Raw genomic sequence first — 72,089 nt, 5'->3', positions numbered from 1 at the left:
GCTCCTGTCTCCTAGTCTCGGTGAGAGAGAAGTAGTCTAACTTCCAAAGCACCGATTAGCAAACACAGATGGCCTGATCCCATAGACTACCCTCTTCAACCCCCTCTAGTACTTTCTCCATTGCTTACACCAGTGCTTAAAAACTCTCCTGCCCAGGACTTCGCTGGTGGGCACTGGTTAAGAATCTACCTTGCAATGCAGGGGATGTGGGTTCAATTCCTGGTTGAGGAACTAAGATGCCACGTGCCATGGAGCAACTAGAGAGTTTGTGCACCACAGCTGGAGAGTCCCTGTACCACAAGGAAAGATCCTGCATGATGCAACAAAGATCCTTCATGCTGCAAATAAGAACAGACACAAAGAAATAAATATTAAAAAAAAAAAAAACAACTCTCCTGCCTTTTAAATACCATAAATTACTGCTACTGGTTCTTTTAAATATAATTAGAATGATTTTGGAAATACCAGACATTTTATAGCATATTGGATACAACATATAGACAAAGTTTTGTGTAATCTCTTTCAAAATTTATGTGTGTAAATTTGGTGTAAGCTGTGAAGTAGCTAGGAAATATTTTACTAATTGCGTGATAAAATAATAATATAGATTACTTCAGTTATTTAATTGACCAAATAATACAATTTAGTCAATTAAGTTTTTCCATAAGATATTTAACAGTTCCTAAAGCCTATGAACAAAACTTAAAATTTAAGCTATGTGCCACATTGCTTAATTTTTAGTTACACATATATTCTCTCCTTTAAATAAAAAAGCAATATTTGTTCTTGATTTAAAAAAAAAAAAAAAAAAACTCTGCTTTTTGTTTCAGTGGAGTTGAATTTACACTCTGTCTTCTTTTCCAGTAGTCTTAAATAACATCTCCCTTGCCTGTTTAACTGTTCAGTGCAATTTTACATTGACAGATCTCATACAATCTTCCCTCCATGGTTAGGGGTAACCCTTGTTAAGTACTGGTCAAGGATCTGACATACATCAATCCTATCTTGAATATAAGGAATTTAAGAAATCCTAGTTCAATAACTCACATGAGTCAGCTATAGGCTTCCTTTGACCACACAGTTTTTGAAATGGAGGTTCTACCTTGCTTTTGAAATTACACCCCACTTAGTTTCCATCCTGTGAACTATGTCTTGTGGCTTCTCTAAGAAAGACTTCTTGCCCTACAACCTTCCTATTACTCCATATCTCCAACTTGCCATCTTTTAATCCCACTAGGAACTAGATCCCAGCTCATGCACCTTATAATTGCTATTTGACCACACCTAGAGGGACCTTTACTTGTTTGCCTGACACCAAGAGCCTCAGAACCATTTTCTGCTGCTTTGCCTACTTAGAAACGTCAGAGAGCCTACTGCCGGGGTTGTTCCATAATAGCATTGTCATATGCTCTGTAGTTGTTATTTGTCCTGCTAAACTGCAGTACCCCTGGAGAAGGAAACGGCAATCCACTCCAGTATTCTTGCCTGGAGAATCCTATGGACAGAGGAGCTTGGCAGGCTATATAGTCCATGGGGTCGCAAGAGTTGGACACAACTTGGCAACTAAACCACCACCCCATCAAACTTCAGTACTGTTCACTTAGATCTTGTTAGGTGGGTGCCTAAGTCCCTGCCCTATCTCATGAGTGGCCCTAGATTTCCAGGGTGTGCTGTCCACTGGTCCAGCCTGGCCCAAGGCACCTCTCAAATGACAACTCAAGGCCATATTCTATTCTGAGACAAAATGTTGTCCTAACGGCTAACACAGGGAATGGAGATTTAGGTTCAGGTGGTGTCTGTGTTTTGTTTCAGGCTATAGTGTGCAAATCATGCTTTAATATGTTGTGGTTTGTTTAAAACATCAACGTAGGCATGTCATTTCAGAATAAGTTATGTTTTATGGTTCTATATTCAATTTAGACATTTTATTTTTTATTCATTTTTGGCACATCAACTGAGAATATTATGTTTTGGAATGCCTATAGAATTCTTTGGAGGATAAAATGAAATTACATAAAAAGCTTCCCAAATGTTAAAAAAATATTTAATTTCCAAAGAAAATAGCAAATGTAGGAGAGATTAGGGAAGCATCTGGGGCTCCTAGAAATCAAGTAACAATACTGGACACAAATCTCTTTCAGCTGGTAAGTACACTAGGGCATAGAGATAGGAACTCAACAGACATAATAAAGGGAATAAAATCTTGCTATTTTTTTTTAGATTTCTGCTTCAACTTGGTCTGCCCTTAAATGAAGAAACAATTTCTTGTTTCTTCATAGGCTGCACAGACTTCCCAAGGAAAATTTTCACTTTCTCAGAGGATCATCGATGGATGTGCTCTTGAGTATCAACTTATAACATGGCCAAAACCATTCCTCCTGTTCTCCAGAGTGAGCACTGAATTCACTGAATTATTTTTTTAAACAACTTGGTCAAAACACAACAGTGTTTGTGGAGGACTCTTTTCTACAAAAGTGTAGATAGGCTTTCCTAAGTGATCTCTCCCACCTTTACCCACATTAGTAAGAATATACGTTCTAAGGTGAGAGCGAGCTTATGTTATTTGCAGAATTCATTCCGCGAAGATCATCTCTTAAAATCCAATGGTATTCAGACACGTTGGGCTGCTGCTGCTAAGTCGCTTCAGTCGTGTCCGACTCTGTGCGACCCCATGAACTGTAGCCCACCAGGCTCCCCCATCCCTGGGATTCTCCAGGCAAGAACACTGGAGTGGGTTGCCATTGCCTTCTCCAGTGCATGAAAGTGAAAAGTGAAAGTGAAGTCGCTCAGTCGTGTCCGACTCCTAGCGACCCCATGGACTGCAGCCTACCAGGCTCCTCTGTCCATGGGATTTTCCAGGCAAGAGTACTGGAGCATGTCTAGTCAATTCTTACTCAGCAATTGTACTCCCCAGGGGACATTTTTCAGTATTGGAGACTTTTCACTGTTACAAAGGCAGACTGTATGGGGATTATTACTTGCATATAGTGGGTAGAAACTAGGGTTATTGCTAAATACCATACAGTGCTTAGGAGAACAATCTAAAGAGGAATTATCTAGTCGAAAATGTCAATAGTGCAGAGGTTGAGAAATGTTGGACCAGGCAAATGGAGGTCTTACTGCTTAAGAGCTAAGAAGCCTACTCAAAGAGTTTACTCCAAGATGAGAAAGAACCAGAGTGGACGGGAGAAGAACTAAGTATAGTGTTACATGCTATGCTTGTTTCCAACATAGTCCCCTCCTTCCTTGATAGCATCCATGTGTCCTGGAGAAAGCAGCCACTGGAAGTAACAATGTCAAAGTTTCTCATGAAAACATCAATGCATCAGCATGATTTGGGAACACCTTCCCCAACATGAAGCACAGAAGAGAGAATGAGGTAGGCTTTCACTTTCTGCAATGATAGAAAGCATAGTACTTGGAAATTTTCCACTTCTGTCAAGATGGAGTAGCCCCTTTTCTCCAAGGTCCTCCTTCTTAAAACTAGAATCCCTGGATATAGCTCAACAAACAAGTATAGGAAGACCTTAAAAGGAAAAAAAAAAAAAAGAAATCTGACAGCCTAGGGACCCCAGAGTTCAGTTCAGTTCAGTTCAGTTGCTCAGTCGTGTCCAACTCTTTGCGACCCCATGAATTGCAGCACGCCAGGCCTCCCTGTCCATCACCAACTCCCGGAGTTTACTCAAACTCATATCCATTGAGTTGGTGATGTCATCCAACCACCTCATCCTCTGTCATCCCCTTCTCCTCCCGCCTTCAATCTTTCCCAGAATCAGGGTCTTTTCAAATGAGTCAGTTATTCACATCAGGTGGCCCAAGTATTAGAGTTTCAGCTTCAACATCAGTCCTTCCAATGAACACTCAGGACTGATATCCTTTAGGATGGACTGGTTGGATCTCCTTGCAGTCCAAGGGACTCTCAAGAGTCTTCTGTAACATCACAGTTTAAAAGCATCAATTCTTCCATCAATTCTTCAGCTCTCTTTATAATTCAACTCTCACATCCATACATGACCACTGGAAAAACCATAGCTTTGACTAGATGGACCTTTGTTGGCAAAATAATGTCTCTGCTTTTTAATATGCTGTCTAGGTTGGTCATAACGTTTCTTCCAAGGAGTAAGCATCTTTTAATTTCATGGCTGTGGTCACCATCTGCAGTGATTTAGGAGCCCCAAAATATAAAGTCTGTCACTGTTTCCACTGTTTCCCCATTTATTTGCCATGAAGTGATGGGACCAGATGCCATGATCTTAGTTTTCTGAATGCTGAGTTTTAGGCCAACTTTTTCACTCTCCTCTTTCACTCATCAAGAGGCTCTTTAGTTCTTCTTCACTTTCTGCCATAAGAGTGTTCTCATCTGCATATCTGAGGTTATTGCGATTTCTCCTAGCAATCTTGATTCCAGCTTGTGCTTCCTCCAGCCCAGCATTTCTCATGATGTGCTCTGTATATAAGTTAAATAAGCAGGGTGACAATATACAGCCTTGACATACTCCTTTTCCTATTTGGAACCAGTCTGTTGTTCCATGTCCAGTTCTAACTGTTGCTTCCTGACCTGCATACAGATTTCTCAAGAGGCAAGTCAGGTGGTCTGGTATTCCCATGTCTTTCAGAATTTTCCACAGTTTATTGTGATCCACACAGTCAAAGGCTTTGACATAGTCAACAAAGCAGAAATAGATGCTTTTCTGGAACTCTCTTGCCTTCTCCATGATCCAGCAGATGTTGGCAACTTGATCTCTGGTTACTCTGCCTTTTCTAAATCCAGCCTGAACATCTGGAAGTTCATGGTTCATGTCCTGTTGAAGCCTGGCTTGGAGAATTTTGAGCATTACTTTACTAGCATGTGAGATGAGTGCAATTGTGCGGTAGTTTGAGCATTCTTTGGCATTGCCTTTCTTTGGGATTGGAATGAAAACGGACCTTTTCCAGTCCTGTGGCCACTGCTGAGTTTTCCAAATTTGCTGGCATATTGAATGCAGCACTTTCACAGCATCATCTTTCAGGATTTGAAATAGATCAACTGGAATTCCATCACCCCCACTAGCTTTGTTTGCAGTGATGCTTCCCAAGACCCACTTGACTTTGCATTCCAGGATGTCTGGTTCTAGGTGAGTGATCATACCATTGTGATTATCTGGGTCATGAAGATCTTTTTTGTGTAGTTCTTCTGTGTATTCTTGTGACTTAATATCTTCTGCTTCTGTTAGGTCCATACCATTTCTGTCCTTTATTGAGCCCATCTTTGCATGAAATGTTCCCTTGGTATCTCTAATTTTCTTGAAGAGATCTCCAGTCTTTCCCATTCTATTGTTTTCCTCTATTTCTTTACACTGATCACTGAGGAAGGCTTTCTTGCCTCATCTTGCTATTCTTTGGAACTCTGCATTCAAATGGATATATCTTTCCTTTTTTCCTTTGCTTTTTGCTTTCTTCTTTCCACAGCTATTTGTAAGGCCTCCTCAGACAGCCATTTTGCTTTTTTGCATTTCTTTTTCATGGGGATGATCTTGATCCCTGTCTCCTGTACAATGTCACGAACCTCTGTCCATAGTTCTTCAGGCACTCTATCAGACCTAATCCCTTGAATCTATTTCAAGGGACCCCAGAACTTGAAGATAAAAAAGAAGTGAATGGGTTCCCTGAGTTTTCTCACCATCTCAAAGAAGTGGTCTAGAAGCCTCCAACCCTGAACAGACAACACACAGATAAAATAAGCTCCAAGAAAAGTCTGTTTCCCCTAGCCAATAAACTAAGGAAAAGGGTAATCTAAAAATTTCAGCAATAGTTGATTTACTACAGCAGTTTCAGTGGCCAAGTGGGGAGTGGATCCACACCCCAAATACATGGAAGCAGGGTCCATTCTCCCATCTGAGGAGGAAGGTTATTTTCCATCTACTTCCTGGGGGAAGCAGTTGGTGCTCCAATTTTTCTGCTGTGGTAGTGTCAGAGGGGCTGAGCGGGCAGTTGATCTTCTTACTGTTGTCTCCTTTTTTCTCTGTTTTCTTCTAGTTTTTCAGTGCAATTTGAGATATTTTCAAGAATAAGAACTCAGCAAATATATAAACATATCAGGCACCACAGTGTATGTTTGTGGGTATATGTGTGTTAAATGTAGACACAAAATCCACTGTGAACCTGATTGTTCACTGACCAAAAAAAAGAATATCATCCCATAAGATCTTGTCAGGATGGGGAACACATGTATGCCTGTGGCGGATCCATTTCAATATATGGCAGAACCAATACAATATTGTAAAGTTTAAAAATAAAATAAAATTTAAAAAAAATTAAATTTAAAAAATTATAAAATTTTTTTTTAAAAAAAATTATAAAATTATAAAATTCTAAAAATACACAAGGCACTTAATCATAAGTAAAACATTTTTTAGCACATATTGCATATAAGACATTGCTACAGAAGATAAATAATTCATTATAAATCTGCAGTATTTTACAATTTAAAAACTATTGGTCCTGCCTTCTAGGGGTTAATGATCTTATCAGAGATTAGAAACACAATTGACATCAGAAACATTTTTGTTAAGCACAACATGATACATGAATTTATCATGATGTTTGTTATTAATTAATTTTTTTAAATCATTACTATTGGTTTATTGTTGTCTTATTTTCTTTATAATCCTGGCAAAAATAAAAGTGACTATTTGCAATGAGCATTTAAATTCTACATAGATGTTCCCTTACTGGTTCACAGAGAAGCAATAACTCAGTTATATTTCTCTCCCTCTTTTACACATACACACATACTTACACTCACAATTTGAACCAAGGATTAAAGGATTTGAAAATTCTTCACTACAAGTAGGGATTTTACTTTAACATATTCATCTATTTAAGAACATTAATTATCTTTCTATGCTGTCCAAATATAACCCAACTGAAATGTGATAAAACATGGTCATTTCTTTCAAAAGATTTCCAGACTGGTTTTCATTTTGAAGAGTTCTATCTGGCAGGATCAATCCCTGGTCAAGGAACTAAGATCTCACACACGATGTGTTGCAGCAAAAAAAAAAAAAAAAAATTAATTTTAATAAAAAGAGTTCTATCTGTATTCTACTGTTATGCTCCGTATAACAAGAGAACTAGTATAACATGGACCTTGTTCCTTCCTACATGTTAGAGTCTGTTGGTATTAGGACATAAAAAAAAATAGAACAAAAAAATCAAATTCCTTACCAAGTTTTTCAAGGCTCCATACAGTATGGCCCCAGGTTATTCCTCCAGAACTTCCAAATCAAGGATAAACACTTGGAATAGAATGAGAACAGGATTTGTGCTGGGAAAAGGCTACAAGGGGAGCTGCTTCTGCTGCTGCTAAGTCGCTTCAATCGTGTCCAACTCTGTGCGACCCTATAGATGGCAGCCCACCAGGCTCCCCCGTCCCTGGGATTCTCCAGGCAAGAACACTGGAGTGGGTTGCCATTTCCTTCTCTGATGAATGAAAGTGAAAAGTGAAAGTGAAGTCACTCAGTCGTGTCTGACTCTTAGTGACCCCATGGACTGAAGCCTACCAGGCTCCTCCGTCCATGGGGTTTTCCAGGCAAGAGTACTGGAGTGGGGTGCCATGAGGTGACTAAAGGGCAAATTAAATACACAAGAGACTAGAAAAGAAACCTGGGAAGTAAGATCCCATGAATGGACTACAAAGCATTGTCTTTCATAGATGAAGTCATTTTAGGACTCTGTAGAGGTAACACAGTTCACCCCCTTAACATAAGAATCACAAGGAAATAAACATCAGTGGTTACAAGTATTGTTGATGGCAAGAACTTTGGAAAGAAAATGGCAGTCTGTGAGTATGATGACTTAGGGCTCGGTAAAGCCAGTTGCCATAAGAAGAGGCAGACTGGGATAAGGTTGAGAAAGCACAGACAAAATATTCAGCAAAACTGCTTACAAAATAGCACAGTTCTCTGAGGTTCCAGATGGTATACTATTATTAGCCTGAACATACTCTTTATTAAGCATCACCTTGGTATTGGCCATTTGCTTACTTTTCAACATTTGCATTAACGTCTTTCTCTTGTGATATTATGTTTCATTTATATAGTCTGCTTCCCGAAAAATTAGAAAGAATTTTTTAAATCATGATCTTAATGTAATGGAAACTACTATATGCCACTGAGTCTTCCCCCAGGATGTTGATTCAAAATACACACACAAACTTAACTGCAAGAGCATTGATATTTGAGTTGGCATTTTGAAACACTCAACAATTTTGACAAACCCTATGAGACTGAGGAAAAAAAGACTCAAGTAACAAATTTCAGAAATGAAAGAGGAGATATTACAATTTAAGCCACAGAAATAAAAAAGATCATAAGATATTACTATAAATAATTATGTAATAAAAACTGAATAACCTAGAAGAAATGGATAAATTCCTAGAAACACACAACCTATCAAAACTGAATCATGAAGAATAAAATAAAATATCTGTACAGACCTAAAGTAATACAGATATTGAGGCAGTAATCAAAAATCTCCCAACAAAGAAAAGTCCAGTATCACATGGCTCCACTTGTGAACTCTACCAAATATTAAAAAACGTAATTAAAGGCAATCCTTCTCAAACTTTTCCAAAATACTGTAGCGAAAGAAACACTTCCAGACTCATTTCGTGAAGCCAGCATTACCTTGATACAAACGTCTAATAATACAAAAAGAGAAAATACTATGAAGCTAAATTCAGCAGCTCATTAAAGAAATCACACACCATAACCAAGTGGATATATTCCTAGAAAACAAAGAAACCCACACCTGCAAATCAATGTAATACTATGTATTTAAAAATGAAGTACAAAAACCACATGATCATCTCCACCCACACAGAAAAAGCCTCCAAGAAAACTCAACAATCTATGAAAACATTCAACAGACTAGGAATGGGAGGAGATTACCTTAATATAATAAAGGCCATATATGAAAAGCTCACAGCTGACATAATAGTCAACAATGAAAAACTGAAAGCTATTCCTCTAAAAACAGGAAAAAGTCAAGGATGCCCACTCTTACCACTTCTGTTTGACACAGTACCAAAAGTCTTAACCAGAGCAACTACGCAAGAAAAATAAATGGTATTCAATTTATAATACTGTTTCTTGCTTGAAAAGTGCTTATTTTTGAAAAATATTTGAAAACTATTTTTATTTTTGAAAAAATATTTTTATTATTTTGAAAAAAAATTATTATTTGAAAAATAAAAGGTATTCAGTTTGGAAAACAGAAGGAAAATTATCTGTTCACATAAGACATGATCTTACATGTAGAAAACTCACATCAAAAATTGTTATAACTAGCAAGGCAATTAAGCAAAGATAAGATATAAAACACCAATGTACAAAAAAACCAAGGTATTTCTATCCACCAACAATGAATAATTCAAAAAAGAAATTATGGGATTGAAAATTATCTCATTTGCAATAGCATCAAGGTAAATAAAATTCTTAGGAATAAGCTTAACCAAGGAAACAAAGGAGCTTGTACACTGAAACCTAAAAAACATTTATTTTTAAAAAAGATATAAATAAATGGAATGTCAGCTCATGTTCGTGGATTGGAAAACTTAACATGTTAAAATGTCCATACTACTGGACGTATAATACAGATTCAATGTAACTGTCATCAAAATCCTAATGGCAGTTTTTTCAAAAATAGATAAAATTTCCAAAATACATATGGAATCTCAAAGGACTCCAAATAACCAAAACAATCTTGAGGAATAAAAACAAAACTAGGGGTCTCATTCTTCCTTATTTCAAAGCATATTATGAAACAACAATAATCAAAACAGCACAGTACTGGCATAAAGCCAGATGCAGAGGGTTTCCCATATGGCACTAGTGGTAAAGAACCCACTTGCCAATGCAGGAGACATAAGAGACCAGGGTTCCATCCCTGGGTCAGGAAGACTCCCTGGAGAAGGACATGCAACCCACTCCAGTATTCTTGCTGGAGAATCCCACAGACAGAGGAACCTGACAGGCTACAGTCCATAGGGTCGCAAAGAGTTGGACATGACTGAAATGACCTAGCATGCACACTTAGGCCAATGGAACATAATAAAAAGCTCAGAAGTAAACCCTTTAGTATATGACCAAATAATCTTCAACAAGGGTTCCAAGACTACACAGTGGGGAAGGACCATCTCTTCAACAAATGATATTAAAAAAACTGTATATCTACATGCAAAAAAAAGGAAGGTATACACTTATTTTACACCATACAGCTCAAAAAGTAACGTAAAATGAAATAAATATCTAATTTTAAGATCTTAAACTATTAAAAGCCTAGAATAAAACATAGATGAAAAGCTTCATAACCCTGGATCTTGCAGTGATTTCTTGGAACCAAAACTATAGGCAGCAAATGCAAAAACAGACAAATGGGACTCCACCTAAATTAAAAACTTCTCTGTAGCAAGAAAACAATCAATGGAGTGAAACAGCAATCAATGGAATGGGAGAAAAAATTGTAAAACATATATCCAATAAGGGGTTAATATTTAGACTCTAAAAAGAACTAAAACTCAACAACAATGACAACAAAATAACCCAGTTTTAAAATGAGCAAAGGACTTGAACAGACATTTCTCCAAAGGAATATACACATGGCCAGCAAGGCAATGGCACCCCACTCCAGTACTCTTGCCTGGAAAATCCCACGGGCAGAGGAGCCTGGTGGGCTGCAGTCCATGAGGTCGCTAAGAGTCGGACACGACTGAGCAACTTCACTTTCACTTTTCACTTTCATGCATTGGAGAAGGAAATGGCAACCCACTCCAGTATTCTTGCCTGGAGAATCCCAGGGATGAGGGAACCTGGTAGGCTTCCATCTATGGGGTCACAGAGTCGAACACGACTGAAGTGGCTTAGCAGCAAGCATGTAACAAGATGCTCAACATCACTAATTATCATAGAAATGCAAATCAAAGCACTGAGAGAACACCGTACACCCGCTAGGATGGCCACTATCAAAAACAAAAGCATTGCGCTGGTGAGGATGTAGAGAACCCTTGTGCACAGTTAGTGGGAATGGTCATACTGTTGGTGGTAAAATGGTGCAGCCGCTATGGAAAATAGTACGGTGATTCCTCAAAAAATTGAAAACAGAATTACCATATGATCCAGCAAGTCTTCTTCTTGGTATGTATCCAAAAGAACTGAAAAGAGGATCTCAAAGAAATATTTGTACAGGCATGTTCACAAGAACCATTATTCACAGAAGCCAAGAGGTACCAGTGACCTACATGTCCTCTAAAGGATGAATGGACAAAGGAACTGTGTTATAAACATACAGTGGAGAGTTTTTTGGCCTCAAAAAACTAGAAAGAAAGAAAATCCTATCAAATGCTAAACGTGGGTAAGCCTTGAGGATATTCTGCCGAGTAAAATAAACTAGCCACAAAAACACAAATAATGCATGATTACACTTAAAAGAAGTATCTAAGGAGTCAAACTTTTAAAAATAGAAAGTCAAATGGTGGTTGCTAGGGGCTAGGGAGAAGAGAAAAATAGGAGCTCTTCAATGGGTGTAGTTTCAGTTTTGCCAGATGAAAAGGTTCTAGCAATCTGTTGCACAACAATATGGATATAGTTAACTACTACACTCTGCACTTAAAAAGTTTAAGATGGTAAATTTTATGTTTTGTGTTTTTTACCACAATAACAAAGTGTTGAATTTGAAGACTCTAACTGGAAATATTTTGTATAATTTGAACAACAAAAATAATAAAGGTTTAGATACTAACTTAGGGAGGCCATAAATAAATACGATAGTTGAGAGACTGAGGGAGAGAGAGGGCTCTAATGTATGTAGAAATATTGAAATAACTTTTTAAAGGTGGATTTTTATAACCTATAATACAATAATTGACTCCACAAGGATATAAAACTAATGAAAGTTTGTTGAGGACAAAATTGTAACATGAGCTCAAGATTGCTGTTGTTACTCGTTCAGTTGTGTCCAACCTTTTTGCGACCTCACGGACTGTAGCCAGCCAGGCTCCTCTGTCTATGGGGTTTCCCAGGTAAGAATACTGGAGCGGGTTGCCATTTCCTTCTGCTGGGGATCTTCCTGAAGCAGGGATCAAACCCAGGTCCCCTTTGGCAGGCAGATTCTTTAACACTGAGCTACCAGGACTCAAGGCACCGCCTGACAAATTGCTTATAACTAGAAAGGAGAAATCTAACATTCAACAACTTACCCAAGAGACAGTTGAACATCTGGTCATTATGCAATAGAATAAAAATTATATAGCATCATCTAGAATTCTTGCCAAGAAGGTTTAACCTTAATCTAATCATAAATAAATGATCAGATAAGCCTAGAATGTGAGACATTATACATGATAACTTCCCTGAATGTCCCAAAAAGTTAATGTCAAAAAAAAAAAAAAGTTGCTGAGGTCAGGGGACTGTTCTAGGTGGAAAGATACTGTAGAGACATAAAAATTGAAATTCACAACATGAATCTTGATTGGATCTTGGCTTTTAAAGGCAACTACAAGGAGAGATAAGAAAGCCTTCCTCAGCGATTAATGCAAAGAAATAGAGGAAAACAACAGAATGGGAAAGACTAGAGATTTCGTCAAGAAAATTAGAGATACCAAGGAAATATTTCATGCAAAGATGGGCTCGATAAAGGACAGAAATGGTATGGACCTAACAGAAGCAGAAGATATTAAGAGGAGGTGGCAAGAATACACAGAAGAACTGTGCAAAAAAGATCTTCATGACCCAGATGATCACAATGGTGTGATCACTCATCTAGAGCCAGACATCCTGGAATGTGAAGTCAAGTGGACCTTAGAAAGCATCACAACGAACAAAGCTAGTGGAGGTGATGGAATTCCAGTTGAGCTACTTCAAATCTTGGAAGATGATGCTGTGAAAGTGCTGCACTCAATATGCCAGCAAATCTCGAAAACTCAGCAGTGGCCACAGGACTGGAAAAGGTCAGTTTTCATTCCAATCCCAAAGAAAGGCAATGCCAAAGAATGCTCAAACTACCGCACAATTGCACTCATCTCACATGCTAGTAAAGTAATGCTCAAAATTCTCCAAGCCAGGCTTCAGCAATATGTGAACCATGAACTTCCAGATGTTCAAGCTGGTTTTAGAAAAGGCAGAGGAACCAGAGATCAAATTGCCAACATCCACTGGATCATTGAAAAAGCAAGAGAGTTCCAGAAAAACATCTATTTCTGCTTTATTGATGATACCAAAGCCTTTGACTGTGTGGATCACAATAAACTGTGGAAAATTCTGAAAGACATGGGAATACCAGACCACCTGACCTGCCTCTTGAGAAATCTGTATGCAGGTCAGGAAGCAACAGTTAGAACTGGACATGGAACAACAGACTGGTTCCAAATAGGAAAAGGAGTATGTCAAGGCTGTATATTGTCACCCTGCTTATTTAACTTATATGCAGAGTACATCATGAGAAACTCTGGCCTGGAAGAAGCACAAGCTGGAATCAAGACTGCCGGGAGAAATATCAATAACCTCAGATGATATGCAGATGACACCACCCTTATGGCAGAAAGTGAAGAGGAACTAAAAAGCCTCTTGATGAAAGTGAAAGAGGAGAGTGAAAAAGTTGGCTTAAAGCTCAACATCCAGAAAACGAAGATCATGGCATCTAGTCCCATCACTTCATGGGAAATAGATGGGGAAACAGTGGAAACAGTGTCAGACTTTATTTTTTTGGGCTCCCAAATCACTGCAGATGGTGACTGCAGCCATGAAATTAAAAGACGCTTACTCCTTGGAAGGAAAGTTATGACTAACCTCGATAGCATATTCAAAAGCAGAGACATTACTTTGCCAACAAAGGTCCATCTAGTCAAGGCTATGGTTTTTCCAGTGGTCATGTATGGATGTGAGAGTTGGACTGTGAAGAAAGCTGAGAGCCGAAGAATTGATGCTTTTGAACTGTGGTGTTGGAGAAGACTCTTGAGAGTCCCTTGGACTGCTAGGATATCCAGCCAGTCCATTCTAAAGGAGATCAGTCCTGGGTGTTCTTTGGAAGGACTGATGCTAAAGCTGAAACTCCAGTACTTTGGCCACCTCATGCGAAGAGTTGACTCATTGGAAAAAACTCTGATGCTGGGAGGGATTGGGGGCAGGAGGAGAAGGGGACAACAGAGGATGAGATGGCTGGATGGCATCACCAACTTGATGGACAAGAGTTTGGGTGAACTCCAGGAGTTGGTGATGGACAGGGAGGCCTGGCGTGCTGAGATTCATGGGGTCACATAGAGTCAGACACGGCTGAGCAACTGAACTGAACTGAACTGAACTGACTAATAAAAGAAACCTGGGGGACCATTGAAGAAATTTGGTTATGAGATGTATATGATTTGACATTTTTGAATTACTGCTAATTATCTTATGTGTAATAATGTTTACCCAGGATAGTCATTATTCTTAGAAGTTACATGGTAAAGTATTGGAGTTGTACCTTTTGGCAATGTACATTCAAGTAATTCACCAAGTAATACGTGTGAATGAAGAGAGAGGGCCACATTTGGCAAAATCATGGAAACAAGTGGGTCTATATAAAGGGTATACAGGTTTCAATTGTTTTTATTTCCAAAGTGAAAAACCAGGGAACATTAAATAAGCACAGATATCTGCAGTAATCTTTCTTGATGAAATAGAGAAGGGAAATAAACCGACAGGATCAAGCTCCCCAAATATCTCCTTTATAGACACCTGCTCTTTCACCCAGTGCCTACTCCCTACTGCATCTTCCACTTTCTCCTTCTCATCCTCTCTCCTGCTCTCTCCCTCCCTCCTCATTCCCTACAAGTACTCACACACACAGACACAACTACACATGCATACCTCAACACACATCTCTTATAAAATCCATCCAGATCGCTCACTGCTCTCTACAAAATAAAAGCTAGGTAATCCACCTGGCATTATAACAAAGGACACATATTTCTTTGAAGGGAGTTCAGTTGGAAAGGTGAAGAAAATGATGCATTCGTCCCTCTCAACAAAGATGGCGACATGAATCCATGGGCAACATGAGGTTCTTGCTTTCTCAGTCCATCATGGGCTGTCCTGAACATTTGGCAACTCAATGGGAGGATCTCTGGCAACTGTTTGGGGTTAGATGGAGGTTGAGAAGGTTGACCTTCAAATGCTGCCAAGTCCCTGGCCAGCCGAGTTAGGAACAATTGCAGTCTAAAATTTTTCCACAGTAGCAAAGCAAACAAAGAACACAATTGACTTAGGGAACTCAGAACACAAAAATTAAACCCCCAAGTGGTACAGACTGTTGCTAAAGTCACCCCTATGCTAAAAGGGCAAAATGATACATGCTCAGTCATACCTCTTACACTGCATCCCTTGAGGGATGTCTAGATTCAGGGGAAAAGCAACCTCACTGTGGGCAAAACTAATGATTAGGAAAGTGAAAGCGTTAGTTGCTCAGTTGTGTCCAACTCTTTGCAACCCCACTGACTGCAGCCTGCCAGGCTCCCTGTCCATGGAATTCTCCAGGCAAGAATACCGGAGTGGGTGGCCATTCCCTTCTCCAGGGGATCTGCCCAATGCAGGGATTGAACCCAGGTCTCCTGCATTGCAGGCAGATTCTTTACCATCTGAACCATCAGGGAAGCCCAATGATTAGGAAGGAATAGACTAAATAGTCTAAAGATGTTTGGTTAAGAAAATACTAGACCTTAGAGTCAAAAGTTTACCACAACCTTAATTTGCTATGCTCTTTCTCCCCTAACAATTGTCAATATAACTAATGGGTAAAAGGCCAAGGGTTTTATATATTTGTTTTCATTGGCCTTGAAACATCCACATTTATACACATGAGACCCACAATGTCATGCAGAGAGCTGGAAATTATCTTCTGTCCTTGGATTCCTTTCACTATGTGTGAGGCAATGCCAGACTTCTTTTAAAGCTACTTTACTCATCTAGAAAAGAATGGGGTGATGAATAGTCATTTTCCTCTAGTAAACCCAACTTTGCTGACTTCACGAGCCAAACCCTTCATTTGAAGTACAAAGTAGTCAAGGCTATGAAAGTGAAAGTGATAGTCACTCAGTCATGTCCAACTCTTTGTGACCCCATGGACTATACAGTCCATGGAATTCTCTAGGTCAGAATACTGGAGTGGGTAGCCTTTCCCTTCTACAGGAGATCTTCCCAACCCAGGGATCAAACCCAGGTCTCCTGCAATGCATGTGGATTCTTTACCAGCTAGCCTCAAGGGAAGCCCAAGAATACTGGAGTGTAGCCTATTCCTTCTCCAGGGGATCTTCCCAACTCAGGAATCTAACCAGGGTCTCCTGCATTGCAGGCAGATTCTTTACCAACTGAGCTATCAGGGAAGCTATCAAAGCTATGGGTGTCTCCTAACATTTCCAGCATGAGTATTTCTCACAAAGTGCTATCGTGACACAATGTGATAGCTTATGTCCTAAAGTAGTAAACCATGACTGATATAAGGAATGATCATTATTGCTCTGCATTCTCAGTGTCTCTGTGGTCATGGTTGCCTGTTTATTCTGTCCTAAATTTGCCTCTTTGTGGCTGAAGAAATATTTGCAGAGCAGTCCATTCAGTTGCCCTAATGGAGCATATTAGCAATAAGTTCAAGCAGGTAGAATATAATGGATATCTCACATACACATAAAACAACCAAACCAAAAACAATGAGAATAAGACAGAAAATGTAACTGTGCAAAATGAATGTAAAAATAAAATGATCACCAATTAGGTCTCAGCAGAACTAAATGACCTCTAAGATGCCGGTTAGGGAAAACTCCCTCTTGTTGAAAATAAAAGCAAACATTCCCAAGGGCAGGGGGAGGGGAGGAACTTGATGTTTATCAGAATTATGTTGGGCAAAAACTAGCAAGAGGTTGGTGATATCCTGCAGAAAGGAAAACTTGACACTTGACTTCCTCCCAACAATATGCTTATTTTAAAGCAGTGCTTTATTAGAAAAAAAAAAATTATTTGGAGAACTGCAATTCTTAGGTTAATATGCTCATCCCAAATGATTTCAATTATCCAATTTATTTACAGAGATAAATTGAGACAAGTCACTCTTTGAGTAAAAGTCATTATGTTTTTAGAGATCCAAAAATATAATTCTGAGCTCTAGAACACAGCATGCCGCATTTGAAATCATGTTTGTTAAGATGTCTCTTAACAAAGCAATTAGCAAGATGTGTTTGGGGAAATGCAAAAGCATTACAAGCTATTATAAAGAGCGTTAATTTTTTCCAAATCCTTAAAACAATGTAATTTAAAACATATTTGTGACATCATCTGCTTTGTAATAAGAGGTTTTTTTTTTAATCAAATAAAATAAATGTGAAAGGCTGCAGTTCATTTCACTAAAGCTGCATATCTCCAGAACAAAAGCCTCAAGGCATGTTCAAATGAAAAAATGTTCTTTGGTCAATTATGGGAGGAATTCTGGCTTCGTGGCTACAGGACTCCTGAGAAAAATTTTCTCCAATATGTCATAGGGCTCCAGGTATGTGGTCATAATGCACTTCTCTATGGAGCCTCTCCAGGGACCAGTGTTCAGAGGCACACACTTTGGAAATCTTCCTAGAAAACAGTAGGCTTATAATGGTGGTTGAAATCCTACATGTGGATAAGACAGTGTATTGGTTTGCTAGGGCTGCTCTAACAAACTAACAAAGTGCCAAAGTACTGTGAAGTGAGAACCCTTAAACCACAGAAATTGAATGTCTCACAGTCGTGGAGGCTACAAGCCTGAGATCAAGGTGTCAACAGGGACGCCCCCTCTCTAAGTGCTAAGGCTCCATTCCAGGCTTCCACCCTAGCTTCTGGAAGTTCCTTGGCTGTGGCTGCACACTTCCACTCTTCACATGGAGTTCTCATGTGCCTGCCTCTGTCCAAGGGTCTCCTTTGCATTTTACTCATCGCAAGCAGTTCTATTGTTAACTCACACTTCAGTTTAGCTTTTTCAAATTTTAGAGTGGAAAAGAAACCACTGTTACTCAAAAGAAATGTCAGCAGTATTTCTTTGTGATGGCCTTAATATATTCTAGTGAACTGGAAACCAGAGATCCTGATGCATCTATTTTGTTACATATCCAAGTAAAGCTAGACAGATGAGCTTCCCAGATGGTGTTGTAGTAAAAATTCACCTGTCAATGCAGGAAATGCAAGAGATGCAGGTTCGATCCTTGGATCAGGAAGATCCCCTGCAGTAGGAAATGGTAACCCACTCCAGTATTCTTGCTTGGAAAACTCCATGAACAGAGGAGCCTGGCAGGCTACAGTCTATGGGGCTGTAGAGATTCGGACATGACTGAGCAATTGAGCATGCATATATAGATAGAAAGATATAGATATATTCCCTTGTGCTGCTGCTGCTGCTGCTAAGTCGCTTCAGTGGTGTCCGACTCTGTGAAACCCCAAAATGGCAGCCCACCAGGCTCCCCCGTCCCTGGGATTCTCCAGGCAAGAACACTGGAGTGGGTTACCATATCTTTCTCCAATGCATGAAAGTGAAAAGTGAAAGTGAAGTTGCTCAGTCGTGTCCGACTCTTAGCGACCCCATGGACTGCAGCCTACCAGGCTCCTCCGTCCATGGGATTTTCCAGGCAAGAGTACTGGAGTGGGGTGCCATTGCCTTCTCCTCCCTTGTGCTATGTTCCAGTAATTTCAACAAGATTATAAGTCCCTAAAGAGCAAGAGTATATTTCATATCAATTTTATATCTTCAGTATTGCTTATCTTAGAGCTCAATGCAAAGTACATGCTCAATAGAAACTTAAAAGATTAAAATTATTGCCTACTCTCCAAAGCAATATCAAATAATCATAATCAAAATCAAATCATAATCAAAATCATAGCAAAGTCATCCAGAATTCTACCCTGAAGAAAAGAAGACTGAATCTTCTCCCCAAGCTTTCTCTAACTATAAAGCATACAGAAAAGTTAGGACTTTTCATCCCTGAAATGTCTGTCACCCCTTGGTTCCTGCCTGCTCTCCTCCCATACTTTCTGATAACTACTTGTTGGTTTTCTCAACCAGTTCACATCACTGCCCCATGACATGCTGGCATTCCCCGATGTTCTCTGCTTGACCTAGTTCACATTTCTAAGTTATCTCCCTGGACAACATTCACAGAGTTCAGCTGTCAACTCCAGAGTAAACTATGCTTAATTATACTTCTCCAGCTCTGATCTCTTTTCCCAAGCTCAGAGACAAATGTTCAGTTTACACTGATCCCCCACTTGACTCATTATCATCTCTAAAACACATCAATCCTTTCTTCTGTAACCTGTATTTTGGGAAAACAAGAATATATACCAGTTGCCTTTGTTGTGTTCCTCTCTTTCCTCTCCTACATGCAAACCGTTGTAAAGTGCTGGTGATTCTATCTCCATACACCAACTATCCTGCCCTTTTCCCTCTCTTCCACTGTTATTAGTGCCGCTCTGTGTAGACTCAGGTCCTTTGCCCTCACACCACAATCATTTCTCTCATTTCCTTGACTGCCCTCCTCATTCACTTGCAACTCTGCTAAATCTCTTCCTTTATCCCTTTAAATCTACTCTCCACCCTTTTCCACATTGACCTGTCCTTCTGAAAGCTAAAATATGTGTCAACCAGAGCTCTTGTCCTCTAGCTTCATGCTGGTTTTGACCCATGGGAAATGATGGTAGGTGATCAAGGAGCAGACAGAGGGCACTCAGGTCGTTCACTGCCCTGCTGTCTTTATCCTATCAGGTGGCCCTCTGTACACACCTCTCTCTCCAGATTGTATCATCTAGAATTGTGGACGACAAAACACTGAGCTTAGTCCCAGTTCCAAGTTCTAGAGGTTGTATTCCTCTTGATTTTCGTTTCCAGAATTTTGCCAACTTCTTTGCCAATTTCCTTTCCAGAATCCCTTTATTAAACTTTTCTCCAATTACTTGAGTTAAATGCATCATGTCTCCTAACTGATGACAAAGTTGTTTATGCAAAACAAAAACCAATGTCACTCTATTTTAACAAAATCTTAAGCTTTTTTCTATTATCTAAGTTTCAGAGTCTGTAGCATGGCATTCAAAATCTTCCACAGAAATTTGCTCGGTCTTCCTCTCCCACTATAACCACCCCACTTTTCATCACTGGTGCATGCTCGGGCTCTCTGTGGTTTACCCAATTCCCTAAAAAGTCATACATTTGTATGCACTATGCTCAGAAGTTACTTCTACTCCTCTATCTGGTAAGATGTTATTTCTTTTTAATGCCCAATTTAAAATCCCGTCCTTCAATAAAGACTTCTCAATTGAAATCATCTCTTATTTCTTTGTTCTTTTAAATATATTTCATTATATTTTGATAATTAAATTTGGCTTAAACTGTGTTAAGAGCACTATTTTAAATGATGCATGCTTGCCTGGTCAGTCATGTCCAACTCTTTGTGACCCCAAGAACTGTAGCCCACCAGGCTCCTCTATCCATGGGAATCTCCAGGCAAAAATATTGGAGTGGTTTGCCATTTCCTACTCTAGGGCATCTTCCTGATCCAGGGGTCAAACCTATGTCTTTTGTGTCTCCTGTATTGGCAGGTGGATTCTTTACCACTGAGCCACCTGGGAAGCCCCATTTAAGTGAAGGCTATGTAGTAATATTTGGGTGTGTTCACATGAAAATGTCTCCTTTTCTGACATGTGTTTTTTTTGTTTTTTTTGTGTGTGTGTGTGTTTTTTTTTGACATCAGAAGAATACCTCTCTGTGTTGGCCAAAGTTTCTAGGAAGCAATGCAACTTGAGCTACACTCAACAGTAGTTCTGCCACTCATGCAAAAACCACTGTACCCCCAATCAAACAGTAACTTGTATGCAATTGGGCATCATCAGAAAATGAAGATATTGAGAGGAAAATACAGATGGCAAAACTTAAACGGAGGGCTTATGTATCGTTCTTGGTGAAACAAAAATAATGTGCGACAAACATAATTCTTTGAATGACGTCCTAATTTCAGTGGAGTGAAATGTGGGGACAAAAGCAAGGGTCACAGATGGAGCCAAGTTAGAATATTCTTTTATGCTTTGATTCATAACTCTGTGAACTGGGAAAGGAAGTTGAGAAATTTCCCCAAGAGAATCAGGGAATTTCTTCCCTGGTTACGCTGTCCTACGAACGTTGAACAAATGCCATCCCCAAATTTTCTCATTACTAACATCCAGATTTATCTGACTCTTCTGGTCCACAAGTAAATTTGAGGCACAGATACCAACAACTGCAAAAGAAACTAACCCCAGAGGACCTGGTTTCTATCTTAGGCTAGAGTTAAATGCAAGTCAAGTTGAGTCAATGGAACAAAAGTTCAAAATATATTTAAAGACTTTTTACAAGCAATATTTACAAGTGCTTACATTACTTGAATGGAAATGGTGAAACTGAACAGTGTCTATTCTGCACTGAATGATGAACGCAAAGACTTAAGAGGCAGTCATGAGTTTAAAGGTACATATACTGAATGGGTCCAAACCATAAGAAAGGAAAGGGAGCAGAAACAGCCCACTAGGCAGGTATTTGGGCTATAAGATGAGCTACAATTAGATATTTAAAAACAATAAAAGTAAAAGTATCAACAAAACATTTCACTTTTTAGGGGCTTTCCTTGTGGTCTAGTGGTTAAAACTGCCAGGGTGTGCTGGTTCGATCCCTGGTCAGGGAACTAAGATCCCCGATACTATACGGGCACAGTTCAAAAAACCAAAACAACAAAAAAAAAACTTTTTCACTTTTTGTCAAGCTGTTAAATGTCTTTATACACCAAGTTGAAAAGGCACTACTTCAAACCAGCCTTGAAAGAAGTGGCATTCTCGGCCACACACACTGAGTGTCCTATTGGACATCTGGCTTCTCAACCACACCTATGTGCAGAAGAAATAACATGAAGGGAAGGACAGTGGGACAGAAAGTATCAGCCGTGTGCTCGGAACATCAGAGCTCATCTAGAATTTCCCCTGAATCAGTCTTTTTCTTCAAGTGAGGGCCAGGGATCCAAGGCTGTGTGGGGGTGATGAGAAGGCAAAGCCCAGACCAAGGAAGAAAACACACACGCCAGGCAGGATCACCCATTTTACCAACTCATGCCACTGCCATCTCTAATTTCATGGAACTCTTTCTTGCCTCTCTGTGCATTTCTCTTCCCACACTCTCCACAATTTCCACAACCCACAGCCCTTGCTCCCTCCCCACCCAACCCACTGTTGGCAGGACACATGGTTAGCTTGAAGGCACTCAGATGCTGAAGTCAGAGGCAGCCCGTCACGGAAGTGACTCCATTTGGTTCCATTCTTTCATAATCCTTTCAACTAGAGGGGAATACTTTTTTTGAAAATAACAATCAACAAAAGATGCCCAGAAATCTAAATTATTTCTTTGTACTTAATGGGAGCTCAAGCTATTGTTAATTACTAGTCATGCTTATTTCTGTAAGTTGGATTTGAAAATCACATTATTCGGAAACCTGGGTTGTATATCCTTCTTGTAAATACATAATTATAGCTTCAACTTGGAGGCGACACCTTTGTTTTATAGAAAGAAATAAAAGTGTGCTTTAGTTTAAGGGTATATTAAAAAGTCAGTTTTCTGAACATCTGCTATATTTATCAAATATTTTTCTTAAAAGCTATTTTATACCACATTTTATAGCCACATGTGATTGATCAAAACAGCCCCTTCTTCTTGGTTTGTTTAAAGTTTGATTCACTACACAACTAACCTCAACATGGTATTAGTATTTTTTTTGGTGCAAGAAGTCAGATCATATCAGATCAGATCAGTCACTCAGTCGTGTCCGACTCTTTGCGACCCCATGAATCGCAGCACGCCAGGCCTCCCTGTCCATCACCAACTCCCGGAGTTCACTCAGACTCAGTGATGCCATCCAGCCATCTCATCCTCTGTCATCCCCTTCTCCTCTTGCCCCCAATCCCTCCCAGCATCAGAGTCTTTTCCAATGAGTCAACTCTTCGCATGAGGTGGCCAAAGTACTGGAGTTTCAGCTTTAGCATCATTCCTTCCAAAGAAATCCCAGGGCTGATCTCCTTCAGAATGGACTTGTTGGATCTCCTTGCAGTGCAAGGGACTCTCAAGAGTCTTCTCCAACACCACAGTTCAAAAGCATCAATTCTTGGGCGCTCAGCCTTCATAGTCCAACTCTCACATCCATACATGACCACTGGAAAAACCATAGCCTTGACTAGACGGACTTTTGTTGGCAAAGTAATGTCTCTGCTTTTCAATATGCTATCTAGGTTGGTCATAACTTTCCTTCCAAGGAGTAAGCATCTTTTAATTTCATGGCTGCAGTCACCATCTGCAGTGATTTTGGAGCCCAGAAAAATTAAGTCTGACACTGTTTCCACTGTTTCCCCATCTATTTCCCATGAAGCGGTGGGACCGGATGCCATGATCTTCGTTTTCTGAATGTTGAGTTTTAAGCCAACTTTTTCACTCTCCACTTTTACCTTCATCAAGAGGCTTTTTAGTTCCTCTTCACTTTCTGCCATAAGGGTGGTGTCATCTGCATATCTGAGGTTATTGATATTTCTCCTGGCAGTCTTGATTCCAGGTTGTGCTTCTTTCAGCCCAGCGTTTCTCGTGATGTACTCTGCATATAAGTTAAATAAACAGGGTGACAATATACAGCCTTGATGGACTCCTTTTCCTATTTGGAACCAGTCTGTTGTTCCATGTCCAGTTCTGACTGTTGCTTCCTGACCTGTATATAGGTTTCTCAAGAGGCAGGTCAGGTGGTCTGGTATTCCCATCTCTTTCAGAATTTCCCACAGTTTATTGTGATCCACACAGTCAAAGGCTTTGGCATAGTCAATAAAGCAGAAATAGATGTTTTTCTGGAACTTTCTTGCTTTTTCCCTGATCCAGCAAATGTTGGCAATTTGATCTCTGGTTCCTCTGCCTTTTCTAAAACCAGCTTGAACATCTGGAAGTTCATGGTTCACATATTGCTGAAGCCTGGCTTGGAGAATTTTGAGCATTACTTTACTAGCGTGCAAGAAGTCAATGTGTGTTTAAATTAAAAGAAACAACAGCCAGAGAATCTGTGTAGTTACTTCTTTTCTTTTCTCACTAAACCAAAAAAAAAAAAAAAAAAAACTGTTTCGTTTAATCAGAAAGAAATTCTGTATTGAATTTTTGATCGATTATCTTTGTCTTTGTTTCCCTTAAAGTAGCATTACTTAGATATTGTGGTTATAAACAAACTAAACTATATGCCCTTTTTTTTGAGGTCACTACTAAAATATAAAGCATTATAATACCAACCTAGTCAGCATATTAAAAAGCAGAGACATTATTTTGCCAGCAAAAGTCCATCTAGTCAAAGCTATGGTTTTTCTAGTAGTCATGTATGGATGTGAGAGTTGGACTATAAAGAAAGCTGAGCTCCAAAGAATTGATGTTTTTGAACTGTGTGTTGGAAAAAACTGTTGCGAGTCCCTTGGACTGCAAGGAGATCCAACCAGTCCATCCTAAAGGAAATAAGTCCTGAGTATTTATTGGAAGGACTGATGTTGAAGCTGAAACTCCAATAATTTGGCCACCTGATGCAAAGAACTGAATCATTTGAAAAGACCTTGATGCTGGGAAAGATTGAAGGCAGGAGGAGAAGGGGACAACAGAGGATGAGATGGTTGGACAGCATCATCAACTCAATGGACATGAGTTTGCATAAGCTCTGGGAATTGGCAATGGACAGTGAGCCATGGCATTCTGCAGCCCATGGGGTCGCAAAGAGTTGGACACGACTGAGTGACTGAACTGACCTGAACTGATAATATCTTGGAAATAAAATGTATTTTCCATGAGCAGTAGCTTTGTGTTAATTTCCAATAAAATTGAATGATTGACTTATCATATTAAGTGTATATATGAATTTTCTACTTTATATTATAATAAGAAAATTAGTACTTTGCCTGGGGAATTCCATGGATAGTGGAGCCTGGTGTGTTACAATCCATGGGTGGTAAAGAGTAGGACATGACTGAGCAACAAAGCACACTCATGATACAGGGCAGAGAGGCCAGTCACACTGTCCAAGATAGAGGGAAGCATAAATTCTGAACCCCCAAATCCACAGCAGGATTATACTGATGGAAATAAAGTGTCTGAAATGATAAGGTCTTTAGCTGGAAGCCCAGCTTCCAGGATATAAGACCCAGCTTCATAAACACATATCCTTTTTACAAATGGTGAAATTATTCAACACATAGGCAACTATAAATATGTACAAGAGACCACTTCATCTGGTCTTGGTCTTAGTGTACCTCATAATATCAGAAATTTGCATTAAAATCTGTGATTTCCGTGTGGTACAATATCCTTGGGCATCAACACAGTTCTCTTTGATGACATTCACCCTCCCCAGACTAACCCAGACTTGGCCCCAGGGTCTATTGGAAATCAGTGGTATGGTACAAGAATAACAGTTAGTTCTCTCTAAAATCTTTGATGACATTCACCTCGCAGGAGAGGAGAATAATCAAGGAAGACAACAATGCCAAATTTTCACATTGAGAAGAAGATAAGACAGAGAAAGACAACTACCTCCATGTTATTGACTCTGGCCTCATGTATTAGGTACATGTCTCTCATTCATTCATCTCAATAAATATTGAGTACTTGCTTTATGCCTGGTACTATTTCAGGAGCTGAAGAAAGGATGGTGTACAAAGGAAAGTTCCTGTTCACGTGGAGTTGACATCCTACTAGGGTTATCTTCTGTGTGACACTGAACAAGACTGCCTGGAGACCGACCCTGCCTGTGAGCTATTCCAGGCCCAGTCTATGTTTACTCCAAGTTAATGAGATGTGGCAGAAAGGGACAGACTGCCTGGAAAACTATCAAAGTTATGAGGAGTGAGCACATGAGTGATGAGAGTGTGTTCTGGTACAAACTTTGGACCTTTCCCATGGGCCCATTTGCTAACTCGTGCTAAATTTCAAAACAGAATTGACCCATGATATGGAAAACATCATGGGTAGGGGAGAGGTCATTTTAACAAATCACTTAAGGTACAGAAAGCATCATGTTTATGTCTACAGGATGATAACCATTCTTAAAATAATTATTCTTTAATTATGACCTTTTGAAGAGTCCCTAAAGTCCCTCTTGAATGGAGTCATAGGTCATAAGTAATGTGTGTGAATGAAGAAAAAGACAATAAGAAGTGAATGATAGAAGCACACAAACTTATTTTTAAGAACACTTGCATGCGTGCATGCTAAGTCACTTCAGTCGTACCTGATTCTTTGCGACCCTATGGACTATAGCCCACCAGGCTCCTCTGTCCATGGGGATTCACCAGGCAAGAATACTGGAGTGGGTTTCCATGCTCTCCTCCAGGGGATCTGCTCCACCTGGGGATCAAATCCATGTCTCTCACATCTCTTGCACTGGCAAGCCGGTTCTTTACAGTTCTCTAGCGCCACCTGGGAAGTCCTTTAAGGACGCGATAAAGGCTAAATTTGGCCCAAAGGCTGCCGAATTACAACCTCTGCCATAGTGGTATGAAAAAGTAAACTTTTTAAATTATAAAAAATAATCATCACTGTCATTGAAATATTATCATTTCAGCACTCTTATTTTTGACACCTAGAATTTAGTCACTATTTCTTTCTTAATCAAAATCCATTCTTCCTTCAGGGCAGCCAATCTTTCCTCTATTTTCTGAGTATGTGTTTTGAATGAGTTCCCCTCTACCAGGAAGAGATGCAACATTTGACCTGGCATAAGTCAATCAAAGCATGATAATCCCCCAGAAAGTGATTGGTTTTGTCATAAGCACATGAACAAAACAGGCCTGGTGCAATGCAATAAAATCTTCCTGTTATTTGTAGAAAACAGATTTTTCATTTTTCACATTAGTTATTAGATATCACATTAGATATTGTAAGGTCTGGAGCATGGTACCCATCATCATGTGACCAGGAGGGTACAGCCTGTCTGACCACAAAACTTTGAACATAGCAAGGGGATGCTATATATTTACTGACCAAATGGGTGATTAGCATGAAAGTGTGCAAATCTGGGTTGCCATGGCAGCTTAACATCTCTGTGGCACAATTTCCTAAACTCTAAAGGAAAAGGGGTAGTTTTAGATTGGTGACTCTTACACTACCGACAGAGAAGAAAAAATACACATCTAAGGGCCCCACATCCTTGCAGTCAACCAACCCTTAATCAAAAATACTTGGGGGGGGGGAATTCCAGGAAGTTCCAAAAAGCAAAATTTAAATTTGTGGTGTGCCCATAACTATTGACGGAGAAGGCAATGTCACCCCACTCCAGTACTCTTGCCTGGAAAATCCCATGGACGGAGGACCCTGGTAGGCTGCAGTCCATGGGGTCGCTAAGAGTTGGATACGACTGAGCGACTTCACTTTCACTTTTCACTTTCATGCATTGGAGAAGGAAATGGCAACCCACTCCAGTGTCTTTGCCTGGAGAATCCCAGGGATGGGGGAGCCTGGTGGGCTGCCGTCTATGGGGTCGCACAGAGTCGGACACGACTGAAGTGACTTAACAGTAGCAGCATAACTATTGAAATAACATTTATGCTGTATTTACAACCATTCATTTAGGATTTACATTGTACTATTATAAGAAATCTATAAAGGATGAAAAGCATACAGGAAGGTGTAAGTTACATGCAAGTACTGCACCATTTTCTATAGGGAACTTGTGCGCCAGTGGATCTTGAGGTCTTGAAGCAATTCTCCACAGATACCCAGCACTGGACAGCAATCACCCCTAGGCTAGGGAGTATAACCAGAAAAGCTTCTCACTGGTGAAAATGTTATTCAATTTTTGTTTTACTAAAATATAGACATTGTTTTATTTTCATAACATTTATTTTATTATTAAGAAACAAGCAAAAACTGATGTTCCAGGGAAATGGGCATGTTTATTCTTTAGCTTCAAAAACTCCTTGGAACATCACCTCTGACAGAGAGGTATGAGAAACATGGGACATACTGTTCAGAAAGAAAATCTACCACTAAAAATCTGTTTATTTACATTTCTGAGTACTTGACCTTCAAGACATCCTCTTAACAATTTACAAGCAAAAGAGCAATATTCTTGAGCTCCTATAATCCAGGTTAAGAAAACATCTCCAAACAAGTAGCTCTCAAGAACTAGATTCCCTTCTTCCGTCCACCTACTTCTCATCACCACTGTTTACAAATTACCACTTGCCTTCCCCTGTTTCAGCCACCAAAATTATAATATTAATTTAAAGACTGCTATTCAACCAATGTAAGTAAGCAGTCCCGCCTCTCCTCATCCAAGTTGTAAATACATGTGTCAAATGTTTTATATAAAAAATAAAAGATTTTTTTTTAAAGATCAATCTCTTTGACTTTTACAAGTCAGTAGATCAATTTTCCCACCTCATTTCAACCAAAAAAGAAGAGAGGATGATAAACAATTTCTTAACTCCATGAGAACTTTATTTCAATGTGTCCAGGTCTATGGATGCAGTATGAATTCTGTGAGGCAAAGTGGTGTCCCAAGTCCTGAGGACATTCTGTAAACTCGAGCAGTACTTATGGAAACAGCATGCTATGGAGACATTAAAATTGAATCTTGAATTTTCCAACAATAATGTACATTTGCTGGAACACTCACTCTTCCCCAGGCAGAAGTCAGAATGTTTATAGCTTTCAGCCTCACTGCTTGTAAATGGAAAGCTGGACTCAGAATTTATAATCACTGATTAAGCTGCTGTTTTTTACCCAAAATTGGGGGAAAAAATAGTGGGTTCTCTCATACTGAACCATAAACACATGTTATGTTATGTGCAATAAATTCCCTAACATTGCACTTCTTTTGAAGGGAAAGATGAGGGATGTAATTGAATATTTTGAGCTGAAAGCTAAAAGAGTTTGTCTAGTTGGCGTATCAAGTTAAAAATGAAAAGAAATCCCTATGAATACTGCACCATATGTATTTCAGAATTTTATTTTTAAGTGTCAGCATTAACATTTAGAATGCTGAAGCTAGAAGGACCTCACAGATCACCTAATCCAATCCCTTCTTTATAAAAGCAAAATCTGAAAGCTTCTGAAGCAAATTACTTAGAGTCATAGAGCGTCAACATAGAGAACAGAATGTATTTCCCCAACTTCTAATGTAGTATGACTTTCCTGCATAAAGGATTGTATATACCAATTCAGTATGTTAACCACTAACCAGTGCCACAGATCATTCAGATTGTGATATACCATTTTGAATCCATCTAAATTCAAGTTCTCAGTGTCTTCATCACAGTAGACATAAGTGATTAGTGATATCACATTAGTGATATTCACATAGTGATTAGTGAACACATAAGTGATCCCATTATGCTGATCTGGGACTATTTGCTCACTAAACCATTTCCCCACACTTCTTTCCGCCCATTAATAAGTGCCTTTGACTAAGCCAGAAAGCTCAAAAAAATACTAGCTTATTTAAAAAAAAAAAAGTCTGACTTTGCTGAGTCAAGAAGAAAAGCCTTTATTATAAGCTAGGAGGAAAAGCAGTGGGTCAGAGTGTAATAACTATGCTTTGCAGTTTCTGTATTAGATGTTTTGACATCTTGGGGTCTTGCAGACTCTGCAGGGACTGTTCCTCCCAGGACTAGCCAGCTCCTAAAGATAGTAAAGGAATGACCAGAACCCACACCCCAGCTAATTCCTGTTTATCAGGTTCCCACACTCTAGCCCATTAGCTCCCTGCCCTAACTACCCTCTGGCCAGGTACCAGGTAACCAGAGACAGTGCCAACAGCCAGAGCCCACTGAAACTAATCAAACTAACTGAACCTAGAGCTGCTTGTTCTGTCTTGCCTGTGACTCAAACCACAGTAGAGGCTCTTGTCACATTTCCCTTCAGGCTCTCTGCCTCCTGACTAACCCTGGTGCTTCTCCATGTGGCCCTGTATGGCAAATGTCCTCCCTCCACTTGGATACAGTGAGTAACAAAATAGTTCTTCAGTGGCAGTCCTTTCTGCATCTGTTGGCCTCACCATATTTGAATAATAGAGATACTTACATTTTACAACAAACAGGTCAAAGGCCAGGAAAACTAAAGGTGCCAGAGTCAGAGACAGAGTTATAGCAAACAAGAGAAAAGCAGAGGTAAGATGCAAGCAGGGAAAATGTGGCAAATGTATGGCTTAGGTAGAATTCTTGTAAGCCCAGAATTGATTGTGGTATAACTTGGGTGCCCTCCGGCTAATAAGGGAGAGTTTCCTTAAAACAGCACACTAACAGCTTCCTCTTGAACACACTGCTTAATAAGTGACATGTGAGGACTTTAACATTCCCAGACACAGACTCACTGCATTTTCCCGTGACCAGTGCCCTAGATCTCGTCCACAGCAGAACATTAAAATAGCCTCTTAGTCATCTTCCTGCTTAAAAAAAAATCTTTCTTCCTTCTTTAATTCATCTATTCCACCCTTTCTAAGCCACAGCTTGTCTATTCATAAAAATCCTCCACATTTCCTCCTTTGTTTCTCAGTTAAGTATTGAATCCCCACTGTTATATTCAAAGCTCTCCAAATGTGTCTCCAGTCTAACCTCTGGTCTTGATGTCCACACATCCACTGCATTCACTGTGATCTGGTTAAATTAAAACATTCACTGTTCCCAGCACATTTTCCCCTGTTTCAAACCGCTCCACCGTAGGATGTATTTTACAATAATGGCTTCATACCTAGGTATGAATTCTTAGCTCCTCCAACAAACTGTTGTGCGATCTTTGGAGTTTAAGGCTCCTTTTTCTCATCCTAAAGTGGAAAGAAAAATACCATGATACAGATTTCTTATAGAGGTTATATGAGATAATACAGGTATAGATCTCAGCACAAATTTGGTATGAATTAATACTAGTTAATACCAGATATTATATCATTACTAAGCTTAGTATTTCTGAGTTTTCACAATATATCATACCCATTGTCAGTTGATGCTTAAGAAACTCTGACACATAATTCTTGCCATGTTCTCAGCTGAATAAACTCAAATTGAAGAGAAATAACTTTGCTCAAGCTCATACAATCAGATAAGGATTATAAAAATGTCTTGCCTACTTCTAACCTTCACTCTTTTCTTCTCCACAGTACATCTGGCCTGCCACATAAAGTCATTTAGTGGAGAGACTGTGATTCATTTATCTTTTATTGTCAGAGAACTTAAGAATTCTTTTTTTAATTTTTAAACTAACATTATTGAGTACTTGGTATGTACTTGATACTGTTTTAAGAGATTTATATAAGCTCTATCATTTAAATATGATTACTTCTGCAAGTTACATATTATACCCATTTTCAGGTCAGGAAATGGAAAATCCCAGAGATAAACTTGCTCATAACACACAGGGTAACTAACAAGACTATAGCCATCTAAGGCAGACACTGATGCTCTTACATACTGGGTTAACTTGCAGTTCTAAAGAGGCATGCGACTGATGGCTATTGAATCAAACTTTAATTGGCATCTGGAAAACATATATTCTTCCTGATGCTAAAGATTGAAAAATGATGAGATTTTATGGAAAATTCATTTGTGTGTGTGTCTGTGTGCATGTAGTTGGGCTTCCCAGGTAGCTCGGTGGTAAAGAATCTGCCTGCCACTGCAGGAGACATGGGTTTGATCGTTGGGTTGGGAAGATCCCCTGGAGAAGGAAATGGCAACCCACTTCAGTATTCTCGCCTGGAGAATCCCATGAACAGAGGAGCCTTGCAGGCTACAGTCCATGGGGTTACAGAGAATAGGGCATGACTGAGTGACTGAGCACACCACATGTGTGTAGTGTTTGACTGTGTTATGTGTATTTTAATAAGCATTCTAACTTTCTTACAATAATAGAAATCCTCAGCAAAAATAGCATGTGGCTAATCTGGGAGCAGAAAGGCAGGGAGAGGGGTGGGGAGTTGATAACCTTTGCAGTCTTCTTAGCTAGCAGTGACCCTATGGGAAGTTCTGACCAATAAGATGTTAGAGAAATGATGGAAGTAAGTTCCAAGACAAATCTTAAAGGCAAGTGCAGGTTTCTTCTGCCTCTCCTCCACCCTGCTTAAGAATGAAGATGATGCCCTAGGAATCACATTGTGGAAATCTCAAAATAGCCTAAGTCCCAGACAGCTATAGATCTGCCTCACCAGTCCTGAACTTGAAATCCTAACTTCCAAAGGAGAAACAATTTATTTTTATCTACTTAAATCACTGATATTTTGGTACTCATATTACATGCAGCCCAATTATCACAATGCTTCTTTCTTAAATATTTACTGATGAGTAGTAGAAAGCTAAAGAAGAAAAAGGGGAAAAATTGAAATACGTTTTGAGGGATTTGTAGGTTAAGTATCAAGCCATAGAAATATGGACTCTCAGGACTCGGAAGGAGCTTCAGTCAGTTCAGTTGCTCAGTCGTGTCCAACTCTTTGCGACCCCATGAATCGCAGCACGCCAGGCCTCCCTGTCCATCACCAACTCCCAGAGTTCACCCAGACTCACGTCCATCGAGTCAGTGATGCCATCCAGCCATCTCATCCTCCGTCGTCCCCTTCTCCTCCTGCCCCCAATCCCTCCCAGCATCAGAGTCTTTTCCAATGAGTCAAGTCTTCACGTGAGGTGGCCAAAGTATTGGAGTTTCAGCTTTAGCATCATTCCTTCCAAAGAAATCCCAGGGCTGATCTCCTTCAGAATGGACTGGTTGGATCTCCTTGCAGTCCAAGGGACTCTCAAGAGTCTTCTCCAACACCACAGTTCAAAAGCATCAATTCTTCAGCGCTCAGCCTTCTTCACAGTCCAACTCTCACATCCATACATGACCACTGGAAAAACCATAGCCTTGACTAGACAGACCTTTGTTGGCAAAGTAATGTCTCTGCTTTTGAATATGCTATCTAGGTTGGTCATAACTTTCCTTCCAAGGAGTAAGTGTCTTTTAATTTCATGGCTGCATCACCATCAGCAGTGATTTTGGAGCCCAAAAAAATAAAGTCTGACACTGTTTCCACTGTTTCCCCATCTATTTGCCATGAAGTGAATGGACTGAATGCCATGATCTTCGTTTTCTGAATGTTGAGCCTTAAGCCAACTTTTTCACTCTCCATTTTCACTTTCATCAGGAGGCTTTTTAGTTCCTCTTCACTTTCTGCCATAAGGGTGGTGTCATCTGCATATCTGAGGTTATTGAGATTTCTCCCAGAAATCTTGATTCCAGCTTGTGTTTCTTCCAGTCCAGCGTTTCTCATGATGTACTCTGCATAGAAGTTAAATAAACAGGGTGACAATATACAGCCTTGATGGACTCCTTTTCCTATTTGGAACCAGTCTGTTGTTCCATGTCCAGTTCTAACTGTTGCTTCCTGACCTGCATACAAATTTCTCAAGAGGCAGATCAGGTGGTCTGGTATTCCCATCTCTTTCAGAATTTTCCACAGTTTATTGTGATCCACACAGTCAAAGGCTTTGGCATAGTCAATAAAGCAGAAATAGATGTTTTTCTGGAACTCTCTTGCTTTTTCCATGATCCAGTGGATGTTGGCAATTTGATCTCTGGTTCCTCTGCCTTTTCTAAAACCAGCTTGAACATCTAGAAATTCATTGCTGAAGGCTGGCTTGGAGAATTTTGAGCATTACTTTACTAGCGTGTGAGATGAGTGCAATTGTGTGGTAGTTTGAGCATTCTTTGGCATTGCCTTTCTTTGGGATTGGAATGAAAACTTACCTTTTCCAGTCCTGTGGCCACTGCTGAGTTTTCCAAATTTGCTGACATATTGAGTGCAGCACTTTCACAGCATCATCTTTCAGGATTTAAACTAATTCTATCTCTTTACTATTTTAGGGGTAACTGAGTTTTTTCCTTGTTTTCCTCCTTTGTTTCCTTTTTTATAGATTTATAATTTGTTCCTTTTCTTTTTAAAAAAGTGGTAACATGAACTTTTATCATTTATTTTTATTAATGATTTCTAAAGTTAATGTTTTAATCTCACTCATGAACAATATAAGCATCTTAGGACCATGCTTCCTTGGTGGCTCAGACAATAAAGAATCTGCCTTTAATGCAGGAGATCCAAGTTCAATCCCTGGGTTGGGAAGATCCCTTGGAGAAGGTAATGGCTACCCACTCTAATATTCTTGCCTAGAGAATCCCATGGACAGAGGAGCCTGGTGGGCTACAGTTCATGGGTTTGCAAAGAGTTGGACACTTTTAGGACCATGTGGAGCCTGGTGGGCTGCCATCTATGGGGTCGCACAGAGTTGGACACGACTGAAGCAACTTAGCAGCAGCAGCAGGACCATGTTAACTTACTAGCGGAGAAGGCGATGGCATCCCACTCCTGTACTCTTGCCTGGAAAATGCTATGGACAGAAGAGCCTGGTGGGCTGCAGTCCATGGGGTCGCAAAGAGTTGGACATGACTGAGTGACTTCACTTTCACTTTTCACTTTCATGCACTGGAGAAGGAAATGGCAACCCACTCCAGTGTTCTTGCCTGGAGAATCCCAGGGACAGCAGAGCCTGGTGGGCTGCCGTCTATGGAGTTGCACAGAGTTGGACATGACTGAAGCGACTTAGCAGCAGCAGCAGCAGCAGCAGGAACTTACTACAGAAGGAATTGATTACACTCAAACATGGACAAAAACATGCTGCTATGCCTTCATGACTTTATATTTACTGGAGATAACAAGCTTGATCAAAAACTATTATCAGCATACCACTGATATGAAAGTCTTAATAAGCTTCAAACCACAATTCATATATTTTCTATATCTCCACTTCTGATATAAGTTAGTATCCTGGTCTTCGTCCATAATTAATTCATCCAAACAGCCTAAATACAGAGACTTTAGTTTGAGCAGAGCAGGATTAAGCTTTTAAGAATTACTCTATCACGTTAAATCTGTGTCATAAAGAGTTTTCTGCATTTAGGAACCAAAGGAGGGGAAGATGACCTAAGTGTGGCTGAGCTAAATGAGTCATGGTTAAGTCTTATGTTTATTCATGTTTTGAAAGAAAGATGAGAACTGCTATATGGTTTTTTTAAATATCAGCTGCATTATTTTCTTGAAATTTTATTTAACATTTGTACTTCATGTTCAAAGTTTTTTCAAGCTCCACAAGAGTAGAAATCACAGGCTGTGGAGATGGTAGCCAGCATAGCATGTAGGAGTCACTTGAGAGATTTGTGACTATTGTATGCAGAAGCAGATGAGTAAGATGAATCCATGAATTAGTGAATAAAGGAAGATACAGGAGAGTACCTAAATGCAATGGCTTGACATTTTTTACCTAGCTTTTTTTTTTTTTTTTTGCAATTTTCTCACTATTATTTCATTTTTAAAATATTATTCAAATTCATTTAAAATTATTTGAATATATTATTGTGTTTAAAAATGAATGTGTCTTTTGTTCACGTAACTGTTTTTGAGTATTTATTTGTAGCCAAAACTTTTAATACTGGTCCATAAGAAAGTCTATGAGAGCCTAAGTTAACAAATATTCTAAGCATTAGAATTGGAATAGACAACACAATCATATTTTGAAGAAAAGTGGAGTAATTTGATAAAAAAAATAAAAAGCTCACAAGGTTAAAGAGAACCTCTGAAGGTCATCTTATCTGTGCACCCAGATCCAGGAAAAATCACACATCAGTCATTTCAGACTATGGAGTATATTTTGCTTTAAAATAAACCCAGTAAAAGACGCCCTACCATCATCCTTCCTAACAAATCCCAGTTTTAAAAAGTCATCAGAAATGACTTCCCAATATTAAATCAAAATTCCTCATTATGATAAAAGCTAAAAGCAACTGATGCTATGGTAAATGCATTATGTGGACTGTTTCATTTAATCCTCATCATCCTTTGATTCAGGAAGAAATGAGGAAACTAAGATTTATAGGGCAAGAAATAAACAGAAAAAGGATTGGACCCTAGGAAATCTGACTTCAGGGCCCATTCACATAATTATTCCACTCTCTGCTTCCCTGTGCTGCAATATAAATAATTTTCTTCATGGCCAATTGATAGTGGTCATGGCCAACAGATCTCCAATCTTAGGTATTTCCATATTTTAATTCTATTTTATGTAGAATTAATTCCTATTTTAAAAGGGCCTAAAACAGGGATGGATTATAGTTTCTGCTTCTTCTTCCTCTTTCCAACATCTACCCAACACTCCAACCCCTACACACACACACACACACACCTCAGTGTTTAATCTGTATCTAGTCTATTAGTGGACTCCCCAGGTGGTGCAGCGGTAAAGAATTAGCCTGCCAAAGCAGGATAGGCAAGAGATGTGGGTCAGGAAGATCCCCTGGAGTAGGAGATGGGTGGGAACCTACTTCAGTATTCTTGCCTGGAGAATCTCATGGACGGAGGAAACAGGTGGTTTATGGTCGATGGGGTCAGAAAGAATCAGATATGACTGAGCAACTGAGCGTAGCACAACACAATCTATTTAGTATCATTCTATGTTCCTCAATTATAGCAAACAGGAAGACAAAAGGACCACTAGAATCTGAAATTTCATGTTTCCAGAACCATCCAAGAAGCAGGTGAAGTAGGAAATAAGTAAGGTATGCCCCAAAGTCAGTGTCTAGGCTCTAGTTACTATTTCTGAGACATCAGGGAGGTTTTTATTAACCTCATCAGCAAAATGGAGAAATAAAGCAATTTCTAGTCATTATAAAGATCTAATTACATTGTCTCTATAAAGCTTTGCACATTATGCATGGCCTATAGTATAAGTAGTCAACTAATGTTAGATACTGATATTAATTCTTGCCCAGAAAAACATCTAGTCACAAATTATGTCATAAATATGTTGGTAGTGGTGATGATTTTTAGCAGATCCACTATGGCAGCTACATAGAAAACATCTATTTTTCAAATGTTAAGAGATTGATTATGCGGAGGACTCCTTTGCAGTTCTGCTCAATGGCACACAGTCATAGCTCAAAATCAATGTGTCCAGGCTTCCCTCGTGTCACGGTGGTAAAAAATCTGCCTGCCAATGCAGGAGACATGGGTTCAATTCCTGATCTGAGAAGATCCCACATGTATGAAGCAGCTAGGCCCATGAGCTACAACTAGTGAGCCTTTACTATAGAGCCCAGGAGCCACAACTGCTGAAGCCCAGATGCCCTAGAGCCTGTGCTCCGCAACAAGAGAAGCTACTGCCATGAGAAGCCTGCACACTGCAACTGGAGAGTAGCTCCAGATCTCCAAAACTAGAGAAAAATCCTACAGTAACAAAGACCCAGCACAGCCATACATAAATAAAATTTTTAAGAATTTAAAAAATAAGAAATCAATGTGCCATAGGAGTTATCTTCTGTTTCTGCTATGGTAGATGTAAGCATTTGAGATTATTTGGATATAAAACCCTGTGCCCCCTTTTCATCCATTTATTATGCTCTAGCACTATTTTGGGGACTTCCCAGATGGTGCAGTGGTAAAGAAATCACCTACCAATGCAGGAGAAGCACTGGCGAAGAATATCCCCATCAGGAGGATCTATCAGAGGAGGAAATGGCTACCCACTTCCATATTCTTTCCTAGGAAATCCCATGGACAGAGGAGCCTGGTCGGCTACAGTCTGTGGGATCGCAAAAGGGTCAAACACGACTGAGCACACACTGAACATTACTTTTGGAGAAAGCCCTAAGAGGCTGCAGGCATTCCTCTGGCCCACCTTCATAAGGAGACGGGATAGCTCTCTATAAAGATAAGAACCCAGGTCTGGAATTTCTACATCAAAATATCATCTCTGTCATCAAACAGCCAACATGGATCAACTTGCTGTAGCTTCTCACCAGCGACTTTCATCTCCAGTGACCTCATTCTACTTCTGGTAAATGCCCAACTCAAATATCTGATCATTGTAGCAGCTCCATATTCATCTAAAGTCTCCAAGCTTGATTCCTGCATTAAACCAGAATCCATAAAACCACAAAACTGGAACATGCTATGCTTGATCTCATATACAAGCTGTCTCCAATTGTTGTAAAAATATTATCGCTCATTCTGTTCTTTATGAAAACATCCACATGAAAAATTTCTCTCTAATCTCAGGGCCAGATTAAAGATATAAATATACTTGATAAATTTCTGAGCTTCCCATTTTTGGATAGTGAAAGCTTTATAACATGCTAGCTTCCAGGGTGAAGTTCTCACTTAAATTTGACTTCAAATATATAACTTGTGACCACCATGTTTTTCTTTGATTATTTAAACAGCTTTACATTTGTCAGATAATTTTTCATTCAATTTCATACTAATCCAGTTCAAATATGGTCCCTGACGTCCCTGTGGGTTAAGTCACTGAGTTGGCCACTGTCTGTTTGTGACCCTGTGTCTCACACAGTTGGTTGGCATCTGCAGAGCATCTTACCTGTATTCATTCCAGCTTTGCTCAGCATCTTGTGTAACTACCCTGTAGAAAGTCCTGCTAAGTCACTCAGGCAAAAGACTTATTCCAGGATCCAGTGTCCAACCCTGATCACTGGGCTTTTTCTGACTGCTCACCTTGCCTGTGGGTTACTGACCCATTTCATTTTTTCCCTTTTTATATCAAAAAACTCTTGAGAGGGATTTCCCTGGTTTCCCAGTGATTAGGAATCCACCTTTCAGTGCAGGAGATTTGTGTTCAATCCCTGGTCTAGGAAATAGATCCCATATGCCACAGAGTAACAAAGCCATCATGCCCCAACAAAGAGCCTGCGTGTAGCAACTAAGACCCAATACAACCAAACATAAATAAATAAACATTAAAAAAAAATCCCTGAGAAATTGTCTATATTAAGTGTCTCCAATTCCTCACCATCTACTTTCTCTTAAACTCACTCCACCCACCACTCTGACTGCTTTTTTCAAGGTTGCCAATGGCTTCCCAGTAATTAAACATAATAGCTCATTCTCAGGTTTCCTCTTTCTTCAATAGTACCCAACTCAAGCACTCGATTTCTCTTCCTAAGTACACTCTTCATGAGTCTCTCAGTGGCCCCTCACTTAGCTCACCCATTGCTCCTTCTGTCTCCTCAGCTAGCTCCCCTTCTCCCATTGCTAATGGCTGAGCTCCTAATTGATCTCCTGCTTCTATCCTGATCCTACTGGAGCCTATGCTCAGCGAAGCAACCAGGTGATTTATTTTAAAATATGAATAAGATGATAAGTTAGATGCCACTTCTTAAAGGTCTCCAGAGACTTCCAATTTCACTAGGGACATAGCCAAATTTCTTATAACGATGTACCATTGCCTCTCTGATCTCATCGTCTTGCTCAGTTTACACTGGCCTCTTTGCTGTTTCTTCAACACATTAGGTGTAGGCCCACCTCAGGGCCTTTGCACTTGCTCTTTCCTTTGCTTGGGATGATTTAATCTCTTGTTTCTTCCGTGTGCTTACTGAATCCCTTCTTTGCAATGAAAGTTGCTCTGATGATTTAATTTAAAATTATAATCTGCTCTCCACACTTTTACTTCCCCTCTATCTCCATATCTTGTTTCTCTGCTTTGGTTTTTAATTTTTTTTCCATATAATATAATGCTTTCTAATATATTACCTAATTTACTTATTAAATTTATTGACAATTTCTGTCTTACTTGGGACATACTAGGGGCTCAATAAACATTTGCTCAATAAACATGGCAAGAATATCTATGTTAATCAACATTCTGATAAACATGGCAAGAATAATTATATTAACCAGCTAATTCTTATAAATTAGCTAGAATCCACTCTAGCTAATTTGAGGGAAATTACTAGACATTTATCTTTGGTACAAATGAAGTAAAATTATAGAGAATCACTTTTTAATAATTCCCAGAATCACAAGGTAACATTTTCTAGGTAAAGGAGCAGCCAGGAGCAGCTAAAATCATAGCCTGACCTATGATTAGAAGGGCTTCTCTTGTGGCTCAGCTGGTAAAGAATCTGCCCACAATGCAGGAGACCTATGTTCGATCCCTGGGTTGAGAAGATCCCTTGGAGAAGGGAAAGGCTACCCACTCCAGTATTCTGACCTGGAGAATTCCATGGACTGTATAGTCCATGAAGTCGCAAAGAGTCAGACACAACTGAGCGACTTTCACTTTCCTTTTCGGAGAAGGCAATGGCACCCCACTCCAGTACTCTTGCCTGGAAAATTCCATGGATGGAGGAGCCTGGTGGGCTGCAGTCCATGGGGTCGCGAAGAGTCGGACACGACTGAGTGACTTCACTTTCACTTTTCACTTTCATGCGTTGGAGAAGGAAATGGCAACCCACGCCAGTGTTCTTGCCTGGAGAATCCCAGGGATAGGGGAGCCTGGTGGGCTGCCGTCTATGGGGTCGCACAGAGTCAGACACGACTGAAGTGACTTAGCAACAAAATGATTAGAAAGCAATCAAATCAGGAAACTGTGGCCACTGTTTCAACTCAAGCAGAACTGACTCCTTTTGTCACCATTCTTGTCAGAATATCCCATCTCTTCATTCATGAGTGCCACCATGGAAATGCCCACTTGGCTAAAGCCTAGGTCATAAGTACAACCATAGGTGAAGGGAAATCTGATAAATATTGTCTTTCGTTTTCCAGTCTTTAGTCTTTGCATTCTCCAGGAAGACATGACAAGGAAGGGTGAGTAAGCACTGCCTCATGTATCACATCCCACCCTGTGACTACCCTGCATCAGTAGAGTCACTAACTCTGACACTTCAACTTCCAAATAACAGTAGCAATATTTTCACTCCCCATAATGCAACTTTCCTCACATCAATGAAAAGGTACAAGACCATCTCCTCAAAGGAAGAGATCCAAAATGTCATCAAACATTGAAACCATTTCTGCATCAGCGCTTCTCAATTTAGTCACATTTCTCTTTTGCTATTCTGTAGTTATATATCCTGTATTTATTAAGATCACTACCAACACCACATGTATGTAAAATACTAGTGAGACAGGTGAAACTTTTTTGTTTTCTTCCTAAAATGTCACTAAGTTAAAAAAGAAATTATCAGCTGTTATTTTTAAAAATAATTTGAAAGCAAAATAGAAAACATAAAAACTTTCTCAATCTTAAAAACATTTTAACGTTAAATCAAATTATATTCAAATTTCATTAAAATATACATATATATATATATCTTTACATTGATCTATACATGTGTGTGTTTGTGCATGCAGGTGGGTATATGCATATATTTAGTTCCATGAGTGAAACATAGGTCTGTTACATAGTTGAGAAAAAATATTATGCTGAATGGGGAGCCACTCTACCACAATTGACAATTTAAAACAAATGAAAATAAATAATTTTTTAAATTTCTAATTCCGGAAAAAGAAATGATCAAAACTGTCTTAATGAATGATTGTAATTTCCACTTTCAAAAGCATGTTTCTAGTTAATCCTAAAAAAAATGCTTCACAATAAATGATTGCTTTATGTAACAATTTGGCAGTTCTAACAGTAAATTTTATTGCACTTTTTTTTTCAACACTTCTTTCAAATTTCCAAAAAAGGAATCTAAATGGTAACCATATTTTCTGAACTAGATTCAGTAGTTTATTTTCATAAATAGTTGGGAGAAAAATAGAGGAATTTAACTTTTCCTTGCTTTAATATTCATTTTAATGTGAAAAATCTCGGGAATGCATGCTAAGGAAACTGCAAATACTTCATATATGAAAGTAAATTACTTTTACTGTACTAAACCTCTAGAATTTATGGTATATTAACAGAAAATATGTCATTTATGTCATTCAAACTTTTCTGTTATGGTAGTGATGTTAAATTTTATGATGTTCATTTCTCCAATGTGCTGGTTCTAGGAATGTATGTACTTTAAATAGGGAAGCTGTCTCCACTTCTAATTATATATTAGCCTCCACAAGAGAATTCGGCTCAGGAATCAATAACCTGAAAAACCTGAGTACCAAATACAAACATGTGAGAAAATGTATACAGAAAATTAAAGAACATTCACAGAATTCTTAAGGAAACAGAGAGCCCTTTACGTAAGTGTTCAGATGGATGCTCAGAAGGAATACTTTTCCCTGCCCCTAATTTTGCCCATTGATTCCCTGGCATGGAATTCTAACACAGAGATCTCAAGTCTTGAGTCTGTTCTAGCTTTTCTGATAACTTGCTTTTGTACCTTCCAAATCCTTGCCCTATCCATGCTTTAGATTTCCCCCATATATTAGTCAAAAGATGACTAAATGCAAACAACTTCTTGCTTTTGTCGGTTAGTCGCTAAGTCGTGTCTGACTCTTTTGCGACCCCACGAACTGTAGCCTGCTGGGCTCCTCCGTCCATCAGATTTCCTACGCAAGAATACTAGAGTGGGTTGCCTTTTCCTTCACCAGGCAAATATTTTAAATCTACATAAAAAAATAAATTTATTGGATGACAAGATGGATGCCTCACAAAACCTAAAGGAGTGAAATTCAGCAAGAACAGAAGAACTAGAACCAGGAAATAAAACTGTTGGGAACCAAGGCATTTATTTTCCACTTTTCTCTCTGTGTAGCCAAATGTTTCATTCGGGTTTCTTTTCTGTGTGGTTTCTCTCCTTTCTCCCTCTTTCTTGGTTCCATGGGTTTATTTACCAGCACAAAGCCCCAAATAAGACCATCTTCACTCATATATCCTTACAAATAGCACACCCACAACTAAGGGAGCAAGTCTTTCCAAACTCCAATTCAAGCTCCAGGGAGAGAAAATGTTATTGCCTAATTTAGGTCATGTTTCTCCCTTTGGTCCTACCAGTTGTAAGCAAAGAACAGGAAGGGATGAAGTCATGAGGCGAAGAGTCACTGAGAGAATTTTTGCTAAGAAAGTAATATGGGCTGGAAAGGAATTGAGTGGTGGGAGAAAAGGTTTGCATCTCTACGATTTGTCTCCAAAATTCTTAAAGATGATGTAGGTGTAAATGGAGACCACAGATGCAAGTGATTTGAAAATGTTCTTAAGTACTTTAAAATGCTGGATGTAAGTATCAGTATGATTCTTCTGTGGCTCATTCAAATTTCTTTTGTACTTAATTTAACATTTTGGATTAGTTAACATCAGTTCAGTTCAGTCGCTCAGTCATGTCTGACTCTTTGCTACCCCATGGACTGCAGCACACCAGGCCTCCCTGTCCATCACCAACTCCCAGAGTTTCCTCAAACTTACGTCCATTGAGTCAGTGATGCCATCCAACCATCTCAGCCTCTGTCACCGGCTTCTCCCACCTTCAATCTTTCCCAGCATCAAGGTCTTTTCCAATGAGTCAGTTCTTTGCATCAGGTGGCCAAAGTATTGGAGTTTCAGCTTCAGTATCAGTCCTTCCAATGAATATTCAGGACTTATTTCCTTTAGGATGGACTGGGTGGATCTCCTTGCAATCCAAGGGACTCTCAAGAGTCGTCTTCAACACCACAATTCAAAAGCATCAGTTCTTCTGCACTCAGCTTTCTTTATAGTCCAACTCTCACATCCATACATGACTACTGGAAAAACCATAGCCTTGACTAGACGGACCTTTGTTGGCAAAGTAATGTCTCTGCTTTTCAATATGCTGTCTATGTTGGTCATAACTTTTCTTCCAAGGAGTAAGAATCTTTTAATTTCATGGCTGCATCACCATCTGCAGTGATTTTGGAGCCCCCCAAAATAAAGTCTATCACTGTTTCCCCTGTTTCCCCATCTATTTGCCATGAAGTGATGGGACCAGATGCCATGATCTTAGCTTTCTGTATGTTGAGTTTTAAGCCAACTTTTACACTTTCCACTTTCACTTTCATCAAGAGGCTCTTTAGTTCTTTTCTTTCTGCCATAAGGGTAGTGTCATCTGCATATCTGAGGTTATTGATATTTCTCCCGGCAATCTTGATTCCAGCTTGTGCTTCATCCAGCCCAGCGTTTCTCATGATGTACTCTGCATATAAGTTGAATAAGCAGGGTGACAATATACAGCCTTGATATACTCCTTTCCCGATTTGGAACCCGTCTGCTGTTCCATGTCCATTTCTAACTGTAGCTTCTTAACCTGCATACAGATTTCTCAAGAGGCAGGTCAGGTGGTCTGATATTCCCATCTCTTGAAGAATTTTCCAGAGTTTGTTGTGATCCACACAGTCAAAGGGTTTGGCATAATCAATAAAGGAAAAGTAGATGTTTTTCTGGAGCTCGCTTGCTTTTTCGATGATCCAGAGGATGTTGGCAATTTGATCTCTGATTCCTCTGCCTTTTCTAATTCCAGCTTGAACATCTGGAAGTTCAAAGTTCATGTACTATTGAAGCCTGGCTTGGAGAATTTTGAGCATTACTTTGCTGGCATGTGAGATGAGTGCAATTGTGCAGTAGTTTGAGCATTCTTTGGCATTGCCTTCGCTGGGATTACTTAACATATTAGTTAACATAAACTTCTAATAAATAGAGACTACACTTGAACAACTGTTCAATGTACATCTCTTTGCCTAAACAGTACTTGTAAAAGTATACTACATTTTGGTCAGTGACTTTTTTCTCAGTATATGACTTTTCCCAAGAGTATGTTAAACAAAAAGACATAAGAAGTGATATTTCAACATCAGATAAAGATTAACCAGTTTGCACAACAAAGCATCAAGTTAATAAACATCTTATGTGAAAAAAATTAAATCGCATATGTTTGGCTAAGCCCTAAGTATTTGCCATGCATACATCCACCAAGTGAGAAGGAACACAAGGTTGTATGTTCTTTGACTCTTCAGTCTGTTGTGATGTTACATATATTTCAGGGAATGTTCGTGTTGGTCCCTATTATTATCCTAGATGGTTTTCTATCCTATAATTTTATTTTTAAGAGAGATGTGGGAGCAAAATAACCACGAGTGTAATAAGCTGAATAATGGTTACCCCAAAATCCACATCCTAAACCCCAGAACCTGTGAATCTGTTACCTTATGAGATAACAGAGGTTCTGAAGATATGATTAGGTTTTGAAGATATGATTAAGTTAATGTTGCAGATGGAGAGAAAGACAGAGTCAGTTCTGACTTGGCCATACTCAATTATTTGTCTCTTCTATAAATGAGTGTTATTATTGTCCCAATTTAAGCAGTGATTTCAGGCTTTGAGAAGGTAAAGAATTTATTCAAGGTTATTCACTGATAGGAATGAGAATTTTTTTTTTTTTTTGGTAAGGCTAGGACATACAAAACAAACAAATTAAAACAAGGAGGAAGAAGATAGAAAAAAAGGGGGGGGAGAGAAGGGGGAGGAGAAAGGAATTAGATATACAACACCCTTCCATCCACTATGATTCTCATTTCATGTAAGAAACCATACATTTTACCAACAACTAAGAAGAACATAATCACAGTGTAAAGGATGGTTCTTAACATTAATTAAATTTCCCACAGAAGATACTCATTTCTTTCAGCTGGAACCTTAAAGGCTTTGTGAGGAACCTCTTTTGACACCAAATTCAGCAGGAGATGCTCTGACGCTCTGACTCCCGTTCACATCCTTCTTCCTAAACAAGGAATTTGCCTGGAAGTCAATCTGCCCATTGCTGGTACCAAAGAAGGAAGCATTTCCCTACATCTTAATGGAGGTTCCTCTTTCTTATTAAGGTAAGAAAGGATCACTTGCTTCTTTCCCTCATTAATTTTTTTTTAATTTTACAATATTGTAATTTTTTAAATTCAGTTCAATCTTGAATTACACACACTGTTTCAAGTTGAAATTGTTTTTTCATTCAAAATCAAATACCTTATCAGTTATCTTAGTGGAATACAGCAAAATAAAGAATTTGTCTCACATGCTTATGATAAATATAACTTAGGTCTTAGGAAATTAAAAGATTCACTTTTTGACTCTAACCTCAACTCATGCTGAACTAGTGAGTGTGTTTCTGGGGCCTTTAAAAGCACAATTTGTAAATCTGTTCTTTTTCATGTTTTAGAATTTACACATATATGAAACGAGTCACCAGTCCAGGTTTGATGCACGATACTGGATGCTTGGGGCTGGTGCACTGGGAGGACCCAGAGGGATGGTACGGGGAGGGAGGAGGGAGCAGGGTTCAGGATGGGGAACACATGTACACGTGTGACGGATTCGTGTTGATATATGGCAAAACCACGACCCAGAGGGATGGAATGGGGAGGGAGGAGGGAGGAGGGTTCAGGATGGGGAACACATGTATACCTGTGGTGGATTCATTTTGCTATTTGGCAAAACTAATACAATTATGTAAAGTTTAAAAATAAAATTAAATTAAATTTAAAAATAAAATAAAATAAAAATAAATAAAAAATGAAAATTAAAAAAAAAGAATTTACACAAACTCCTATACTGTTACACGATTATAAAAAGTCTTTTGTTACTAATCATAGGGCTTAGAGGAAGGGAAATATGTTTCATGAGTCACCAGACATGTTGAGAACAGACGCACAAATTTTATTTTGAAGACAGATAGCACTGATTGACTTAACAGAAAGGAATCACTGGGACAGTTGGCTGTCTTTGTTTGTAAAACATAAAGCCTATTGCCCAAGATTATTATCCTTACTGAAAATGGATCTTAAGGGACAAATATTCAGCAATTCTGTGTAGCTTAAGCTTATTGAATATTGGTAGCAGACAATTCCTGTAGAATTCTCTCACTTTTAGAAACTTGAACATATTTACAAACTACATTTTATTCATCTTTAGCAGCAACGGTGGCAAAATGGTACAACCTTTCTACTGTATCAATGATGGATTGCACTGACCCCTAAGGTTCTGAGTGGAAGAATTCTCTGCAGTCAATACTGAAACCTATCAGGTAAGAAGTAACACCTGAGGTTATTTCTGGACAAAGTAAACTCATTTATGTAAATACAACTACATGTAGTATGGAACACAAACTGTCATAGGCTAAAGAGTATTAGAAGAGTTTTAAATGTCATTCTAATATCTTGCCTCATTTAGTTCCCCAAAATACCTATTAAAAGTTTTTAAATGGTAATAATGAGTTCAACATTTTAAAATTTTCACATGCCAAGTCGTATACAGAAACATAGTAAAAACTACTTCTGGAAATAAGTATTACCAAAAATATTATAAAAGGAAATATTAAGTGCTGTTTTCCAGATTCAGAATGAAGGTCATAAACTGTGTTCTAAGCTCATACATGGACACAGTCCATCTGTTACACTAGAATTTAAAACTTTAGTTTTATTCCTTGCTATTTACAAGTGTCATTGTACAGGGTAACAAAAGCAATTAAGATCAAAAGATTTTGCTTAAAATAATTGTTAGATTTTTTTCCTTTACTTTTGGCAGATGTCGGCATATATTTTTTGAAAAGTAACTCAAAGTGGTCATAGTTTAGAGAAACAGACAAATATACAAATAGATGTCGGCAAAACAATGTGGAAAGTGTACTAAAATACTCAAGAAGGGAGCAACCAGTATTGCCTAATTCAGACACAGCAGATACAACAGAGGAAGCAGAATGGTTGTATTGTTTTAAAGAATAAATAAAGATTTGCAAGGTAAAGAATGAGATTGGAGGTGAGGAAGAGAGAGGAAGAATATTCCAGGAAGACTCTGGAAATATTTGCCACTGTCACACTGGGTCCCTTTTAACTCTGGTAGTTTTGATTTTTCTGGTTTATATGATTCTATTCTCCTCCCTCAAGAAAAATCAGAACTAAGAAGTGGTTTGTAACTGACATGCAGATACAATGCAGAGCACTTTTTCAAGTGCAAGGGAAATATTTACTGGAGCCAAAAATCTGAGTGAAGGAAAACAGTTGGGAACATAATGATAAAGTAGTATTTTGGAATGGTATCTACATATTGTTCTTCTGGAAGAAAATACAAACGATAGTAACATTTGACATAATGTGACTATATGCAAATATTTTAATACAGTAAGTGCATAAAGAAGAAAAATCATTACTGCAATTTTTATTGCTTAAACATCAAGTTTGAAAATCACCTTAGTAAAACAAATAAATTATCTACAGCAACCATTAAATGTGTACTGATGTAAAACATTACGAACTCTTGTGGAAAATTCTTTCTTCTTTCAAACACATTTTATGGCAATAATCATAATTAGGTGCATATGTTAATGTGAATGAAAAGAGCACCATTTTCCATATTGTCTCATATCACTAGGGGGTTTTCAATTTTCTAGGTCAAATGCAAAGTTCAGATAAATCAATACATGAGTGTTATTTTCTTGGATACAGTAAATTATGTGCATGCGTGCTAAGTTGCATCAGTCATGTCTGACTCTTAGCAACCCTCTGTCCGTGGGATTCTCCAGGCAAGAATACTGGAGTGGGTTGCCATGCCCTCCTCCAAGGGATCTTCCCAACCCAGGGATTGAAACTGCGTCTTTTACATCTTCTGCATTGGCAGGCAGGTTCTTTACCACTAGCGCCACCTGGAAAGCCCCACAGTAAATTATAGATTGTTATTATTAATAAGTTAGCGGTCCATGGGGTCGCAAAGAGTCAGATATGACTGAGCAACTGAACTGAACTGAACTGAATGTGATGTTTACTTCACATGGTTGATGTAACCACTTCATTTATATAACATATTAACAATTATTCACATCTCTCATCATTGTTTATGAATGTTAATCATGTACTGTTTATCTCCTGGTGAAGTAATCAGAGATACAAATTCTCTCTCTAACAAGTCCAGATATCCTCAAGGCTGGAAAAATTCCATGGATAAGTTCCAGTCTGTCTGTGATCTGAACTCTGTGGCATCTGACCTATGATTGATCATTGCTCTTTTTTTAAATATTCCACCATTGGCTTCTGCCACAGCACTCAGTTCTGAGTTTCCTCTCACATCCTTCTTTCCCAGCCTCATTTGTGGACTCTGGATCTTCTGCAGGTTTCTTGCTGCTGCTAAGTAGCTTCAGTCGTGTCCGACTCTGTGTGACCCCATAGACGGCAGCCCACTAGGCTCCTCTGTCCCTGGGATTCTCCAGGCAAGAATACTGGAGTGGATTGCCATTTCCTTCTCCAATTCATGAAAGTGAAAAGTGAAAGTGAAGTCACTCAGTCGTGCCCGACTCTTAGGGACCCCATGGACTATAGCCTACTAGGCTCCTCCGTCCATGGGATTTTCCAGGCAAGAGTACTGGAGTGGGGTGCGATTACTTTCTTAAATCCTAGCATTTCTTAAGTGTCTGTCTTCAGTCCTCTTAACATCTCATTCTGCCCACTCTTTTGAAAAGATTCATCTTCTCCAAGATTCAACTCCCCTCTTCCTATGAAAACTGCCTGAACTGATTCAATCATCTTTCCCACATCAGATCTCCCAGGGTTAATGACAGTACCAGTTTTAATATCCCCAAGCCAGAAATCTTAGAGTCACCTCAGTTCTTCATTCTCTTTTACTCACCAACCCTAGCCATAGCTGGCCACCAAACCCTACACACTGCTTCTTCTTAGCTATAGTCCTTAGCATTATTTTCTTGATTACGACATCGGTTTCTCTGCCTTCATTCCTGCCCCCTCCACCCATCCTCCATACTACAGTGGGAGTTGTTATTCAGTCATTGTGTCTAACTCTTTGTGACCCCATGGACTGCTAGAATGCCAGGCTTCCTTGTCCTTCACCATCTCCCTGAGCTTGTTCAAACTCATGTCCACTGAGTCAGTGATGCCATCCAACCATCTCATCCTCTGTCACCCCCTTCTCCTCCTGCCCTCAATCCTTTCCAGCATCAGGGTCTTTTCCAATGAGTCAGCTCTTCGTATCAGGTGGCCAAAGTATTGGATCTTCAGATTCAGTATCAGTCCTTTGAATGATACTCAAGGTTCATGTTCTTTAGGATTGACTGGTTTGATCTCCTTGCTATCCAAGGGACTCTCAAAGAGAGAACCTCCTAAAATATAAAAGGCATATATCCTCTCTTGCTTACACTATTTATAGATAATATCTCAATGTCTCCAGCTAACTTCTATTGCTTCCCCAGCCTAGAGATAAGGGAGCTGAAAGTATTTGAGAGCTGATCAAGAGAAAAAAAAAAAAAAATGACCATGTGCGGCAGTAACCCATCACAAGCTTTAACTAGGCGATGCTTGAACAGGTTTGCATGTGGGGGAAATCCTCTCCCAGTAAAGTCTGTCCAGGGGGTATGGTGCAGGAGTGCCCATGCAGAAGGAGGGCAAAGGGACTCCTTGGGGAGAAAGAGATCAGAGAGGGAGCTTGTGTCTGGGAGATATATGTTCACAAGATGGGGAGTCTCCAGGGCAAAGAGTTCTAGAGGGCAGCAACAGCAGGGGCTTATCTATTGCTAGCCACTGTGTGCGGCAAGATTTTGCAGAGTGGGCAAAACAGGCAGAGTCCAACTGGCTAAAAATCTGCTTGCATGGCGACTGTTTAAACAATTGGATATGGGAAAGTTTGAGTTTGGCATCAGTGGGCTTTTGAGTTAACAGGTCTCAGCCCACAGGGAAGAAATAAACAACATAGGGGCCAATACACAGAGGCAACATTTGCCTTGTTTATATAATTCCTCTCAACACCTTCTGATGAAAAACCTTCCTGATCCTGTCTGCTGAAACTTGGTTTCTCCAAATGAGTAATTCATTTTTATACTCCTGTGCTGGTGCCCAAAATGCTCTTATGGAACCTAACACTTAGCAGGGGAGAAAAGGATGAATAACAGGGTTGAGAGCCAGTATTAGAAGAAATAAACCCATTTCATGCTTTTATACCCAAAGAATATAGTGAACACTTTCAATAAGCCAGTAACAGTAAATGTATTAATTATAGGTATTAAGTCACTTTCACATAAACTGCTTTACTTTTTCCTCTGCAAACCAAGATCTCTATTCCTTTCAAATTTTGTCTAATGACTCCAGTCTAACTTTGTTAGTTATATTATATATTCCTATTTCTATGTCATCTAAATATATTACAAGCATGTTTTCATTTAAGGCATTGGGAAAAATATTGAACATATTAGACCCCAATCTGAGTTCCTAGAACCCCACTAGAGACCACACTCCAGGTCAGCATCAAAAGAAATTCTTATTAGACATCTTGTATACATGAGTACTAAATGTGATGACTTCATGGTGTATGTTATCCTATTTAATTCTCATATTAGTCATGGTAGCAGCTAACTATTATAAACCTCCTTTTGATAAGTGAAGAAATTAGAGTTCAATGTAGCAAAGTAACTTTCCCTAAATTAGAAATTGGCAGTGTTGAAATCCAAACCCAGATTGGTTCAACAAGAAAGCTCTTCTTTCCAAAGACACACTGACCATCAAATAATACTTCTTCAACCTATTTTATTCCCTTTCCTCAATGATTTCCCTCCCCACATCTGCCAAATTCCTAGAAATTCCAGATATTCTATGCCAATGATAATTTTATAGTGCCACAGCTCAGACACAGGTGTTTTGGAATCTTAGAAGCGTGGAGCAGAGAATAAAAGGAGGGACTAGAGAATAAACTCTCCAAGAATAGATGTTTGGGGCAAGCTTAAATTCAGACGTACTTTGCATATTACGAATATGAATGGAATCAAATTCAGTCGAGGGGGTCCGAGAGGTTCCATAAGTCTCAACATAGGGAACAGGGAGGGCCTTTGTTCCAAGCAGTGAGTAAGGTTGTGAAGGACACTGGTCCAATAACAGTGGCAATGGTATAAGGCAGGGCTCATTGGAAAGTTAGGCAGGATATCAAGGCTCTGATGAACCAACAAAGCACCCATTCATCAACTGGACAGAAACAAAAAAAGGAAGGAGAAATGCAATGGAACCACAGAGGTGACCAGGTATCTTTACAGAACTCTGAATGCAGGATCCAGACTCTACCACAAGGTGGGACTGACTTGGAGATTCAGCTGAGACTTAGCTTGCAGGTGACTCCATTCGGGAGACACTGAAGTGAAGAAAGGCAGGAAATATAAAGTTAAGTTACAGTAAATGGAATCTGACCTGGTTTTTTTTTTTCCCCCTCCAAATGAGACAAATAAAAATGTATGGTTAGCATGAATATAGAAACAATTCTTGAAGCACTGCAGCATAAAATTCCCAGTTAAATCCATGCTTGTGAGCATTATGAAGATACACAATCTCCTCTCCCAAAATTTAGAGGCATATACTTTGAAAAACAGAAAGAATACAACTGATTGCCGAAGTTTCAAGACTTAGGGACAAAACTTCTCAGTATAGAGTCACAACATAGCAGTCACTCAATGTCAGTGTTTGCAAGAATTGCAATTGCAATGCAATGGAAGAATCCTATCTTGGGAAATTTGCATATATACAGGTAGAAGGATTCATTCCTTCACTTATCAAGAATGTTAGGATACTAGTTAAACACTACAGAATATGAGACAAAATGTGTTCCACGAAAGAATTTTCCGCTTCCATTTTCTTGAAAAGCATCTCCAAAAACATTAATCTTTTAAGAGAGACATTTTTTAATGCTGGCAATTTGTTAAAAACTAATTAAATTTTTCTAATATTTTTTTTGTCTTGAATCCAACCATGAAGTAAGGATAATGTATTCCCTTATGAGGAGGCTGTTTCTGGCTGGCTCAGTTTGTTAAAGAATTATGAGGCCAGATATAATCCCCTGGTGAACCAGTTAGCTTTATTCAGGCTATTCTAAGACAATATACTGTAGTCTTGATCAGTGCCAAATATCATGGAGATGAACAAGCTAACAGGAAAAAGAAAAAGACTTCTTTTAAAAAAAAATGCTCTATGAGCTATTCTTAAAGTCTTTATCGAGTTTGTTACAATATTTCTTCTGTTTCATGTTTTGGATTTTTGGCCACGAGGCAAGTGGAATCTTAACTCCCCAACCAGGGATCAAACCTGCACCCCCTGCATTGGAAGGTGAGGTCTTAACACCTGGGCCACCAGGGAAATCCCCAAAATTCCTTGTATCAAGAGAACCAGTTGCTATTGTGCTTTTGCCTGCCTGTGAGCATCACTGCACTGTACTCTGATCCCATTATTCTTGGGCTTACCTGGTGGCTCAGATGGTAAAGAAACTGCCTGCAGTGCAGGAGACCCAGGTTTGACCCCTGGGCTGGGAAAATGCCCCTGGAGAATGGAATGGCTAACCACTCTAGTATTATCCTAATGAGACTTTAAAGGACAGACCAATGTGGAAAGGTACTGGAGTCTCCCAGAACAAAAGGCATTCCTGATCTGACTGAATGGAGAAGAAGCAGATTCATGGGCAAACTATCAGAACCGCAGGGGCAGACTTTAAATCAGCAGGAGAGGGTATTCTGTCTCTTCTAGTGCTTCCCCCCCAAAACTTGACTTTGGACTTCATGAAATCTAGACTTGTGTTGAAATGAGCTTCTCTGGTAGCTCAGTCAGTAAAGAATCTGCCTGCAGTGCAGGAGACCTAGGTTCGATCCCTGGGTTGGGAAGATCCTCTGGAGAAGGAAAGGGCAACCCACTCCAGTATTCTTGCCTGGAGAATCCCATGAGCAGAGGAGCCTTGCGGGCTACAGTCCATGGCATCGCAAGAGTCGGATACAACTTAGAAACTAAATCACCACCACCAACCCTGGACAATGGATGCTAAATGTAATATTTTCTGTCTTCTCAGAGCTTCAAAGACAAGGTACCTTTATTTGTTAAAGCAAAGAACTGGGTCACCTATACAGGAAGATCTGTGGAATTTTAAAGCAGATTCTTCTAGCCTCAGCCACCACCCACCTTCAGGCTTTGACTCTTTGTGACCCCATGGACTGTAGCCTGTGAGACTCCTCTGCCCATGAAATTCTCCAGGCAAGAATACTAGAGTGGGTTGCCATTTCCTTCTTCAGGGGATCTTCCCAACCCAGGGATTGAACCTGGGTCTCCTGCATTGCAGGCGGATGCTTTACCACTTGTGCTACTAGGTAGACCCACAAATGAATAAGGAAGATGAATTTATTTGAGAAATTTTAAAGAGTTTGAGTAAGGTGGTAGTGACAATTCCTTTGCAGAGATTGTCAGGGTGTAGTGCATTTTTCTTTTCCTCTTTTGAGAGAGAAGAAATGGGGTGTGGCATGGAATAGGACAACTTCAGATAACTTGTTTTATGTTGCCTGAAGTTTGACAGATGAGGGGACTAAAATTAGTCTCTTTCCCAAAAAGAAAGGCATTGGGTTAACTAATCACCCTGGGTTATTCAAGCAAGAAGAGGTGGCTGAGATGGGAGCGGTCTGGACATGCAAGGCTGTGAGAGCTATCCTAGGGTCGGATGTGGACTCCACAGAAAGAAGCTGGCCTGAGTCATCCTGAGCGGGGTTGCTGAGGAGGAAGGCCCAGAGGCACAGGAGGATCCAGCAGGGGTGCTCAGCTCCATGTACCAGTATCCAGGGATCTTGGAGGAAGACGGCAAGCAATTAACAACAGGAAGTATCTACTAAGTCAAAAGGAACTGAGAGGGAGTCCTCCAAAGAATCCTAAAAACTCCATTATCACAGCAACATCAAAAATGATAAAAACCATCATCATTTTGAATTAGCTACATCCAGAGAGCATCAATACCAGATTCACTTCAAGTAAGACTTTCCACATTTACATCTCCTCCCTCTCCTGCTCCACCAGGGACTTCTCTGGTGGCTCAGACAGTAAAGTGTCTGTCTACAATGTGGGAGACCTGGGTTCAATCCCTGGTTTGGGAAGATCCCCTGGAGAAGGAAATGGCAATCCACTCCAGTACTATTGCCTGGAAAATCCCATGGACAGAGGAGCCTGGTAGGATACAGTCCATGGGGTCGCAAAGAGTCGGACACAACTGAGCAACTTCACTTTCACCTCTCCTGCTCAGAACTCAGGGGAGCCTGCGTGCCATACCGAATGATGGAAAACGAGTAGAGAAAATGAAAAAAAAAAAAAAAAAAAAAGAATAGACACTAACCTTAGTAACCCCCTTCAACTGCTCTCTCCTAAGCCTGAAATGTGCCTGAGTCAGGGAAAGAGAAAAACTTGAATCTGCACTAAAGAGGGGGATAACGTGATTACACTGAAATGGACCATTCATTGTTTAACAATAACCAGAAACATCACAGCACTTGGGCAAGTCCCAGGCACAGCCAAGGAGTTATTTGACAAAACAAGTTTAGTGGAGAGCCGTGAGAACAACAACATTGTCGTCTTTTTGCAGCTAGCATTCAATTTGTTTGATAAACTGGCGGCTCTAAGGACCACAGGTTCCCTCTGCCCTAGGGAATCAGGTAACTGGCTGAGAGAGGGTCGTCACTGTAGGAATTACAAGTGAGGAGAAACTGAATTTGTCTGGCAAAGTATCTTCTCTAAGTGTATGCCGCTCTCTGGTTATTTCCCTTTCATTTGCACTAAGCAGTTAATAATGTCTTATTTTAATGTGCAAGTCCGCTCTCACCTGTTAGTATCCAGTCAATGCACAGCTTTAAAACTCACATCCCTTCATAATGTCATAATGGTATTAATTAGGGTGAAATCCCCCAAGAAGGTCCCTCATGGCAGAGTAAGAATAGGAACTATGAGGTCCAACACTCCCACAATAGATATATAGATTCTCCAGTGACAAACTGGGAAGATGATATTGACGATTCTGTTAAGGAGTCAGAAATTTTCTTCAAAAATACTATAAAAATATGTGGACGCACACATCTTATAGCTAGCTAGTCAGTTATATTAGAGCAATTTAAAAGGGATTCCTTACTCATGAGCAAAAGTACTTGATGTATTGACTTAGGACACACCCAGTGTTCCGACTACAGGGATGTCAGAGCATATTCTATGCTGAGGCGCAAGTATTCTAGGAACTGGCAGTTGCTGGGAAGATAACAGTCCCACCCAGCCCAGCTTGAGCAGCAGAGCTTTAGATTTATTTCGGTCCCACGTTGAGGACAGTTTTTGGAAAAGTGTTAACCTCCAGTGTAACCGCTAAACAATGAAAGAAAGGCATGCAGTACGTCAAAGCAAATGTAAGGGAATATGGTCAGAATTAGGCCACAGATCGGTGAGGCCCTGGTGCATCCAGAATTCACACTCCTCTCTCTCCAAAGCCCATGTGTTTCCCAGATTCTTCCTTGGACTCCTAAAACCAGCCTTCTGCTCCCACAACTGCACTCTTAAGAGACCGGTGTCCATGACCTAACTGACAAAGCCAAGGGCCTTCGTAATGTTTTCATTGTGTATCCTGGTTTAAACTTTGTAATTAATCATTTGCATGACTGTTTAACGCCTGCCTTGCCGCATTAGACTACAAGGTCCCATAAGGACATGTCACTTTCTACACTCTACATGCTCACTCTTCTATATCCAGCTCTAAGCACGACGCCCAGTGTATAGTAGTGACTTGACAAATATTGTTGAATAAACAGAAGGTAACTTGGGGCCACCTTGTACGGAGGTTTCGAATGTCAGGCTATAAAGCATAAATTCATTGCAAAGGCAATGGGGAGGCACTAAAGATTTCTTGGGCTTCCCTGCTGGTTCAGTGGCAAAGGATCCACCTGCCAATGCTAGAGACCCAGGTTCTCTGGAATGGAAAGATCCCCTTGAAATAGGAAATGGCAACCCACTCCAGTATTCTTGCCTGATAAATCCCATGGACAGAGGAGCCTGGTGAGCTACAGTCTATGGGGTCGCAAAGAGGCGGACATGACTTAGCAACTAAACAACAAAAGAGATTGTGCCACTTGGGTTTGACAACATGCTGGAATAATCATTCTGGCAGGATGCGGCAGAACCATCTGGATTCCACCACAGGGCCCACAGGGGTAGACATGTAACCTCCTGCAGCAGACAGGTGAACTTAAACAAAGCTTCCAAACAAATAAATCATGTGAGTCAAAAACTCTCTTAATCAGTTTTGTTTGTTTCGTTATTTATGTGCATGCTGTGTCTCTCTCCTCTCTCCTCTCCTCTCCTGACATGACTGGTTAACAACCATCCAAACTGATTAAAATCACAGGCAATTAGGGTTAAAGGCTGAGAGCCAAAATCAGAAGGAAGTGGCTTCTGCTCTATTTGTTGTTGTTCAGTTGCTCAGTCATGTCCAACTCTTTGCAACCCCATGGACTGCAGCCCACCAGGCTTCCCTCTCCGCCATCTCCCGGAGTTTGTTCAATCTCTTATCCTTTGAGCTGGTGATGCAAGCCAACCATCTCTGATCTATTTAGTAAGACCTATTGCTGAAGGAGCTTTAACTGGACTTCAGTTTTGTAAATATCTGAAAATGGCCTGAGCATCTGTCCAATTTCTCTTTCTAGTAATTTTATTGCCTTTCACATAGTGTCACAAATGTTTCATGGAGTGGATGGCAGTCTCTCTGAGCCAGGGAAAAAAATCTGGCTGGAGAGACTCCGGTCTAAGCTTGGGTATCCCTTGGGAAACAACCTCAATTACAAGAGAAAAAGATCAGGCTACGGGTGAGTCTCAATCAGACTAGGGCAGGTTTTTATATCGTAAATAAGCATCATCATTCACGTTTTCCTTCTGCTAACTTCCTGGAGCTCCATCTCCAACTCCATCTGTTCTAGACTCATGTTTATTCAACCCAGTGGATTTATTAAAGCTCACCTCGTCTCATGAGCCATGAAACCATATATTACAAACTATATGGAAAATGTGCAGTTAACTTATTTTCAGACATTCCTGGCCTATACTACAATGAATTCATTTTCCTCCTGAATTTTATTTCAGTAAAGACAGCCAAAAATTCCAAACTCAGCATTCTATATCTGGTAGACCAAAAGAAGTATGTGCTATTTTCTAATATTTGAAAGTTTCAAGATTATTTTAAAAAATAAAAATAAATAAACTCCCTTCAGAGTTGTAAAATTTGAATATTCAAAATCTTATTTCCCCTCAAATTATTAGGACTACACCCATATATAACCAAAGAAAGCATTTATAGTCATATACCCAATAATTCTAACAATATGGTATCACTATTCTTTAGGGACAGATATGATAAGAAGAAATAAGCATCAAAGGAGAAAATACCTATTAAAGGGAAACCATTGACATCATAATGGTCTTTGTACTTTGGAGTATGCTAGAGATGGGTTTTATAGCATTGAATTATCCAAGCAAGTATGTCACTGTTTCTCCTCACTGTACCTGTCCCTGGTACCTGGTATAGCCTGACGGAGCACCAAATATATATTTGTTAAATAATGTTAGTGGATGAATGAATGATCTTTGATTTGAAATAAATACCTTACTGGCAGTATGATATTGTGTTTCCCCCACACTTTTTCACTCATAATCTATTGGTCTAAAGGTCACAAAAACTTCACTCTTCTGAGTCCCTGAGTGGCCTGATGTAGTCCCATGGCCTTAAACACCACCTATATGCTGACAACTCCCACTCCACCTGGACTTCTTCCCTGAATATCAGATGCATCTATCCAGCTATCTACTTAAGTGCATGTGTGTGTGCACAAGAGTGTGAACAATGTATCCAAAGCTGAACTCGGAGAAGGCAATGGCACCCTACTCCAGTACTCTTGCCTGGAAAATCCCATGGATGGAGGAGCCTGGTGGGCTGCAGTCCATTGGGTCGCGAAGAGTTGGACACGACTGAGCGACTTAACTTTCACTTTCCACTTTCATGCATTGGAGAAGGAAATGGCAACCCACTCCAGTGTTCTTGCCTGGAGAATCCCAGGGGCGGGAGAGCCTGGTGGGCTGCCGTCCGTGGGGTCGCACAGAGTTGGACACGACTGAAGCGACTTAGCAGCAGCAGTAGCAGTAGCAGCCCCACTCCACAGCCTGCCTCGCATATACTAGATCATATCATTCAGTCTTAATCATATCAGCAAATGATAACTCCACACCTCAGACTATCTTTGCCCCTCTTTCTCTGCATCCTATACCCAACTCCTCAGCAGATCATTTGCTCTATCCTTGGAATACATTCTGAGTCCAGCCACTTCTTCCCACTCTGGCACTAATCCTTCTAGTCCAGGTAAAGGAAGTTCTCTAAGAGGGCAGTTAAAGTAATAAGACTGGATGAAAAAAATGCCATAGAATTAAGTCCAAGAGTCCATCTTGGTCTTGCTTGTGCCTGTAGATAGCTTAGAATCAAGGCCTGCAATAAATCTCAGGTCTGAGAGAACCACCCCCTCGCTTGCCAGGATATGTCAGATGGCCCGGATGTATGTCTTGGACAAAGCCATGCTCTCCGTGTGTCCTCAGTCTGACCACAGCTATGGAGGTTAATGATTTCTCCAGAGCAGTCTGAGTTTTCAGAGTCTGGTTTACCAGCACCCTCCTGACCATGACTGAAGAGTGAATATTCTTGGGGAAAATGTCCTGTCTTGACAAAAAAACGGGGGGGAGTTTTAGTTACTTCACATTACAGACTAATCTCCTTCATCTGAAGGTCATGCTGCATTCATCACACTGAGATCACCTCAAAATACATAATATTGGTTATTTATGGCATTCATTTTGAAAAAAGAATTGTATTTTTTAAAAACCTTAAGAAGCTATCAAATCCTGTTTTCAAGACATGCCTGTCTAGGACTAGTCCCTTCCTTCTCTTTTTCATACTCAGTGACATGCTCTGAACCACAATTCCTAAAGCCTTAGGAAAAGGCTTTCATTTTTGAAAAGTTTACACAAGAGAAGCATCAACAATAGCAGTAATTGCAATGCAAAATTATTCTCCCTCCCCTGAAAATGTTTTAGGTCCTCTTGCTATCCAAAAAGTAAATGTCACTGGAAAAATAAGTTTCTGTGAAAATATCTGTATAATGACTCTATTTAAAATTTATTTTGCTTAACTGTAATTAATGAGTCACAGAGTAACATTTTCTTGCTATAAATCGGAGAAGGATTACCTCTCAGGAGAATTTTTGAGTTTTAATTTTTCCTGTAATGATCTATGCTACATCCCAAAGTACATCTGCTGGAAGAGGCATCTCATTTTCTCTAAAAATTCACTTGAGCGATGAATTACAAGACTGGAATTAAATAGTCATTTTTATAACAAATCAATTATTATCTTTAGACACTTTGTGATCATTATCCATTACTACTGAAACATGTCAAAACTATTGTTTAAAGAATCACTGAAGCCCCAAATATTATCTTCAGCATTAATTTTATATATATTTTCCTGAAAACCTTTTCATATGTGTATAGCCCACTAGGAGGGACCCCTGACCCGACCCAGGCCTCACTAATCACAGTATCCTATGACCCTAAACACAGTGATGCGTTTAGAAATGGGGACATAACCCAAGAGAGTCATTTCTACTTATAAAGCACAATGTCAAAGCCAGTTGGAAATAAGCAGCAATTTCAACCGAAGTTCAATTAAGTGACTTGTCTTCGTTCTTTCAACATTTCCCCAGTACATGTATGGGGCAACAATTCACAAGCTCTTTGACCACAGTGTTTTTGTTTAATCATAGTGTGATTTTGTTTTCCCTTTCAGGTTCAGAGCTTAACTTTTTTATTTCAAACAGAGAAACTCAGGTAAGCGACTGCAGTTCTGCTGGGTGACCACAGCTAAGGGTAATCAGAAAATATTAAGAAGCATCTATGGAAGTGAGACAAGATGAGATGAGGCGAGAAGAGACAAGATGAGATGAGAAGGAAGGATGTGTATGGTTCCTTGGTGGACATCTAAGAATGAGAGAAGGGGAATGACCTCAGTTCCAACCCTGCAACTAACAGATGGGGCTTCTGAGAGAACAGAGGGCTCTCAACCAAAGTCTCAGAGGGTTAACGGCAACTTAGCCTCCATCCCCTTTATCAACTGCCTTTTCATGGAGGAAGCCCATGGGTTGTTGCAAAGAACTAGGGCCAACTCATGGAGGAAAATGCAGCTGAGGAAAGGGGGGAGGGCAAGTGGGAATGAGAGTGATATGAAATACTCATGACGAATCAATCTGTGCTTAAGTTCTACTCTTCCCCTGCCAGGCCCTGGCACTCCCAAACGTGGGTTTGTATTGCCTCAGATATGCTGATTTCAGGCAACTTTAACTCTCTCAGCCTCTCCTGTGCCTCTATAAAATGAATATAATAATATAGCATCTCAAGGGCCTATGAATAATTGAAGACAAGCACATTAAGAGCTAGTATCATTTATGGCAGGTACTTATACTTAGTAACTGTTACTTGCCTTTCCTTTACTGAGCCCGATGGTGGGTGTGGAAATAAAATGGTGCTTCTGATAGAAGTGTTCTTTCTAGAAAAGAGTAGATGGGGATGGTTTTCTGTGTTGTCCCCTACTGCCAAAGACTAACCGAAATCTGGCCAAGATAGCCTTCAAAGGTGAAAGTGAAAGTGAAGTCGCTCAGTCGTGTCCGACTCTTTGCGACCCCATGGACTGTAGCCTACCAGGCTCCTCTGTCCATGGGATTTTCCAGGCAATAGTACTGGAGTGGATTGCCATTTCCTTCTCCAGGGGATCTCCCCGACCCAGGGATTGAACCCGGGTCTCCCGCATTGTAGACAGACGCTTTACCATCTGAGCCACCAGGGAAGTCCTAGCCTTCAAAATGTGCCTATAACTCTAGAACCCAGAGAACAAAATGGTCACCAAACACAAAACAATGTACCCACTAAAATGCTGATTTTCTGCCTGGAAATACTTTTTGGTATTGCCATACAGATGAGTACCAAGCAAAGTTCACCCAAACATATGAGTCAGAGTAGATACAGACATTGTTTGAGGTGGGAAAGGAGTTTTGAAGCCAACTGGAAAGACAAGAATACCCTTTTCACATTTCTCACAGTATCTGAGTGACAGTCTGTGCTCCGGCTGCCATGTCATCGAAGTGGGGGCAGACTTCCCCTCTGTGAGAAAATCTCTCTGTTCTTCCTTAACAATAGCTTTCAAGCCATGAGGGGAAGAACATCCCAGGCTGTGATCTCTACAAAGTTTGCTAAATATCACTATTCGTTATTTCACCAAGTGCTTTGTTAGTCAACATCTGCTTTAGTTGGGATTGGATATTGCAAGCAAGGGGCTTCCCAGGCAGCACAGTGGTAGAGAATCTGCCTGCCAGTGTGGGAGATGCAACAGACCCGGGTCGATCCCTGGGTTGGGAAGATCCCCTAGAGAAGGAAACCGCAGCCCACTTCCGCATTCTTGCCTAGGAAATTCCACAGCAAGTGGAGCCTGGCGTGCTACAGCACATGGGGTCACAGAGCTGGACACGACTGAGCAAACACACAATACAAGCAAACAGTTTGGAGAATATGCATATTCATACTCAAAAAAGTTTTCATGAATATCATAGATTTAATCCAAATTAGATGTGAAACTGCTTACTTCTGACATTATTTGTTGATTTTGCCAACTTGAGGGAAGTTGGATGTCAGTCAGTAAATAAATGTTTACTCAAAACTTGACAGGGCCGTGGGACAAATGGTGTCCTAGGGATAGTTTGCTTTGAAATGAAGATCTGAAGTTTGGCCTTTTACAGATTGAGGGAAAAGCCACCTGTTTAAATTGTCATATACTTAAGATATATGGAAGAATAAATAAAGTCTTGAATCCAAATCTTAGAGAATAAATTAAACACTTATACCTATTACTCATTGACCTAATAGCTGTTCATGTGCAGAAACAAGAATATACTGATGGAACATAAATGTGTCTTATCACCTTGAAGACAGGGACTAGGTCTCCTTCCTTTGAGGAAGACTGTAGTAATATGCTTAAGAACCAGGCTCCTGGGTTTAAAACAACTATATGATGTTGAACAAGTTCCTTAACCTCACTATACTTATTTTCTTGAGTATAAGAAAGATAATGCTAGAACTGTCCCCACAGAATCATTGCAAAGAATAAATTAGATATAATATGTAAATTGTTCAGAATAGTGCCTGGCACAGAGACAGTAAAATATATATGCTAACACCACTACCTCTATCATCATCTTTTGAATCCCTTCAAAGCACATACAGTCACGTCTAGCACGTAATAGGTGCTCATCAAGTGGGTACAGGCCGAATGAATTATAAGTGAGGATTCCAAATCAAAGACACCATACCTATGTTCCATTTTCTGTTCATGAGGTGATTGGCTCCCATGATATATAAAAAGAATATGAACTTTGGTGGATTCAAAGCACTTCAGCTCTTTGTCTGCATAGAAATCACTTGATCTCCCTTAGCCTCTGTTTCCACAGATGGGGACCTTTAGCTGACACGTATGGATGGGTTCAGCACAGGGCTTTCTGACAGATGTTCAATAAATGCTTGTTCTCCCTCTGCCCTCTCCCTCTCAAATGCCAGTTGCCAACTTAGTGGCGGGAACAGTTAAGTTTTCCAGTATTTAGAACAAATGGGAATCGGGAAAAATAAATCATTCTGGACTGTGGAAGTCTTGGAGGACTTTCTGGAAGAGTTAACCCGACCCCGAATGCTGAAGGATGTCGACATCCTGGAAGGAAGGAGGAGGATGGCATCAACCTGGAAACAGAACACAGAGCAGGAACTGACCCCTGAGGCACCAGCACAGGGGCTGTGCAATAATCATTAAAGGAGAAGATGGCTACAAATGATAACAGGAGTGAACTTGAAATCTAAAGTTTTCTTCAGGAAATAGGAAGCCCCCAGGGCCTTTGGGGGCTATGCACTGGTGCTCAGAAAAATTGGTCTGCTGGCTGTGAGTGCAAAATAAGGCAAGACTGGCAGAGAGCAATTGCAGGAGATGAGGAGATATTTTTGCACTGTGTAATGAGGGGAAGCACAGGAATAAAATGGAGCATCTCTCATCAGACTCGGGTTGCAGGTATAAAGGGAAAGGTGGGAGTGGAAAAAGACGTCCTCCCGTCTTGAGTCTAGCTAAAGGGCAGGCAGGTAAATGATAGAAATGAAGACCTTCAGAAGTGGCCTGAACCCTGCTGTGAGACAGAAAACGAGACTTTTCCGTGTCTGCCACAGAGACTTGTAAACTATGAAACCATGGAGTTATCATTTGTCTCACAGTACAGGCTCTTGATATCTGAAATCAAGGAAAATGCTAACTGATAGCTACAGTTATGAAAATACATATATCTTGGTTTCAAGGAACAAAGTTCATCCTAAGTAAGTCAGATGTACCGAGTGCACTGTATAAAGAAAATATTTGTCCTATTATCAAAAGAAAAATTGTATTAGGAGAAAGCATTTTTGAAAAGAGTATAAATTACACTAGAAAGCATTTATGTCTTAACTGCAATAAAAATGCATACAGATAAACACTACGTACCAAAATATAATCATTGTGCTCAATTTCCTGAGAAATGTTGGAGGAATTTGCTTGTCATATAAATCAGACAGATGCTAAGTGTATATTGTAATCTCTGTTTGTCCAAAATTACCTCAACCATTTTTACCAAACGGGTGCTTTAATTTAAAAAACAAAAAACAAACTTGACTTCACTTTACAACAGATCCAACCAACGCTAGATGTTGTTGTTGTTGTTATTGTTGCTTAGTTGCCACGTCCTGTCCAACTCTTTTGAGACTGCATGGACTATACCCACCAGGCTCTGCTGTCCATGGAATTTCCCAGGCAAGAATACTGGAGGGGGTTGCCATTTCCTTCTGCAGGGTATCTTCCCAACCCAGGGATCAAACCCAGGTCTCTGCATTGCAAGCAGATTCTTTGCTGGCACTTAATAGTTAGCAGTCCCAGGTATATAGACAGATTTACACCTTCCAAGGGTCTCTTACTCAAATCATAAATACAAACTCAGTTGTTTAGTGGAGGCATTTCAACACAATGAAAGTGATACGGACATAACAAGTCCTTTCCTGATTTGCAGAGGCAAATGGCACCCTTTGCTCCTTAAACGCTGCCAAAGTAGCTAAGATAATTTGGGAACTTGAACAAACCAAGTTGATTTTGTGTTCAAGGGAAGTTATTTCACTCTTCCTCTTCCCTTTACTTCTTTAAATTAAACTTGTAAACTAAGTAAATGTAATTCTGTAAGAGGATGATTATTCATTTAATCCTTCATACGATTTCTCTACATTTTTTAACTTCCTGAAACTTTTAAGTTCCTGCATACCAACAAAGGTATATTCTGAAGGCAAAAGGAGAAGGAGGCAGCAGTGGATGAGATGGTTGGATAGCATCACTGACGCAACGGACATGAACTTGGGCAAATTCCAAGTGTCTACTTTTACCACAGCTTTAGTGTCTAGGGTTAGCATAGTGTCTAGGTTTGTCATAGCTTTCCTCCAAGGAGCAAGCATCTTTTAATATGGTGGCTGCAGTCACCATCCTTAGTGATTCTGGAGTCCAAGAAAATAAAATCTGTCACTGCTAACACTTCTTCCCCTTCTATTTGCCATGACATGATGGGGCTGGATGCCATGCTCTTCATTTTTTGAATGTTGAGTTTTTAGCCAACAGTCCTCTTTTTTTCACTCTCCTCTTTCACCTCATCAAGAGGCTCTTGAGTTTCTCTGGGCTTTCTGCCATTAGAGTGGTATCATCTGTGTATCTGAGGTTGTTGATATTTCTCCTGACAATCTTGATTCCAGTTTGTGATTCATCCAGCTGGGCATTTCACATGATATATTCTGCATATAAGTTAAATAAGCAGGGTGACAATATAAATCAGTTTTAAAATATTTGCTCTTGGTTTTGACCCTGGAATTACTGTTGTTATTTTATTTTCTCTCATCTCTCATTTCCCAGATGCATTTATCCAGACGACTGAATCTTTTTCTCCATTGCCCACCCTCACTCTCACTAACCAGACTTCACTTAATCCAATTTTCATCAGTTCACAAGGTCCTTTCTAGAGACAGCTGAATGAAGAGTTCTTCAGAACTAAAAACAGACTTTTTCTTCCCAGTAAGGAATTTGTTTTCCCAATAATCATTTGTATTTAATTAATACAATTATTTTTCCAAGAAATTTTAAAGGAATAAAATTTAAAACTACATTTAGACTGATGTTTCTCATTCTATCATCTAGTCTGAGTGAGTCATGACAAAAAAAATAATAAAGTTCTTTGATCAACATGTGCAGATCAAAATGTGCTCATTTCTTCAGAATGAGTATGACCTAGATTTTAAGTGGTAAATAGCTAATTTGTTAGAGAATATCAAATATATAATTATTAAACTACTCTGTGTCTTCATCAAACTGTCTTAGTAATATAACCAAGTCTTAATGAGACTTCTCAAAACATTTGAATATTTAAGATAATGATCAGAAACCCACAGATATCAAATGCACATCCCAAATTATTCCCTTTTAAAAGGCACAATAATAACCAGATATGGAATGCCAAATTCATTTAGTGCTAATGTTCAGAAACTCTAAACATTAGATGGTGATATAATCCTATATTTGTATAATATAATAACAACTGAAAATAATGATAGAGTCATTTAAAATAAAGGCCTAGCAGGAAAGTTTCAGTTCAGTTCAGTTCAGTCGCTCAGTCATGTCTGACTCTTCGCGACCCCATGAATCACAGCACGCCAGACCTTCCTGTCCATCACCAACTCCCAGAGTTGACTCAGACTCACGTCCATCGAGTCAGTGATGCCATCCAGCCATCTCATCCTCTGTCGTCCCCTTCTCCTCCCACCCCCAGTCCCTCCCAGCATCAGAGTCTTTTCCAATGAGTCAAGTCTTCGCATGAGGTGGCCAAAGTACTGGAGTTTCAGCTTTAGCATCATTCCTTCCAAAGAAATCCCAGGGCTGATCTCCTTCAGAATGGACTGGTTGGATCTCCTTGCAGTGCAAGGGACTCTCAAGAGTCTTCTCCAACACCACAATTCACAGGAAAGTTTACACAGGTGCAAAAAAGCATTTGCATTACACATAGTATATTTTAATAATATTTAATTTCAAATGAATATTCTATTTCGGGCTACATGAAATGCTGGAAAGGTTTTGTTACCCTATAATATTGAAATTATTTTAGGTCCTTTGAGAGCATGGAACATTTCTTATTTATGCTCTAAAACAGAAACTTTAGGGTAGATTGTGAAAATCTGCATATTTAAGCTCTCCAAGTGTGTCTCATGCACAATGAAGTTTGACAACTAATAATATAAAAATTATTCCATAAATGTTTGCTGCCCTTGGAACACTGGTGTGTAGAATGCAGAAGATTGCTGTTGTTGTTGAGTTGCTAAGTCATGTCTTATGCAAAAGAATCATAACTCTTTTGCAACCCCACAGACTGTAGCCCACCAGACTTCTCTGTCCATGGGATTCTCCAGATGAAAATACTGGAGTGGGTTGCCATTTCCTCCTCCAGGGGATCTTCCCAGCCAGGGATAGAACCTGGGACTCCAGTGTCTTCCACATTGACAGGTGGATTCTTTACCACTGAGCTACCTGGGAATCCTCTAAATGCCATGAAGGTTTATAGATGTTTATACCACTGCTAATAGCAAGAGAACACTGCTGCTTCAGAATGCAGAGAAGATTTAAGCAACAAAACTCTTAGAGTTTAGTAAATCAATTTATTTGTCAAATCCTTATTTATGATAGCATGAATATAATAGATTATTGTATAATTTTACAATATTTGAACATTCCATAAATAGATTGTAACCTGTATGAGGGCCTAGACTGTAGGGGTGTCTTGTCCACCTGGTGTTTAGCATAGCCACATAATGATTAATGAATATTTATTGATTAAATAAATAAATTTGGAATCAGACAGAAGTGGTGGAATCACTTGCGCAATTCATTTAATGTCTCTGAAATTTAGTTTGTCATCTAACTTTACGGGGTCTCTTAGGACTGTAACAGCATAATGCCATGAAGAGCACACAAACCCTGCAATTATATATTATAATAATTCAATCGATTAGAGAAGATGATGTCAGTCTTTACCACGATCATGATTTCCCAGATCCTACCATACTGGATAATGCTGTGCTTAATTTTCCAAGTTTTCAGAACAAATTGCCTGGAAACTAAACCATAGTGTGCAATTACAGTGGAAAACTAAATCCAATGCATTTTTCTTTGTTGCCAGTTGTTTTCAAAAGATGAGAACTATAATAAGCCAGCACAGCTGAATTTTAATTGCAGAAGAGACATTTTATTAAGTGACTCTGTTGTGCAGACATAAAAATGGATCCTGCACTGTACTGCTTCCTTCGACCTTTCATCTGTAACTTCAAAATTTTAATCTTCTTGTATTTATCTACAGATGGCATTTGAAGAATATATCAGAAAATGACATTTACAGTTAAGTTCTATGTCAGAAAGCATTTATTAGTAACTGTCATTACTTTATCATTCAGATCTTCTAATTTGATTCTAATTATAATTCTAATTATATTTGTGTGAATACAGATGTCCTTCCAACACTTTGGTCCTCGATATCTTGACCCTATCCTCCAAAGAGCTAATCCTTCATGCTACATCCAACCACTCACTTTCAAAGCTGTAGCCTAGAATTTGTCATGACCAATGTTTGCAGACCCACTGAATCTCAATTTCTAGCCATTCCATGCCTTTCTTCTCAAACTTCCAACATCATGTTGCCTCCCTTCACACCCATTGATGACCTGCAGCATCAAGTCCAGTTATTTTTTTTAATAACACTAAGACATTTCTCATTATGCCAGGCTTGCAATGTCCACATATAATTTGAACTGAGTAAATTTGGATTTATTTAAATAGGGTTTGATAATGACATAAGCATTATCTTTTGTAATGATTACTTTCTCTGTTGTAGAATATATAATATTGTATTTTAACTGTTTAAATTTTTTATATCATTGGAGGATTGCTGATTTACAATTGTGCCGTTTCAGGGATATAGCAAACTAAGTTAGTTATATTCATTTTTTAGCTTCTTTTCTCATACAGGTTATCACAGAACATTGAGTAGAGTTCCCTGTGCTACACAGTAGGTCCTTTTTGGTTATCTATCTTATATATAGCAGTATGAGTTTGTTCATCCCAAGATCCTGATTTATCCCTCCCCTACCTTTCCCCTTTGGTATCCATACGTTTGTTTTCTAAATCTGTAAGTCTATTTCTGTTTTGTATATAAGTTCGTTTATATCATTTTTAAAATTAAATTCCACATGTAACGTGATATCATATGATATTTGTCCTTCTGCGTCTGACTTACTTCACTTAGTATGCTAATCTCTAGGTCCATCCATGTTGCTGCATGTTTCCAGGGGAGGAGAGTCGCAAGAGTGGAGAATATGTCTCTTATCTGTATCTACACTGTGACCTGCCACAAAGCAAATCCTAAAATGGTTTGATGAATGAACAAATATAGTGACTTTAACTGGCATGAGTGATTATCAGTGATAGTCGTTCAGTCATGTCCAACTCTCTGTGACCCCATGGACTGTAGCCTGCGTGGCTCCTCTGTCTGTGAAATTCTCCAGGCAAGAATACTGCAGTGGGATGTCATTTCCTTCTCCAATGCCAGTCATCTCCAAAAACTGGAATGTTCTTGGAGTATTTCATTACTCTTTGATACTTGTAATTACTCTCTACTGTCTTTATTGTGTGAAAGATGTTAAAAGCTGCCATACATTTTCACAAGGTACTTATTTCAAATGTCAAACAGAAAATAAAAAGCTCTAAGCCAGAGAATAGACAAATTCACAATAATATGTGAAGTCTTTAAAGATATTCTAAATATTGTTGAACAATGATATTTTCTAAAAGGCAAAGATACAAAAGACTGTATCTACCACTTTTATATAATAGTGTGTTATTACTTTTAACAACTAGAAAATAAACATTCTTTTCAAGTCCATGTCAAATATTCACCAAGATGGAATGTGCTGGGCTACAAAATAATTCTTAATAAATTTGAAAAGATCAAAATTATACAGAGCATGTTTTCTGATCACGAGAAAATTCAACTAGAAATTGCTGGAAATAGGAATAAATGTAATTATATCCCTATATACCAAACCATAGAATATTTTAACATGTGCATGATTTTGCCCACCACATAATAGGTGTTCAGTATAATGGATGGATGAATAAAGCTACTTTCTTATGATTATAAAAGTTCTTTGTAAGTTAGGGGAGAAAATGTGAAACAGTGAAGGTTTTATTAAAAATTAGAAATCCAGTCTTTATAATTCAGACCACATTTTTCAGTCCTCAGATAATCATATCATAATATACACTAGGCAAATATTTTTACCTGATTGGATAAAATTGAGCTCAGAGATAAACAATGAGTCAAGTTACCCCCCAAATCATTTTGACTCTTCCTGGAGGAGATATAATGTTAGGTCAAAAGGCTAAACAGGCAGTCGCTTTCTACTTCAACCTGAATGTAACTAATTACATGTTAATTCTCTGCCCCTCGAAGGCTGTGCAGTTTTTCTTTTGTGTTAAATATTGAACATTTCAAAAAGGTTTAAGGATGCCTGTTAGAATAATCTAACATTGTGTGTTGTTTAGTCGTTGTGTCTCTTTGCGACCCTATGGACCGTAGCCCTCCAGGCGCCTCTGTCCATGGGATTCTCCAGGCCAGGATACTGGAATGGGTTGCCATTTCCTTCTCCAGGGGATTTTCCCAACCCAGGGATCAAATCCATGTCTCCTGCTTGGCAGGCAGATTATCACTGAGCCACCAGGGAAGTTCAATCTAACATTACATATTCTCTATTTCTTATATGATGTTTACTCTTTCATGCAGCATATAACTAAATCCCTAAGCAACTCAGTTCAAAATCACAGCATCTAAACCCTTGGGCCAGGCTACATGTTTGTCTTTATGAGGGTTTGGAAATCAATAATGAATATTCTCAAAATTTGAATAACAAAAACATTCTTATTACCATTTTGAGGACTATTTCACAAGCTCTAGGACTAGTTAATTAAAATTAGCTCACTTATGTTTTGAAAGAATGGTAATTACAGAAAAACAAAAATATCATTTCATGAGAAAAGCACTGTTCCAATTCCTAAAGCTACCAAGAATTTTATAAATAGAAATATTGCCTATTTCTATCATAATCAAGACAGTTTTTACTGCAAACTACATTTGAGAGTGTAACAAGCAGCAAAACAATGAAAACTCTGGTTAAGGAAGGAAATCATGTGAATGATCCTGGCAATATTTATTGACTGTTTACTCTAGCCAGTAGTACAATGGATAACATGTCTGATGACGATTGTCTTCTATATGGCAAGCACTGCACACAGTATGAATATGCAGAGAAGACCTGTTCCCTAGTCTCACGGTCTCTCCCATAGTATTTTATGAAAAGCACAAAGCTTGGAATACTGGAATGAACCTAACCCAACTTGAAGGCAGACGTGGCTCAATGATTTGATGAAGGTATTCAATAGGAGCTAATTATGCCTATGGGGTCTCAAAGAGTCAGACATGACTTAGCCACTGAACAACAACTAAGATGTAAGGGGCTTCCCAGGTGGCTCAGTGGTAAAGAACCTGCCTGCAATGCAGGAGACATGGGTTTGATCCCTGAGTCGGGAAGATCTCCTGCAGAAGGAAATGGCAACCCATTCCAGCATTCTTGCCTGGGAAATCACATGAACAGAGGAGCCTGGTGGGCTACAGTCCAAGGGGTTGCAAAGAGTCAGACATGACTGAGCGACTAAACAACAACAAAATCATGACTAAGCTGACTTGTAAAGACTCAGTAAGATCTACCTAGATAAAGAAAGTGGGTGGGGATATTTCTGGAAAAAGGCAACAGCAAAACTGAAGGCAAAGAAGTAGAGAAAGGCATGCATGTTTGAAAATCTGCAAAGAATTTGATAAGCTTGCAAAAGTTGACTGGGAGAGTGTGATGAAAAGTGAGAGTGAATAGTTTATCAGGGAGCTGATTACAAGCTGCCTAGAACACCATGGTGAGATGGCAATGATTTTGGATTATATCCAAACAACTATGGAAAATCATCTGGGAAATTTTAACTGAGTGGTGACATGATCATATTTATTAAAAACATTTATTCTGGTGGGTAATATTAAGCACCTTCAGAATAGTCATCATATCAATGCAGATATTTTGAAGGCCTGACCTAAGTTGGTGATTGGGAAGAATAGTATAAGAGTACATTAATTTTCCTTCTCTCTGTATTTCCCACCAACAACCCAGAAAATTAAAG

The sequence above is a fragment of the Bubalus bubalis genome, chromosome 13, assembly GCF_019923935.1.
Source record: "Bubalus bubalis isolate 160015118507 breed Murrah chromosome 13, NDDB_SH_1, whole genome shotgun sequence".
NCBI classification, from domain to species: domain Eukaryota; kingdom Metazoa; phylum Chordata; class Mammalia; order Artiodactyla; family Bovidae; genus Bubalus; species Bubalus bubalis.
The sequence above is the reverse complement of the archived record's forward strand: the minus strand, read 5'-3'. Positions refer to the sequence as shown.